This window comes from Muscardinus avellanarius, assembly GCF_963383645.1.
Source record: "Muscardinus avellanarius genome assembly, chromosome: 19".
NCBI lineage: Eukaryota > Metazoa > Chordata > Mammalia > Rodentia > Gliridae > Muscardinus > Muscardinus avellanarius.
Window position 1 is genome coordinate 7,573,775 of NC_137805.1, and position 71,336 is coordinate 7,645,110.

The following is a 71,336-nucleotide window of genomic DNA, read 5'->3' on the forward strand; positions in this document are numbered from 1 at the left end:
ATTTTTGAGTCTACAATATCAGCTGGGTTGGCAGGGAGGGGGAGCCCCCCCCCCGGATAAGAAGCATCAAATTGAAGGGAAGGAACCAGAGGAAACGTGTTTGGGTTCATCCTAGTGTAAACCGGCCTTCTGGGTAAAAAGGAAATGCTTCTTTGAAGAACTATTTTCTCTTGCCCTAAAATCTACCCAGACCATAGAAACCCACACAAGCTAGCATAAGAGAGGGGGTGGGGAAGAGTATGGCATGAGAGTATGCCATTTAATCCAGTAATACAAAACCTAGTGGGCATCGCCACGGGAAACTGGAAAGCCACCAGGAACAGAGCCTCTCTTCCCCTTCTTATTCCTTTCTTTCTCTACACACTCTTGGCTCTCATCTCCCATAGGCACATGTACCAAAAGTGCCTTTTCTAGTCCTAGACTCAACAAACCACAGTGACTTTAGAAGTCAATCCAAAATGACAGATATCTCATCTTCCTCATCACTTTAGTTAAAATTCTTGATCAGGGCAGAATCCCATTAACCCAGGTCCCATGTCAGGGGTCTGCCTCAAGTCCAATCATCGCAAAGACCAAAAGAGAGTATGATTATAAAGGAAATATATATATAGGGCCCTGGGAAGATTAAGTTAAAGAGTATGGGAGAGATCTGGGCATGGCGGCACACGCTTGTAATCCCAGTACTAGTGAGGCTAAGACAGAAGGATCACAGGTTCAAAGTCAGCCTTGTCAACTTAGTGAGACTCTATTTCCAAATAAAAAATAAGCCTGGAGTGTATCTTAGAGGTAGAATGCCCCTGGGTTCAATACCAGTAACACGCACACACACACACGTACACACACACACACACACACACACACACACACATGCACGCACACACTATGGCAGAGACTTTTTTCCCACAAAGACCACCCACAACGATATTTCTGTTCCTTCTGCTCCTACGAATCTTGCCATTCTTTCCTCTGAGAGTTGGATTCCCTCCTCTTAAATCGAGGATGGGGCTTTTGACAGCTCACATGATGCAATAGTTTACGGCGGTCATGGTGATATGTGATTTCCAAGGCCGCCAGGTGATTAATAAGATGCCATTTCTGCCTGGGTTCTTCCCGCACTTGCATTCTCTCTCCCACTACTCAAGCTCGGGAACCCAACCGCCATACAGGAAGAAAACCCATAAGCAAAAACTCTGAGGCTAGGTCCCATAATCTGTGTTTCTTTGAGGGCTTGAATTTATTCTCACACACGTTAGAGGAGATCCACTGGTCTCATCTGATTCAATCAGGACTCAGAAACCACACCAGTAACTGGAGAGAATATAATTGAAAAAAATTGTTAACCAGGTAGAAATTTCTAACAGTAATTGAAAAGGCAAGAAGTGAACACCAGGAGAGAGAGCTACAGGGATCAGCTTCACCCTGAAGACCAGGGTAACAAAGAAAAGAAACTAAAACCATAAAAGCATTTAGCTTAGATGCTTATTTTCCGGGGGGAAGGGGTCTCTCTATCGTTTTTTGTTTTTTGTTTTTTGTTTCTTTTTGGAACTGTGGATTGAACACAGGGTGGTCCAAAGTTTATCTGGTACCAGGTATGCTAGCATACACCAGTAATCCCAGTACTTGGGAAGCTGAGACAGGAAGGTTGCAGGTTCAAGGCCATCCTTAGCAACTTAGTGAGACCCTATTTCAAAACAACAACAACAGAAAAATGAAACTAGGGGCAGAGCTCAAAGGTGGAACACCTCTGGGTTCAACCTCCAACCCTGCAAAACTCAAGTGGTGTTGTTCTCAAGACTCACAGCCACTCCCATGGGTTGGACCCAGCCTTCTGGTAGCTGATACTATTGTCCCTAAGATGATACCTGTCCAGTAAGTGGAGTCAACTGCAACTACTAGAACGGGGCGGCCACAGAGAACAAATGTTGCTCAGGTGACGATGTCCACTGAAACAGGGCAGTGCCCCTCCCACCTCCGGCCTTGCATTTCTCAGACTAGCACCCTCTATTGGCAGAAGCTGACAAAGCTGGACCAGGGTTAACAGGGTCTCAGCCCCAGGCACTGGAGAGAAAGTTTAAAGTTGAGAAACAGTAGCTTAATAATTGATAAGATTATTTGGAGATGCTGTTTTTCAAGGAATCTTATGTAGTCTTACAACAAGTATCCTTTGGGGGGCAGGCTAAAGCTGATACCTAGAGTACAGTGAGGGGGTTACTGTGGCTCATTCATTGTGGGAGGGGGCATCCTTCAGATAACAGGATACACTTTTAGTGCTCTCCTCTCCTGGAGAGGGGCTCAGGATTCTTTCCCCTCTGCAAAGAATAAAGGCTGAAGAAAGAAGGAAATAGGACAGCTAAATGAGCAAGGGACTCAGGGGAGGGGAAGGAATGGAAGGTCAGGGGTGCCCTGGGGCCTTTAGTTGGTTCTGAGACTCAAGCATGGAGCAGAGATGTCTATTCCTCTGTCTCTGCAACATCAACATCCCCAAGAAGTGACTTCTGCATGCATTTCCTTGGAACGAGGGTGGGCCTTGCAAACATGCTTTATGGCTATTTCAGAAAGCTCTCTCCTGAGCTTTAAAAAAAAATAAAAGAACATCACACACACACACTTGAGGCCTCCCCTGACAGCCGGCAGAGACACCTCCGGTGCGCAGTGTCCCTCCCTGCTTAAGGCCCCATCAGCCCCTGTGATACCAGCAAGACACAGCTGCCAGCGGAGCTGAGACGGGTCTCGTTCCTCCATAATCTAACTCTTCCAGGAAACAAAAGGTATGCTGCTCACAGGAGAACATGCATACATTGCGATGAAATCAAAAAGGAACTGTGAGGAGAGTAAAAATAAATTATTTGTCAGGCAGTGGCAGAAATCTTGAGGGCTTTTTCATGAGGGTCGCTGATACCCAGAGACATCTTCCTATTTTTTCATCAACCCTAATGTGGACCACTACATGTGGCCTCAAGAAACCCCAAGAAGGGGAGAAGGGCACACTGAAAAATCCAGGTCAGGAAATATTTGGGGATGGAAATGGTTTATCAATAGGTTCTAAATTATAGTTAACTGGGCATGGTGGCAAACCCCTTTAATCACAGTACTTGGGAGGTTGAGCCAGGAGGATCCCAGGTTTGAGGGCAGCCTCGGGAACTTAGCAAGACACTCTCCAACTTATCAAGAACCTGTTTCAAAAAAGGGGGGTGGGGGGGACCTGGAGGTAGAAGTCCCTGAGGCTCAATCTGCAGTACCAAAATAAATGAAGAAATTAGATTAAAGTAAGATGCTCTGGTGTGTTATTGCATAGTATAATGATTATAGATAACAACTGTATAATATACCTTTTGAAAAGCCAGAAGTATAAAATGGTTTTATTGTAAAAAAAAAATGATTTCTAAGACAGGAAAGGTGATGCAAACCTGTAATTTCAGTACTTGGGAGGCTGAGACAGGAGGATCATAGGCTCAAGGCCAGCCTAAGAAATATAGTGAGACCCTGTTTCAAAATAAAAAAATATAAAAGGCTTTGGGTGAGCTGGGTGAGTAGCTCACACGTGAAATCCCAGTACTTGGGAGGCTGAGACAGGAGGATCCAGTTTACAAACAGCCTTAGCTACTTAGTGAGGCCCTCTAAAACATAATGAGACCTTGTTTCATAGTAAAGAATAAAAAATAGGGCTGGGGGTATAGTTCAGAGGTAGAATGTGTCTGGGTTCAATCCTCAGCACAACAATAAAAAAAAAAAAGGCTTTTGGTAGATCTCAAAAGTAAAATGACTCTGGATTCAATCCCCAATAACCCCCCCAATGCATACACACACACACACACACACACACACACACACACACACACACTTGCACACACAAAAAGAAATTATAAACATTGGAGGATGTAGACATGTTTAGATATATTTAACCTAATTTACATATTATACAATGTACACATGTACTAAAATATCACAGGCACCACATTAGTATGTACAAAGTTTACGTTTTTATATATCAGTTAAAGTTATATCTCCTCAATATCTTTTTACAGAAATAAAATGCAGGTAACAAGAGGATTTATCGTGTGCTGGACCTGGAGCCATCTGCCCTCGGCAGATCCTAGAATTCCATCTTTGCTTAGTGTTTAAGATTGATGTCTCCTCCAAATCCTACCTCTAAAACTTGTCTTGAATGCATTTGATTTTACGTAGAACAACTGCTTTGGTTCAGCTCACGCCCAGCTCTGAATCAAAATGAATTTAAAGGATTTATCACAAGGTAAGCCTACTTTTCCTGTTCATTTATTTATTTATTTTTTGGTGGTACTGGGGTTCCTCGAAGCCCTCCTTCCTCCGGGCTACACTCCCAGACCTATTTTATATTTTTTTGAAACAGGGTCTCTTACACCAGCACGGCTGGCTTCCAACCTGCGCGCTCCTCCTGTCTCCGCCTCCCAAGCGCGGGGATTACAAGTGTGCGCCACCACGCCCGGCTACTTTTCCTGTTCAAATTGCCTTTGAAGAAAGTGAAGACTCAGCCTAACTACTAAGCTTCACCTCCCATCCAGCTTCCCGGCGAGTGGAAGATGAAGTGCAAATCTTCATCCCGGCATTTCAGGCCATCCCTCAGCTGGCTGCAACCTTCACTTGCGCTGTCCTCAATCCCCTACTACCTAACCGAGTGCAAAGTGTGCCTTCGGGAGCTTCCTTTCAGCGTATGCATATCATCTCTTAACCAAAATACCACTTAAACCTCCACACCATTGCTTTTATGAAGCCCCCTCCCTCTGAACACGCTACCTGTGTCTTTCTCCTGTCCCCGCACTGTATTTAAATCTAATGCATTTTTAAATTTAGAGCACAGATAGGAATGCATACGTCCGAGTTCTTGGTTGCAAACAACAAAAACTGACAGCAACAGAGAAATATATAAGACACCTAGGAATCTAACAAAAGATATACAAACAGTGTATATACAATTCCTCTGATAAGGAGCATTGGTATATAATAAGCAAAGCGATGCACCATGTTCGCAGGTGGGAAGATTGAAAATTTCAAAGAATGTCCATCTGAGCCAGGCGTGGTGTCGTATGCTTGTCATCCCAGTACTTGGGAGGCTGAGACAGGAGGATCCAGGTTCACGGCCAGCCGCGGCTATTTAGTGAGGCCCTCTGCAAATTAGTGAGAGCTTGTTTCAAAATAAAGAATAAAAATAAGGCTGGGGGGTGTAGCTTGGAGATAGAATGTCCCTGGGTTCAATCCCCAGTATGGCAAAAATAAATAAATAAATAAATAAATAAATATCCATCTCCAATTAAAATATAGTTTATGTTTAATTCCTATGAAAATGTCTGCACAGCTTTTCCTAGACCTTGACAATCAAATTATAAAATCTGTATGAAAAAGCAAAGGGCCATGGATGGATAGCCAAGCCAGTTTTAAAAGGGAAGAATAAGGAAGAACGGAGAAACTTCTACCAAATATCCAGTATTTTTGACTAGAATGATAAGGGTGACTACAATATGGCGTCGACACAGGGCTAAGCAAAGGTAAATAGAAGAGAAGAGAGGCCCTGGAGACAGTCCTGCTGGTACGTGAAAACGGGGCTAACAGAAGAGCTACTGTCAATTATTGAGAAAACAATGGACTCTATTAATGAGGCTGGCAGGACGGTTTTATTTCACTGTTGTCCCTGTCTCTGTGTCACAGACAAGAGTCTGTTCCAGGTCGTCTGACAGCCTAATGGTGACAACAGAGAGGAATATGCTTATGACGTAAGGATAAGGAATATTTTTCTCACCTCACATACAAAAACACAAGTCATCAAAGTCTGGATTAATAATTTAAACCATTTTAAATATAATATTTGTGTTAAATTTTGGAAAAAAAAACCCACCATTAAAGAAATGAAGAAGTCAAGGCACGGATACAAAGAGAGGATATTTTTAATTCTTAGAGTAATAAAGAATCACTACCCAGGATGTCTAAACCATTCCTACAAATCTGTAAAAGAAATCAATAGGGGGAAAAAGTGAGCAAATGATGTGATTCACTGACAAGGAGATCTAAATGTCCAATAAATAATTTCTATAAGCACCATCCATTCTACAAGTAATCAGGAAGGCGCAAATGGAAACGAAATACCATTTCTCCGTCATCAAAAACTGTCTAAAAATGTTTTCAGATATGATAGTAGTATAGAGAAGAGTCTGAAACATTAGGACCCAGAATTGTTTCACAGTGGCAGGAATGTAAATTGATATAGCCACTGGGGAGAGCAATTTGGCAGTATTTGAAGATGAATATATGCAGTGGCCCCAAATTCCATTTGGAAGAATAGATCCAAGGTTACTGCTCCCAGGCAAGGCTAATGCTGCTTGGAAAGACATGTCATTAAAAATTACCTGAAAGCGATAGTTGACTCCCCCTTCCAAAGGGAAGGGAGCGGAGCGTATGAGCTCAAAGCACAGCAAAACGTCCACTTCAGGGTCTCTAGGAGAAGACTGTCACACCACCAAGTATTCATTCCGGTGGTTCTAAAAGTATAAGAAACTTCACAATGGCCGCGATCTGGCTTTTAAATACAGAGCAGTAGCATCCAACAGCGAGCCCTGTCTTCAGTACCACTCAGCACCTGTCTGCACAGATGATTTAAATGGGCTTAGTTCCCAAGGTTACACCATGGCAAGACTGGTTTTGTACCTCGCTGACTACGATCCCTCTGAAGGTTTAGCGCAAATAAATTTTAACAGCTGGGAAAAGGACAGCCTCTGGATTAAAAATGTCAGCATGTCAGCGATTTAAAATCCATATCTCACCTGAGAACACTTGTAAATAAAACCGGGTTTTCAGGAGTGAAAAGGCTCAGCTTTTGACATGGAACGCTTACAGGCCAGGATAATTCTGGTTCCACTTTTATAGCAAAATGGATTAATTATTCTGTCCACTTTATGCCAAGAAAAGGAGAGGCAAGGGCAACTGCAAAAAGTAAACTAGGCAAGATTTCCAACAAGGGGCCTATCTTTGGTCTGTTGCTTTTAGTGCCTTCCAATGTGACCTATAAAAGGTATACCCTCGGCCCCCAAAAGGGGAAAGAAACTATAGCTTTGTATTCCCAACTCATGTATCTTTGCTTGCAATCTTGCATTCAATTTCAGTGTAATATGAAGAGGCCTATTCTTTTACAAAAAGTTCCCTCTTCCCACCAGGCTTGTTTGTTATTTTATGTGTTTCTGCATCATTTGCAGACTTCGCTTTGATCTGCATTCCTCCTGGATGTGGGGTTTCCTTTTCAGCTACCAAAAGGAAAGCTGGTTTGTTTGAAAATCTGTTTATTTGGATTTTTTTTTTTTTTTTGCCAACCTAACGTTCCTATCTTTATCAGGATGCGCAGAGGTCTGTGTCTGCCAGTCCCGACATCATTAGTTTTCCCTAAGGAAAAGGCAACTTGGAAATAATACAACTTGCCCATTTGTGTTTGGAATATTCTGGGAAAGAGGTTTTTAGTGTAAAGCTTAAGAGAAGTGATTCTTTAGCAGATATATTTAATCAGTAGCGGCTCTTTCATGTTTAGACTGAGAAAAAAAATTGTTTCCTCTCTCATTATTTCTCAGTTAGGAATTTTCTCAGCAAGCATAAGATTACTTGGATGCATAAGCAACTGCCTCTATATTTACTTGTAAGAACCTGCACCTCCGCAGAGACAGGAGATTTAGGACAGTGTGTCCTGCTCTCTCTCTCTCTCTCTCTCTCTCTCTCTCTCTCTCTCTCTAGGCCAGCAGGAACATGTGGCACTAGGAAAAAGGGAACTCAAATCCCCACGAAGGTGACAATATCACTCTTGACTTGGGAGGACTAGAAGGTCACAATTAGCACCCCAACTTTAAATAGCGGGCAATGGCTGCATGGAGAGCGGTGGCTGTATCAGAACTCTGGGAAAGGGGAGCCATGGTCACGTGGTTGGGGTGTCTTCACTGGCGTGGAAGTAAATGGCCCACACAGGGCTTCCTCTGATGATGATCTGAAAGCCAGAAGCAGATAATTGTCTTTGAAGTGTATGTCTGGAGATGTGGTGGATTATTTGTTGAATACAGTTCTAGGTTCCTTGAACCAGCCCCACTCTCTACTACTTTTTATCTATAAAAGATATTGGCTCTGGACCAACAAGTCTTCCTAGGAACTGAAAGTTGCCCATAGACAAAACATAGGGAGGAAATAAAAAAAACCTCTCTGAATGGGGAAGACAGGAGACATTCTCCCACATCCTCCGCAGGTCTCTTTGACACAGAAACAGGATGTGTTCCCCAAGGACCTCACCAGACAGTCAACCACACTGGACGGCAGTGACTTAGACCCTCTCTTTGGAGGGTAAGCCAGAAGGATTCAATCTGGGAATCCAAACAAACTTAGGAAAACAATAGGCAAGACCAGGAAGGAATGGGAATTATTTGTCTGTTTTTAATAGAATTCTGTCTTCAAATTGTAGCTTTGCTCTAGGAAAAAAAAAATCACAGTTTTCTTTAAAGTTACACATGAAGAGTTTCTGGCTTCAAAAGATAGAGATCAAAATAAATTCCAGTTGTTGCTGAAGAACTACCCCTTTCACAAGGACATCAGGCCTCACTCAATTTAGGCTGGGTTGAGACAGGTGGTTAGTCCACAATGCAGGACAGGTTGGGTAAGACCACTCTATGCTGAGGCTTCTCAGCTACCCAAGCCATTACAAAACCCAAATAGCAATTAAGATGGAATTGTTTACACCAAACTCTGGACTGTTCTGATTTCTCCGCTTGGCCATCCATTGAGAGCTTTGAGTCTCCAAGAACCAACACAACCTTATACCCTCTTTGGTAACCAAACCCCAAAAGTTTACACACAGGGGGAAAAAAAAAAACCAGGACTATTGTTTAAACAGCTTTGTTTTGGCAGAACATTCAGGTTGCACGTTGCTCCTTAAAAAAAGACATCTATACGTGTTAGAGTGCTATTTATGAGCTCCAGAAAGAAAGCAAGGTAGATCAAACCAAATTTAGAATTTCTCCCTGGCAAATCAAGGGCAAACAAAAGGATCCATTGTGGAAATTTGGGGTTTGAAACTCAAACTTCAAAGGAAACTCAGCAGAATGAACAAGATCATGAAAGAAGACCACTGGGAGGGGCATGCCTTCCCTCTCAAGAATCCTCTGGATATAAAAACAAAACAAAAAATAAAAAGAAAAATAGGGTCACTGGCATATGGATGCTAAATTTATAAAATTTTATGATACATCGGACCCTCATCTGATACTTTCCCATCTCATGTGCTCAGATGGGACACACTAAGATATGGCAGCTTTTCTTGGAAGAACTTTGACATTATACATCTCTTCTCCACGATCACCTTCAAAGAAATCAACACCTGAAACTTACTAATAACCTTATCCTGAGGAGTTGCCTCTGAGGCTAGAATGCCAACTAATGTCCTCTAGAAATATTACTAACGTTTAGTCCTTTCCCCTAGAAGATAAACAAAGTTCCACACTCAAGAATCCAGGGCTGGGAGAGCAGAAAGGGGGACTTGCTCAGGACTACTCCAAATGTGCATCAACTTATCACCCAGAAGCTTGTTAAAAGCCCAGTTCTTGGGCCCCATCCCAAACGTGTTGAGTCAGACCATCCCGAGGGGAGGGACACAAATCCACGCAACAACTTCTCAAGGTGATTCTTATATACACTTAATTATGACAAGCACAAAGCTACAGGGATCTTGAGGGAACTGTCTAGCAGCTCTCTGAGAGGTCTGCTCCAGAAGGACTTGGTAAATCACAGGAAGGACATTGCAAGAAGGCAGGTGGGGGCGTGCCCATGACCTTGAAGTGGGAGGGAGCTTGGTTATCGCCACCTGTGCCTTGGTGCGAGGCCATAAAACCAATAAGGATACATTGGTCTCAGAAGGAACATTGGACTCTTCCTGCCACCCTACTTATTGTTCTTGTGTCCATGTGAAGGAAGGCTAAGTTAAAGGGCCAAAAAACCAAATGATGGCCTTAGATAAAGGTGGGCTCTTCACCAGCCTCCTCAAATTTGACTTGATTTCTCTCTCTGCTGCCCAATCAAGCACCTCTCAAGCACACACACGAGTTTCCTCTTTCTCCTCACTAAGCTAGCTCCTCTTCCAGGTGTATTCACTCAAGCCTAGGACTTAGTTCTCTGTCACTGATGTTGGTCCAGCCCCCCGGGTCTCCCACCCACTCGGCAGAGTCAAACTTCATCCCAGAGTCTTTACTACTATTCTAGATGCTTCTGTTTCATGTCAAAATCAACCCAAGTTTTTAATTGAACAACTATTGTATATAACCCTCTGCCCGAGTGCCTGGTTAAATTCTTTCTCTCTCCTCTGAAAATGCCAAATCCAGACTTCCTCCTAAATAAATGAAATGTCTCACAACTCAAATGTACCAATCCTGAAGTCTTTTGTAAGACTTTTTTTGGCTTTAGTTTCTGGGTCAGTTTTATATTTTTTAGTTCGTATGCTGATCATTCAGAATAGGCTTCGCTCATTTCTTTTTCCTGTGTACCCCTTGATTGAAGCTGATCTTAGGTCTCCATCTCATACCAAAAATGACAGCCATGGGATGTTAATGGATCAGCAACTTAAATGTATAGAGAGGCTACCATGTGCCAGGCATCCAACTAAGTATTTCGTGTACTTTATTTAACTTCCCAACCACTTTATAAGAAGGGTACTATTATTATTTCCATCAAGCAGATGGGGAAACTGAGGCTTAGAGGGGTTAAGTAACTTGCACTAAATTACAGAGCGAATACATAACAACACAGGAAATTTAACCAAAGTCTACACCTGACTTTTATTCTTTATTGCCCCTGTACCTTTGGGGAAATAACTGTGAAAGGAATTCTACCCTGAAAAGCACTATCCAGAAGAGGAAATACTTTAAGGACTCTCACTCTTATTTTCCATTATTCAGTCCCATTCTTCATATGCAAGTATCAAAGTGGCATCTTTCAGTGTCTGCCTTGATACATCTACAGATGTCATGTGGTTATACGTCCTAAAGCTTCCCTCACCCAACATGGCTGGACCATTGCATTATAAGACACACATCTGATGGGTCCTTTGCGGAAGAGGAGGGTCCGGTGAAGCCATTCATGTATTCCCTTGCTCAGCACACAGTATGTCCAGCTAGGGCTGTGGGTGGCAACCTGGGCTACACAGTGACAGACTTAAACAGTCTCAGTGCTCAAGCTGCAACCTAGGCCAGTTAAATCGGCATCTTGTAGGGGGAAGGGAGCTTCGGCATCAATAATTTTTAAAGCTCCCTGGGTAATTTCAACGTGCAGCTAAGGTCGTACGTGTTGGCTATAGGCTTGATATTCCTGGTACTGTTTTGATATTACTTTTTCATGTACCTATGATTACAAAAACCTTCAGGATGATCTGTACCTATGTGTTTCTCCAGTATGCCTCCTGCACCAGCCTACATTTGGTAGAAGTTTAATAAATATTGCCTGCCAAAGGATTGAATTTTTCATAGGGTTCTTATAATAATTTTCCTTATAAGGAAGTTGCCCTTAATTAACCACCTGGGATCATTTATTCTCCAAATAACTGCTTTGGATCTTGAAACAAGCCAGAAGGAATTTATTCTTTGAAGTATGGATGAAATTTACTATGTTTTGGGGGAGTTTTTTGTTGTTTTTGTTTTTTGTTTGTTTGTTTGTTTTGCTTTTTCTGAAACCATAGGAACTATAAAACTCTTGGGAAGTCTTCTTCCGGTTAAAAAGACATGAGGAGGTCTAAAAGGACGTTGTCAGTGATGTGTATTGAGTTGTTGAATAAAAGGTGAGTAGATTTGATGTTTACAGTACCTTGTGGTTACATTTCTCAAAATTAAAGCAAGCCTTCACACTTGTTGATGATAGGAGAGAGATCTAAAGTATGTGGCAGTGATAGGCAGGGGGTAAAATAGCCTTAGAATTTTCCTTTGTCGTGTTTAGGATAAACTGTAAAGAAAAAAATCTTGCAAAATGATAGATAGATTGAAAGACTCCTCAGCCCCCTTCACTTTACCTCTCTTTGTTGGCTATCTTTTCAGAAGTGATTTCATAATAAGAGAAGTCCAAATGCTACTTTTTCTTGAAGACCTTATTTTAGCCACTCTCCACCAGGGGTTATCACTGGCAGATTCTAGGGCAGGGAAGAGTTTCTCGACTAGACTATCAAAGCATGGGGAACCTCTCGTCTTTTTTCCAACACAGGAATTAAGCCCAGGTTTACCTTGGCCAACCGCACCTCAGGGCGAGAGAGCGAAGAGGATTTTCAACAGGATTAAATGATATGAATAGCTTTCAGGTTTGCACTGGGGCAGAGCTGGGGGCAGGGTGCTGTGGCGGCAGCTGTTCTGAGGAGAGAATAAAAGATTGGCTGGGGCTTTGTGACTCAGTGTATCTGCTGAGGATTGATCTGAGAGCCTTTCTTAGCCCCCTCTTGGAGGGAGGAGAGGGGCATCTTTTCAAAGTCATATTATATGGCAACAAAGCCTAAAACAGGAGGGAGGTATTTGGAGGCTGCGCTTGCTGGGGAGAGGTGAGCTCCAAGCCTCCCCAAGGAGGAAGTGCACAGACCTTAACAGATGGGTCTAAAGGCTGGGAGGGGCCAGGGGAGGTAAACCAGGCTCACTAGCTTTCCCCAAACCCCTGACCTCAGCCTCCCCCTGGTGGCTCTTGCTCAAGACAGCTCCTCACCAAGGTCCCCAAAGTGAAAGGTGTCCTGGCAACGTGTCCTGGGGACCTGAGGAGGGCATGTAGCACATACAGCTCAGAAAGTTCGCTCATCCATTGCCAGGGGGGATGCAGAATGGCGCAGCCACTCTGGAAGACAGGGGATTTCTTATAAGGTTAAACACGCCCCTCCCAGATGACCCAGCAATCCCACTTCTGGATATTTACCTAAGAAAAACAAAAACTTGTGTTCATAGAAGAAACTGTACACAAGTGTTCAGAGCGGCTCTATTCATAATGGATAAGAAATGAAACGACCCAAGTATTTCTCAGCTGGGGATGGATAAACAAATGGTGGCAAATGGTGGCACATCCCTATGTTGGAATGCCACTCAAATAGAAAAAAAGGTGATTCACAAATACATTAAGCTAAGGGAGATAAGCCAGTCTCAAAGGGCTGCGTAGCGTTTGATTCTGTTATGTAATATTCTAGAAAAGACAGAGCTAGGACCAGGGAGGCATTGAGAACCAAGAGAGAGCAGGAAGAGATTTGTGGTGAGGAGAATTTCTCGTGTCCTAATTGTGGTGTTGACTGCAGGGCTGCATGCATGTGTCAAGGCTTACGGTAGCTGATACCAGTTTATTTCCTTTTTACATGGTGAAATTAATTTCAATTTTAATTAAATTCACTATATAAAAATAATTTTGCTTAACCATGTAAAAATGAAAATAAATTAGTACCAGATATGAAAGGGGAATTTAAAACTCCTGGGCCTCCCAGCAGCTTTATACTGTATACTGTAATATACTTAATACTGTAATAACAGATTTATTCCCTTTTTGGTAACAACTCAGAGGCCAGACTGCTCTAGATTCCCATCACATGCTCCTGGAATTGGTGACCAGGTGACCAGAGGCAGAAACCTCGTTAATTTCCCATTGCCAGGATATACTAGGTTACTGACAGTCAAAGCTTGGTTCTTGGAATACTATCACCTAGTAACCTATTAGAAATGAGAATTCTAGGATCCCACCTCAGACCTACTAAATGCACAATCAACAGTGGAGTCTCCAAACCTGTGGTTTAACAAGCCTTCCAGATGATGCTGATACATGCTGGCTTTGTGACTTTGTCAATAATACCCCAAACCTGCAATTGCAGCCTTTGTTGAAAGCCTGTTGCAAAGAAGCACTATTTAGAGGGTTTTACCAAAAAGCTAAGCCATTCCTTTGGTTTCTAGGTTACTGGTTTTTAAGGTCAGCATTAAAACACATTGGTATGTGAAAACATGTCTCATTTGGCTGTGATGTATATTGACAGCAATTTGAAACTGATTCATTCCACAAATCCAGATAGAAACTAGTAATGATGTTCCTGTTATATATGTCAGGCCCTAGTACAGGCTCCACAAATGGAGTAAAATCTTCTTAAGTGATATAATCACCATTGATTGGTTAATCAAAAAGGTTGGTTAACGATGGAGTTATAAAAACCTAACATACAAGTGTTCTAACATAAACAAATGAATATATATTTATTTGCTCATCTTTTGATCTGATTAGAACTTTAAGTTGCTAGTGTTGCATTCTATCATATCCATAACATGTTTTATAATTTTTATTCCTTATGTTGAATTACTTGAAAACTGAATGCAGGATCCTATCTATGTTTTTCAGGCGTTTTCCTATTATTTTAAAGTTATCTTGGTCACATTCATTCAATCAATAAGAACTTAATGTTAGCTATGCATTTATTTTCATTAAGTTATATTCTTAGTTTGCATAAGAAGCAACATCTTTCTTTTAGCATTTATATTTTATCAGCTTATGTAAGATTGCCTTAAATGATGTCATCACAAAAAGGACAACTGGCATATACAGTTTTGAGAACCCCCCACCCTGAACCAAATACTGGAAAGTATAATATCCCAGCAGTCTAAAACAGAATTGCACAAGAACATGATTATTCAATTAATTACAAGAATTCTCTACACTATGGGAAGCAGTCCATATTTATTAAAGATGGGAATGTTGGTCGATCTAATAATTAGGTTAAATGGAGGTTGGTTACAAGAGTCTATCAATTGTTTTAGAGGATCCTGCAAATAACTTATTTAAGATAACTTGGTGCAGATGTAAAATCATTCCTATAATGCCACTTTAATACACATTTCAGCGTGCTTTCTCAAGTGGAGGCTAAGTTTGGTTACCCTAGGCTGCATGCAGCTTTCAAAAGTTTACTAGTGACAAGTATTGTTCCTTGAATCCTTGAAAGCTGTGTGTGTGTGTGTGTGTGTGTGTGTGTGTGTGTGTGTTGTATTTTATCCATGAAGGCTGTGTCAGCTATCTATTACTACAATAGTGCTGCAGAACAAAACCAGCACCAAACTTGACTTAGCAAAATCATTTCTTATTTCCTTAAGTGGCTGTAAAGATGAGCTGACTTCAGCTAGGATTGCTCATGTGTCTGTGGTCAGCTGGTAGGTCACTCAGAGGCTTAGTACTTATGGATGGTATTGGCTGGGACAACTCAGGGGAAAGGTCATTTGATAACTTCCACGGAGCTCTAGACCACATCCATATTCGATGCATGTTACATCAGGACTTCTCAGACTTCATTGTGCATTCAGATCACCTGGGGATCTTGTGAAACTGCAGGTTCTGATTCAGAAGGCCTAGGGCGAGGGCCGAAAGTTCTCAATGTCTATATGACTTCCAGGTGATGCTGGTCCTGGGCCTGAATTTAGAAGAGCAAGTGTTAGAGAAAAATATCGAGATCAACAGTATGATGACCAGCTGTGAGACGGTTAGCATTGGCTTCTTTGCTGCATACAGCTGGTGAGTATTGCATGGCACTGATCTTTGAAAAGTCAAAGGCTACGTGTAGCTCTCAGTTTACTAGTTCAAGTATTGCTCCTTGAATCCTTGCAAGCTGTGTGTGTGTGTGTGTGTGTGTGTGTGTGTGTGTGTGTTGTATTTTACCCATAAAGACTGTATCAGCTATCTATTGCTACAATAGTGCTGCAGAAAACCAGCTCCAAACTTGACTTCATCTTCAGAAAGGAGATAAGCCCATACAATCTCTGTACTCCAGGTTCTGCAAATTTCCCATCAGTGGCATCACTGTGTTTATGGGCCCAAATTCCCACCCTACCCGTTTATTCTGCAAAGGCCTCACGCAGATGAGGTTCTTAGGAAATCACCTAGCTCCGCCCCTCCCCTCTAAAGCAGCCTCTTTTAATTACCTTGGATAACAGGGGCTCACTATCTCCAGGGGGGCTGCTACATTAAGGAATAGCTTTTATGAAAGCAAAGTTTGTTTTTCTGTTGAGTCACAATCAGGTCCCCTGTAACCTCCATCCACTGACCCTAATCTGTCATTTGCAGCATTTTAAATCAGCTCTCTTACTTGAGTCAGCCTTTCCAACATTGCAGACAACTGCTATGCCTGTTTACCCTCTTCTCCAATTGGACCTGTCCAGGTCCTTCAATTGCTCTGCTTAAAGAGATGCATTTTTAAACTTTTCCCTACTGTTTTCTGGGAACAGCCCCAGTTAGTCAATATTACTCTAAAAAGTGGTGCCCAGTCTATACCCAAAAGAATTGAAATCAAGGTCTCAAAGAGATATCTGTATAGCCGTGTTAGTAGCAGTATTATCTACAATGGCACGAGATAGACTCAAGTGTGCATCAGTGAAGGAATGGACGAGCAAAGAGTGATCTATGCGTACAAAGGAACTCAGCCTCTAAAAAGGAATTCTGACACATGATACAACATAGATGACCCTTGAGAACATTATACTAAGAGAAATAAACCAGTCACAGAAAGACAAACACTTGATGAAACAACTTGTATGAGGTACGTGGAATGGTCAAATTCAGAGGCAGAAAGAATGGTGGTTGCCAGGTGCTGGGGTGAGAAGAAAGAAGTTAGTTAATAGGTATAGAGTTTCAGTTTTGCAACGTGAAAAGTTCTTGAGATTGTTGCATAACAACGTGAATGTACGGAACACTACTGAACTTGAAAATGGTAAGTATGGTTAATTTTGTTATGTGTACTTTACCAAAATTAAGAAATTCACAATTTCTTAATTGTGGTAAAGTTGGACAGAGCCCTCCAGATGTGTTAAGGCTAGTATACAATAGGTAGGGTCTAGAGTGTCCTTGATTACCAATTCCTACATTTCTAGTAATGCAGCCTCAGACTATAGGCCCTACCCTGCTTCGTAGCCAAGTTGCACTATTAATGCATGTCATCTGTGTGGTCTAGTAAAGCCTCTGAGTTCTCTTCATATACATGTCTGCCAAACTAGTCTTAAATAGTGTAGGTCACTTCTCTAGTTTTTATCTGGATTTTATAAAATATCACTTTATTGCCTAAAATAATCATTTTTGAAAATTAACTTTCCCCTTTATAGTCATTCTAAGCTTTCTATGCTATAGTTTTTTCTATGCCAAAAGAAAAAAAGGAATCTTTCCTATGGCTGTAGTTTATTCTATGCCAAAAGAAAAAAAAAAAAGGAATCTTTCCTATGGCTCTGAAATATTTGACTGATACTTGTAAAAAATCCACATAAGCAAACTTATACATAAAGATCTAGAAATTTTTATTGTGCTAATATTACTGTGCTCAAGCTAACATTTTTTATTTAACCGTCCTAAGTGCTTTTATTATAAAACAATGATAACAACAATTTACCTTCCAAGTGAAAAATTAAGCAGAAGCATTGTGGTTACCCACATTTGATGTTCTTAATAACTTCTAGTTTAGAGGAAGTGATCAGTAAAGAAACCACGGACTTGAGAAGTATCAGACACAGTCTTATAATTTATTGAGGACCAGTACATCAAACATGAAACACTGCAATTTGAAGCCCTATTGCTTTTGTGTCATTGGCAGGTGTGATCATCTCTCTGTGACTCTCATATTTACATCTACTTTGAAAGTCTCAGGTAACTCCATATAGTTAGCCCTCTTTTTATCAAGTTTCAACAACTACTTTGGGGTTTGTTTGTTTGTTGTTTGGTTTTATTTTTGTTTAACTGGAAGCCAATTTGTGTCTGCGGTTGTTTAAAAAACCTGTGTGTAACCAAGATGAAAAGATGCTGAGTGTCATCGTTTCACAGTATTTTCCAAATGCTACCTGCTTCTGGAGGTGTAATTTCCAGAGCCTTTTAGGAGATGAAAAGGCTTCTAAGTGCTCAGTCACACTTTGCAATGACAGAAAATTGTTAGTGACATTTAAATTGGTCAACTGTATACATGGACCAATTTTTTAAAACTGCTATTCCAGAATTTCTGTGGGTCAAATAATTCAGGTGCCATTGATAGAACAGGCAAATCTCTAGGAGCACCATAAAAAGAGGGTTAACGAATCATTTTCAGTTGTTTGAAGAATGCCAATTTGATAGTAAACCACACCCAGGATTTTTTTTTTCAAAATCACTCTCAACTCTAAGGGGGAAAAAAAGTACATTTTACATATAGGATATTTCCTTTGAACTCCAATAAAATTATAAAAGGTCACAAAGAATATTTGGTCTTAACTCAAGGAGTAAAGTATCAATCCCATAGTTCTTTGATTTTTACACCTTCGGTATTTAGGTGACTTTCTGCGATTGGTTTGGTATAAAATTATGTGGACACAAAACTATTCATCCTGATAGTGACTGTGAGACAGAATTAGGAGCAAAGAGGGCAAAATTATAAATATCTGCGCTCAAAGCAAACCCAAAGCAATGTTTAAAATGAGTTCATACAAAAATTACTCCTGATAATGCAATAATTCAGTTTGTATTTCCAAAAATGCTAATTCAGATTTCTTGTGTATGTAAAATAAAGCTTTGAAAAAACATATAGTTAGACCTACTCAAGTTATGTATGTATGAATAAACTGAGGGCTAATTGACACTTTGGGACTTATAGCTTTGACATTTAGTGTTTAATTGTAGTCCATTGGCAGTGGGGGGTTTTGTTGTTGTTTCATGTAGAATTTCCTATAATGTGGGTGAATGAAGACAAAATGGCTGTATATTCCGATGCTGTGTTTCTGTGATAAGCTGTGTGTCCTGGACTTATGGAAGAATTAACCAGGTTTCTGAGGTAATGATGGGGTAGGTCAAAGGAAGAGCATGCAGGATACATAACCACCCTTTGGCTCTGCTGAGAAAGGATAAAAAGTTATATTCGTGGAATAGGGCTTGTGGACTTGCATTAACTCCTCTGGAATTATTTAAACAAGAAAATAGAAATTTTTGAAGGCTATTTTACATACCACTTCTCTTGCTGGAATTAGAGAGTGAGCGTGCGCACGCTAGGGAGAAAGGGCATAAGGGAAGAGGAAAAAGAACCATGTTCTTTAAACCCTTTGCTTCACAGTGCCTAAGTCCAATATTCTAATGTTGTCTACCATGTTCTCGGCACCTTGCAGAATTCATAACACATCAATAACTATTTTCCTCAGCAGTTTAGAATTAACATTGTCAAACAGAAATGTTTGAAAGAATTTTGCAGTGCACTACCTAGATTCTACCATTGACACTTTCCTATTTTAATACCCAGTTTTTATGCACCCAACCATACTCTGTAACCCTCTAATTTTATGCATTTTAAAGTGGGAAGTATCATTTCAAGGCCTTCTAAATGCTTTTGTATTTATATAAGTAACTGGATGTGAATGTTCACAATCTTTTGTCTTTTTGTAAACATATAATGAAATGCATTTTGACAAATGTGTACACCTGCGTTATCCAAACCCCAGTCGAGATGCAGAGTATTACCCCACCCCATTCCTAGAAGAGCCTTCAGTGCACCTCACTGGCTGCTCTCGCATTTTCTGTAAAATCACTCTTGTGATTTCTCCCCAGTACAGACGAGTCTGCCTGTAGTAGAACTTCTTATTAGATTCATAGAGGTTGTAGTCTTTATGTCTGGCTTATTTCATTCTGTATGGTATTTTTTAGTTCATGTTACAGCATACAACAGTGGCTCTCAATAAATACTGATTCGCTGATTTTTCCCCCACAGTGTTGATTGACCAGGCATTTCAGTTAAGTAGTCACTGTGATTGAATCTAGAGCCTCCTACCTGCTATGCACTGAGCTACATCTCCAGCCCCTTTTTGACTTTATTTTGCCAATTTAGGGTCTCCCGAAATTGCCCAGGCTGGCCTCAAACTTGTGATTCTCCTGCCTCACTGGAATTATGCCTGATTATCGCCATATCCACATCTTGAGTGTCTCTTATTTAAGATTCAGGACTGTTTGTTGATGCCTGAGTAAAAGTGGGGAAAGTTTTGTGGAGATAATTGAGACATTATCTATTAAAAACTGGAGAAAGGTATTCAAGGATACCTGAAAAAAATAAGGAATGATTTGAGCATGTGAGACAAGCTGGACAGTGACTGGCTACAAGTCTTCTCCCCCTCTCTCAGGCATAGGCATTTTGCACAGGAAGATTTCTCTGGAAAGTTCACTTCTAGCGAACCCACAGCAGGCCACACCGTGGTGAGGGGAATCTCCATAGCTGGGCAGCAGCAGTTCCCCATTCTCTAGGGATGGTGGCTGAGAACCGGCTGCCAGGAAGTGAAGGACAGAGCTCCCACTCAGTGCCTGTTGTGGGAAACGTGACTGGCTTTTTTGGGGGAGTCCCAACTTGTTTGAAGAGCCCTAACTGAAAACTTCAGAATAATCCCTTGTGGCCCACAACTGTCTTCTCTAAAAGTGGTTTCCCAGGCTCAGAAAAGGTAAGCACTCTGCTGCTTGGCTTAAGTGTTTTGTGTTTGTTAGGTATTGGATGTTAAAAACACCTGAGGGTTGATCAGATGTTTTTAACCCCTTAGAAGTCTACATCGTTTCCTAGGAATCGCAGGGCCAAGTTCACCCATGGCGTGAAGCTGGCCCCGGCTTCCGTATAGCACAGATTGTTCCCAAGAGGCACCTGAAATCTCAGGTTAGCCTTCCTACCAGGTGGCTGGATAAAAATGTCAACTAAAAGCCTGGCCCTATAGCCTCCTTCCTGAGGGTTTGTAGGCATAGGACACAGAATTAAGACAGGTTTAGACATGAGCTCCAAGGAGTGTGCCTTGTAAGACTTTTTTCTTCTCCAAGGCACCAGCCTTGTCCTTTAAAACATTACTGAGCACCCCAACTTGGAGCCTGTGGGGCACAGGTGAGAAGGGGCTAATGAGTGGGGGAGACTGATGTTTATGGGAAGTTTGGTGGGAAACGTCTACAAGGATTATGGTTGATAAAACGTGATTCCTTGCACTTAGGGTCACTGGAGGAGGGGGGCTGAAAGCACATTAATGGAGGTGGGGGCTGCTGCCTACGCCAGCTGCTACTATAACCAGTTTTAAGCTTGTTCTGCTTTCGGTTATCTATGTCCCTCTCCAAGTACAGAATTATTTGCTCACAAGTTGTCACCAAGATGAGACACATTACCATTAAGAACTAACCCCCTCAGCAGTGTTTCTTGGATTAAAATGCCAATTCCTAGACCACCTTTGGTAGCTTTGAACCAGCTGACGAGTCAACTGCTTATTCCCTGCCACCTAATGGCATACAGCTATGCAAATAATGACCATGTCGAGCCTCTCCTCAAACGCAATAGGTAGGTTATCACAAACACCTGCCTTCTCAGGCGCTAACTCCGCACTTTGGGAACAATTTTCTCTTGAATCCACTGCAGCCCATCACGCTCCCAGGAGGGCGCCCACCCTGGCCTCTGAGTAATCAAGCTTTCCTGCAAGGCACGCCTAATATAAGGGCCAAAACTTTGCCTACCCTTTAATGGAAATCTGTTTTCCTAAAGAGACCTGAGTAAACGCCACAGCAAACCCGCCGGGCGAGAAGTTGGTAGAGGATTCGGCCCGCCGCGGGTTTCCTTTGACCTTGATTATGACCAGAAGTGTCGCTGTAATTGCGAGGCCTGCCTCAAGGCGGAAAATGGCATCGCTTTCCCCTGCCACCCCAGGGAAGCCAAGTTCTGCCGGCGAGGTGGGGAGACTGGGCCTTTCCATTCCCACCTCTAGCCACCCAGAGAGCTGCTCGGAGGCCGCCTACAGGTGCAATCCCAGCACTGCGGCCGAGCGGCGGGGCGGGAAGGGTGTCAAAGGCCCCGGCGGCATCCCAGCCCGCGGCCCGGGCGCGCTCCGCGAAGGCAGCTGCAGCCTGCGAGGCTCCGCGGGCTCGGGGCTGGGGCGAGCGGGGGGCGGCGCGCGGTCGAGGCTTCCCCTCGAGTTGCGGCAAGCCTGGCTCCGGGAAAGTTTTTCAAAGTTCCCAGCAGCGTCTGCCTAGGTCGCCTCCGCGGGGCGAGCAGACGCCGGCGAGCGCGCCCGCCCCGCCGCCGCCGCCGCCCGAGCCGCCAGCACAGCGCCCTGGGCGGCTCGCTCCTCGCGGGAGCCGCGGGCCGGCGGGCAGGCCCTCCTCCAGGGCGAAGCCGCAGCTGACGCAGGCGGCTGGAAGGCGGAAGCCGCCCGCTCCGACCGCTCCGCCAGCGCCGCGGCGCCTGCACCTGGGGCCCCGACGGGCGGGCGCGGCGCCGGGCCGGGGCGCCCCGCGCAGCAGGGCCCTCGGGCTTCCTCCCCGCGCCCCCTTCCCGCCCGGCCCGAGTCCCAGGAGTGGGGGGCCGGTCCGCGTGGGGCCCCGCAGCCCGCGCCACCCGGCGCGCCCGAGCCCCCAGCCACTTCCAAGTTCCTCCCTGCAGTCCCCTCCCCATCAGCGGGGAGGGGCGGGGCGTGCCCCGCCGGGGCACGCCCCTCATGAATATTAATGTGCGCATGCGCCTTGCCGGCGTGCGGGGTAGAGGTGGCCAGCCCCGGCGGCGGCTCCCAGACGGGCTCCTCGGGTCCCTCTCCGAGAGCCAGGCGGGCACGCGTCATTGTGCTACCTGCAACCGGCCGGCGAGCTAGGCTCAGTTTTTTTTTTTTTTTCCCCCTCTCCCTTTCTTCCTCCCCCTTTCCATGCAGCTGATCTGAAAGGGAATAAAAGGCTGCGCATAATCATAATAAAAGAAGGGGAGCAGGAGAGAAGGAACGAAAGCCGGGAGGTGGAAGAGGAGGGGGAGCGCCTCAAAGAAGCGATCAGAATAATAAAAGGAGGCCGGGCTCTTTGCCTTCTGGAACCGGCCGCTCTTGAAAGGGCTTTTGAAAAGTGGTGTTGTTTTCCAGTCGTGCATGCTCCAATCGGCGGAGTATATTAGAGCCGGGACGCGGCGGCCGCAGGGGCAGCGGCGACGGCAGCACCGGCCGGAGCTCCAGCGCGAGCAGCAGCGGCGGCGGCGGCGTCCCGAGAGCCCGCGGCGCGCGGCGCAGCGATGCGGTCCCCACGGGCGCGCGGCCGGCCCGGGCGCCCCCTGAGCCTCCTGCTCGCCCTGCTCTGCGCCCTGCGAGCCAAGGTAGGAGCCTCGGGCCCGGCCTCCCTGCCGGCCGTCCTCTGCCTCCCTCGGAGGCGCCCTGAACTCGGGCGCCGCGGGCGGGATCCGGAGCCCTCGGGCGCCGGGCTTCCCCGCCCGGCCCCTGCGCCCCCGGGGCTGCACCTGGGCCGGGAGCGGCCGCTTCCCCGGGGAGCCCCGGGCCTCCGAAGGGTGGCCTTGGAGGGCCGGGCAGGGTGCGTTGGCCGCACTCTCGCCTCCCCACCCCGAAGGCGTCGGGTTTTCCCCGCACTCGTGCATTTTATGCGCTCGAATCACGCCGAGTCCTTGAACCTGGGCTTGCAAAAGCGTTTTCACTTGGCGCCGAGGGTTCGTCGGGGCGGTCGGGGCGAGCATCGCCACCTCCACCCTGGAAGAAAACAACTTTTTTCCCTCCGCGGCTGACTTTCCTCCTCCCTCCCTCGCCCTCAGGTGTGCGGGGCCTCGGGTCAGTTCGAGTTGGAGATCCTGTCCATGCAGAACGTGAACGGGGAGCTGCAGAACGGGAACTGCTGCGGCGGCTCCCGGAGCCCAGGGGACCGCAAGTGCACCCGCGACGAGTGTGACACGTACTTCAAAGTGTGCCTCAAGGAGTACCAGTCCCGCGTCACGGCCGGGGGGCCTTGCAGCTTCGGCTCGGGGTCCACGCCTGTCGTCGGGGGCAACACCTTCAACCTCAAGGCCAGCCGCGGCAACGACCGCAATCGCATCGTCCTGCCTTTCAGTTTCGCCTGGCCGGTGAGTGACCGCCGCGGGAGGGAGGGAGGCCGGGCGGAGCTCGCACCCGCGCCTGGACCAGCCCCGCTTTCCCTGAGACGCGCTCGGAGGGGTTTAAAGGGCCTTGGCTTGAAGCTCGGCTGGCGAGCCTCTTGGGGGTGGCGGGTCTGGGGTCCGAGACTATAGTTAGTTAGGTCTGGGCAGGACAAGACGCTGTCCGCTTAGTGCACAAAAATGGGGACCCCCCCCCCTTTCCCGAGAGGATCGTGGGGAGGGAAAAGCTCCCAGCAGGCCGGTTTAAACTTGCAACTTGAAGGCTCTGGAATGATTCCCACCCCAGAGGAGGAGCGAGGAGGTCATTGGAATGATCTCTGTACTTAACCGATTAAACCTGGTGCGCGGTGGACGGCGACTCCGCGCAGTCCCTAGGCGCCCTCCCCTTTCCCGTGAGCGGCCGGAGGGCGGGTGTGTCCTTCCTGGAGGGTGTGGGGGACCCGTTTTCCCGCCGCCTCCCGAGAGATTTTGGTGTGTTCTAGGGCGCCCTTCGGGTTGGGCGCCACTGCCCGGGGGCGGCCGCCGCAGGGGGGTCTCCAAGCCCGCGCCCCGGGCCCGGGTCTCAGCCCCCGCCCCCTGCCGGCCCTTCCTGCTCCTGCCCCTGCCCCGGAGAGTAGCCCCGGTGGCCTCGCTCCCAGCGGTTCCCGGGCTCTGGAACAGCTGTGTTTGCAAACTTCCCCGGGAAGGGCGGGCACACGCTCTCGTCCGGCGGGCACGTTGCCCCCGCGAGCCCTTCGGGGACCATGCCAAGGCTTGGCCCCCCGGAGGTGGTGCTCTCGGGTGCGAGTGCACGGGCCCTTATCCCCCTGTGTGGCTGCTGGAGCAGTTCGAGGCCCAGGCCCAGCTGGCAGACCCAGCTCAAGGCCCTTGCAACATCCCAGAATGTGTGGAAGGGAGATCCGTGCGATTGCAGAAGGGGAGGAAAGGGAAATGTTGGGGGTGTGCCCGGCGTCCAGGAGGCGGGGCTCGCCACCGGGCTGGGGCTGTGCCCAGCCGCGCTCTGTGGGGCGCGGAGCCCGGCGCCCCACAGGACTGCTTTCCGCCACGTGCTCTGATGGGGTGCGGAGCTCTGCTGCCTCCTATCCGCGGGTTCTGGCTCTGTGGCTCGCAGCTCCGGGAAGGGAGGGGTGTGTCTGGCTGGGCCTGTGTGTGAAGCTGGGGTGGCTCTTAAAGTCCATGTTTGTAGGAGTTGCCATTATAAAGTGCTCTCTGCTGTAAGATAAGACAGTTATTAAAACCATGCCATTAAAAGTGTCTTTAAAAAAATTTTTTTAAAGCTGCCCAATGTGAAGTTCTCTGGGATCTGAGGGCAGCCTGTGTTGTGGGATTTTATTTTTGCAAAGAGTGTTTGTCTGGTTTGTTAATCCCCTATTAGGGAGAACTTTAAGCTAAAGAGGTGGCCACGTTTAAATCTCGCTGGGCCCAGGCTGACAGTGAATACTGAGCGCCCTTGCACTGTGTGCTTGGAGTTTAGGGGGAAGGGGTTTGCAGGTGGTTCCACCCTCCGGAGGATCTGTCTGGAGCCCCTCGCTTTTCACAAGACCATAAAAGGCATCTTAGTAGTGATGTGGAAAAGCGGCAGGCCTGGCCGAGGTTCGTTTTGGAGAGTAGGGTCGGAGAATGGCTCAGATGAAAACGGGGAGCCTGGCTCCCTTGCTCGCCTGTGAGGGGTGGGGAGTGACCAAGGAATGTCTGACTTCTTTTGACACTTGGCAGAGTCCTCAATGGAGAGGGAGAGCGGAAATGGTGTGAGAGGGCAGGGGAGGGGATTGATTGCAGGTGCTTCTGTGCCTGCAGACCCCACGGGTCATCAGCCATGAAATAGACGCTTGGTTCTTCTCGAATGGGGGAGACGGCCCGGGCAACACTGAAAACACAGTTCTTTTGAAGTTGGGCCAAATGCGTGTATCACTCATAAACAAGTCTCCACCCTGCTGCCCCAAACAGGCCTCCTGTGAAACCTGAGCTTTACTTCCCAAGAGAAATCCTAGTTTAAATATATTATTTTATTTTCCTGGCCAGGATTGGAAAGACAACACAGAGTCTATAACTTCCAAGAATGACTCTAGGATGGGTATACACTTCCCTGAAAGTCCTTAGCAAGCTTTGAGATAAATAGCACCGCTTTCTTTGGTTTGACAAGTAACATTACTAAGTGTCTTTTAAAAACTGTTTCTGGGGCTGGGGTAGCTCAGGGGTCATGTTTGTCTAGCATGTACAATTTAGGTTCAGTCCCCAGCACCAAAATTAAATAAAAAGTAAAAATAAAAAACTGACTTTCTGGGCTAGAAGCAACAAACCCCCTCCAGACCACCTCGAGCTCCCCAGCCCCCTAGGCTGCCAAGCCCTCGGCGGCCACAATTGCCATCTGCATGAATCCTCCTAAATTTGCTGATACTGAAAGAGCTGTGGTTGCGGCGCAGGGATAGGGTGGTGAGAAGGTCATGTAATTCATGTCTTTTGTTTGGACTTAGGACCTCAGTCCAACAGCTAACTGTTCATGCTCTGGAGAGGAAGAAGGGGAAATGATTGGGTCAGATATGAAGTTGGGCCCAAACTCCAGTATGCATGTGCAAAGCTCTGTGGAGGTGGCCTGCCGGGTGGATCCGGTTCCTTCCCATGAGCGCCCACTGCTCTGGCCCGGTCTTAGCATTTTTTACTTAGTGGCTTCTGATCACCCTGTGTTTCTGCTGCTAGGGGATTTGAAACAGCTAACTTGATTTATGACTCTCAATTTGGGGGACTGAGTGATAAAAACATCATTATGAGAGGTAATTGTGCTTCACAAAATATGTGGGAATGACTACAAGTCACTGAGATGGTTAATTTGCACCTCCTCAAAATTAGTTCTCAATCTCAGTAGTGCCTGCTTATTAAAAATGCATTAGTGTAATTACCACTCCTTTGTGGGAACCCTAGAACCCCGGATAGTTGTCTGGCTAGAATGAAATGAATCTAGAGAAACTTTGGGGGAAATAATTTGGAGTATCTGACTTCTTAGCTTTCTGTTTAAATACGATTGATTTAAACTTTGTGCTTAAATCCCATTCAAAGGCTCGCTAAGTTCACTTTTTATCTTGTTTTTTTAGGAAAATACAATGAAATATGATTCTTGTATACCAGAAAATGCCAGCTTTGGGCCCCTTCACACTTAAGGCCCAAGTGACGGATTGCCAAGGGTTTGGATAAATAGGCTGCCATGATTTAATCAGAGTATTATTGACAAGTCCCTTCCCTTTTGCTGCATGCCTTTCTGGGTTTGATCCCATGTAGACTTGGTGTGGACAGATGCGAGGCAGAGGGATGCAGTTCTCATTTGAGCTGGCTCTTTTCTTCAGGTACGATTTGCAGCACACCTGTGTGGCCAGGATGCACACACAGCACACACGTGTATGCTCAGTGCAAGGACCTTGTGTGTAGAAAACACCCATATCCCCTAAGAAATCTACCTCAAACTCAAGTGATGGAATGGCATGTCTGAGTCACAGAATTCTTTTTTTTTTTTTTCCACGGGGGTGGCTGGGAGGGGACAGGTAGCTGTGCTGGCTTGAAAGGGTTGCTCCAAGCGTTTGCAGGAATGACTGTGCTCCAGGTGGAATCCCTGTTCCAGGTGCTAGGTTTCTAATATTTTTTCTTCTCTTACAGGTGTCACCTTCTGGGCTTCCTTCCTCCTTGTTCTGTTTCCTAGCAACTTACTCAAACCTCAAGTACTTAGGAGTCTGCAACCCACCAGCTCCACACCCATAATTCTATAGGGACTTCACATTTGTGAAAAAGTGTAAAAACGGTGAAGCTTTTGGCTTGAGGCTTGGAGTTAGTGAGGCAGAGAAGCGGGAGCAGCTTCACAGGCATGTAACCTCCCAGAACACCAGCAGCCTCGAGGCTGCCTCAGATCTTTACCCCAAATAAAAAAGATGTCTTCGCAGGACCTTTGGGATAGGAGGCATGTGGGAAGTTTAGCATGGAGAAAATGGTTGCTTACAAAAACAGAGCCGAGGCAGCAAGAAACCTTTCTGTTGCTGATCTGGAAACAGGAATGCACACCAAGGCCTTGGCTGGGTTCATGCATAATGATCACTGGTCCCATTGTAGAAGGGCCAAAACTGGTCCCAGTGTCGAGCTTTCAAGATTAGTTACAGTGTAAGAATGCATAATCTGTAGACATGGAGTTAGCTCTCATAATCCATAAGGGGAAATATTCCTGAGAATTCTTCTAGAGGCAGCAACCACCGCCCACAAGGTTAAGATCCGGGCTGCTGAGAGAAGTGATGTTTGGCTTCAGCTTTTAAATGTATATCTTAAAAAATTAGAAACCAAGCAAGGCTCTGCTTCTCTTCCAGTTGTTAAGCGGATGTGGCTGTAAGGCACAGGATGTGAAGTTTCTGGGATGGTCGTAGAGATGGAGGGAGTCCTTGGTTCAGAGATTGCCCACCTTTGCTGAGTGTCCTCCTTGCTGGTTTCTGATTGCTGCACAGACCCCAGCAGCCCCGTAGCCCTTATTTTCACGGTATCAGTGACATCTGTCCTTGGAGTAGTGCTTGTGCAGGGAAGACATTCCAAAGGAGGTTCCCAGTGGTTCAAAGGGGTGCATAAATAGTCAAACATTGAGAGTCCTCTACCAGCTCAGCCCAGTTTTTATGCACTTTGGGTAAATAAGTAGAAAGGCTTCTTGTTTGGGCTTGCTCTGTGTGAACCGGACCGTTGTGCTTGGCTGGCTGCTCGGTATTCTATCTATTAACACTCGCCACCCTTTTGTAACTGGTGCATTTAATTATCAGTGGGATGCCTTTCAAACAGGTAAGGGTAATGATGGGAAAGGGGGCAAGGGCCTCTCATTGAGTCTCAAATCTGGATATGAGCTCTGGGGCCTCTTGGTGCGCCTTTGAGGTGGGCTTTGATGAGAAAATCACCCTTTGTAACCAGATCGGACTCTATTGACATGTCAAGCTCCGCAGACTTGATTGCTTTCCATGACTGGAGACTTTGCTTGGATGTGGTAGGGTACAGATGCGATAGAGTAGTCACCCTGTCTGTGTCTCTCACCTCGCCCAAACTCTGACGCGTGACTTGTGTGTGCAAGTGTGCGCAAGTGTGCCCACACATGGACCCTCTGAATCCCTTTTGTTTAATGTATTTTGTGACTGGAATATTTTATACTCTGGCCACCCAGACGCGAGCGGGACAATGGAGCTGGCCGAATTGACTGAAATGAGGATTACAGAGAAGAATGGGGCCTCTCCAAAATACTGCTAATACAGGCAAGCGACAGGAAGCACCAGTTGAATCAGCAGAACACAGGCCCCCGACAGTCCAGGGGGCCGCCTGGCTGCGCACAATGGTCGTGCTGGCACGCCGGGCATTCCCAGGACGTGCGTGCCTCGGGCGGGCCCGCCTGTCCAGTGGCCTGGGGTTTTGGATGCCGTACGCGTGCTGTTTGGATGGCGGTTTGTTTGTGTCCGTGAGCTTGGCAGGAGGGGAGGCAGCCGCTTCTGCTTCTCGGGGCTGGGTTTGGCTGCCACTGTTGCCAGGAAAAGGAAGCTCCCAGCTGCCAACACAATTACCTTTGTTTCTTACATCCCCCCTTCTTAATGTGGCAATTAAGTGCTTACCGCTCTGCCCAGTGCCAAGGTAACCGCTGTGGAGTGGGGCGGGACGACAGAGCACAGCCCTAGAGCCGCCCGTGCGGAGGGCCCTGGAGGCACTGGTGACCTGGCCTTGGGAGAGGGGGCCCTGGGGGCTTTGACACCAGGACTCTCCTCTAGGTAAAACTGCATGGAGAGCTCCCCAGAAGCAATGTTGAAACCCAACCAGTCCCCTTGAATGCTGCAGGTGAATGGGACCAGCCCCTGTGCGACCAGGTATCCCTGGGCTTAGAGCCCGGCAGAGGCAGATATGAGATATGGCTCCCTTTGCAAATCCAGACTGACGTTCTTAACTCCCCATCCTTCCCTCGTTGCCCCAGACTGTCATTCTGGGAAAATGTAGGGAAAAGAATGACTCTTCCTACAAGTCTTAAGTTTTAGAGTTTGAAACCAAGAAAACTCCAGGTGTTTGCTCTTTTTATTTTTTTGGTATGGCTTTGAGATCAAACCCTTGTCTTTCCATGCCTTTTCTAAGCCCTCACAGGACTAGAGAACTCAGCCTCTTCTGGGGGTCAGATTCCCAGTGGCCAGGTGGGTGTGGCCTGACCTCGGTGCGTCGCTGGTTCGGGGCCTGGTACCCGCTTTGATGCCTTGAAGTACACATGGCCTGGGATCTCGGTGTCCAGATGTATATTCAGGGATGTACAGAGGTCAAGCGTGGGCCTGGGAAAAATTAAAGTTCCCTAGCAACTGATAATCATTGCTAAATTATCTTGATTGTTGATCTATGGTGTGGGGATGGAGTGGGCGGTTGAGTACCTCGTAATAGAAGCCTTGGAGGGAATCCTTTCCTTTTTCTTTTTCTTTTCTTTTTTGTTTTTAGTGTTTATTTTTTCTTTTGTATTAAAGATTGAATCCAGGGACATTCTGCCTCTGATCTACACCTGTAGCCCTTTTTATTATTTGTTTGTTTTGAGACAGGGTCTCGCCAAGTTGCTGAGGCTGGCCTCAAACCTGTGTTTCTCCTGTCTCAGCTTCCCAAGTACTAGGATTGCAGGTGTGTAACACTGTGCCCGGTGGGGTAGGCTTGGGCACTCACGCCCCAGGAGACGTGCCCTAGAACTTTAATCCCTTCTCTCAGAAAAGGCCCAGGCTTGGCTGTTCCTGAGGCCCCCTCTCCACCTCAGAAGGAAGGCAGGTGGTGGGCATCGTGATGCCAGCTCCTGAGAGATGTGAATGCCCTTCTTCTCCCTTAAAGTTTGTGAGTGGGGATGTGCTCAGCAACCTCTGAGGTGAGGGTGAGCCTTATAGAGAGCTCGGTCTTCCAAGTCCTTGTACAAGACCTAACAATGGCTTCTTGGTGTTAGAAGGAGTCACGCTGCCATGCCAGCTCCATCCTGGGCCACCATCCCTTGCTGCAGTGTTTGTGGGTGTTATGTGTGTAACACTTGTGCAAGTCTGTCAAAACCCTGGGTATCAATGCATTTAATCAGAGGTTTAATTACAGCAACATCACTGAAGGGAAGGACGTGGGCCTCAACGTGACCAGCAAATGAAGGGCTTAATTATACAGAATCAGCCACACATCTGGCCTCGTTTCCACTTGGCCCTAGCCTCAAATCAGCAGAGAAATATAATTTCTTGCTGCTCATCGGGAAGAGTCCTGTAATTTGTAGGAAGTCCCAGGAAACTTAGAGGTTGTAAATAAGGTGTAACTTTCACTAATAAAATATTAACGATGACAACAATGTGTTTGGACCTCTGGCCAGCAGCAGGAGAGGGCTGGGTATGTGCCCCGGCTTGCCCGGTTTTGCTTGCTTTTGTGAGCATTTTCCCACAGTTATCAGTGAACCAAATGGAATCCTACCCTGCTTTGAGTATGAAACATATTTCGGCTGAATTCCAAGGCAGGGTCTATCGCAGGATATTTTTATATTCAGAGACGACCTGCTGTGTCACTGAGGAGAGAGCTGGCCTCGAGTTATGAATGAACACCCCCCCCACACACACACTTTCCCTTTTTCCTTTACCTGCAGGTCCCTCTTGGCAGTAGTTTTTCTGGTGGCAGGGACCTATTTAATCACACATTGCACTGGTTTCTGACAGTGAAACGTAGGGGTACCTAGATGGGTTTTTTTTTCCCCCTCCACCTGCTTTGGGTCTGTTTCTCTAAGTCCCCAGATAGGTTTATAGAAACCCTGGTGTTCTGTGAGCTGGACCTCAGTGGTAAATTGCAAATGAAGATCCGAGTCAAAGTTTGCTAATAGCTTCAGGTTTGGGCTGGGGGTTGAGTTCTGAGATAAGCTTGGAAGATAAAAAGTGCCTTCAGTATAATAGCTGGCACCTCGCCAGTATCCTGGGAATTTGTTTTAGTTAGTAGACTCAGATTATTCCTGGAATGTTGGATCTTATTGACAGATAAGTTCATCAATAAATATAACCCACGGGTGTGTGGTGATTTCTCCCTTTGTACTTTCTTCTCGGGGTCGGCCCCCTCCCACCCCACTCCGCCACCCAAGGTAGTTTGCCTTCTTTGTCTCATGGAGGCTCTTGGCCCCTACCCCCTCCTGCTTCCTAGAGTTACCTGATACTTGTGGGAGCTGGGATGGTCTCACAGACAGGGCTTTCAAAGGGGTTCTGAAAAGGAAAAGGGGCCTCCCTGGGGACTGCGCCACTAGGGCCCAAAGTGTAACCTTAGCAATACCCCCTCGGCACAGATACCTGGGTAAGTTAGCTTAGAATAAATGCTGTGTGTGTGTGTGCGCACGCTCATGCACTAGGCTTAGGGTATGGAAAGTTTGGGGAAACTATGTTAGTGCTCCTATATAGGGAGGTGGCATTCCCTGATCAGGACTGTGCCGCTTGCATACATGTCGGCCCTGGTGGGCCCCTGCCTGGTGAAAGCAGTCACCTGTTTACCTTGGGAGGAGGGTACAGAAGAAGGGGGGAGAGATGGTCTGGATTTAAGCATCCTGGGCCAACAGAAGGATAGAATGTTCATTTGGGCCTTATGGTTTGGCCCGGTGGGGGATGCAGGAGATCCGACCTTGGAGGGCTGACCTCTATTTCCAAATCACTAAACTGTTGCTTCTCTGTCTTGCAGAGGTCCTACACTTTGCTTGTGGAGGCGTGGCACTCCAGTAATGACACAGTTCGTAAGTATCACAGCAGTGGACTCCTCTCTGTGTTGGGGTGGGTGTTGGAGAGGACCTACAGTGCTCGGTGGACCTGCCTGAGTCGGGCCTATTAGCTTGGTGCCTGGGGAGCACTCGGCACCCATCGACCCCACCCCCACCCGGTGCTAGCCTCTCAGTGGAGTCTGTACTTCACCTAGAACTTTAGCTTGGAATATTAAGTAGCCAGAATAGATTCCCCATTAACTCAGCCCCTGAATAAGGGGCCTAGATTATCTCTGGAATAAAGATCTTAATGGTTTAACAACTTTAAAACCTTGTAGACGGCTACAGGATCAAAGTAGTGACTTTTTAAAAGTCCATTTAAACTTTAAGTGAGCGTTTAATCTCTCATCGGAAAGATAAAGCCATAAAGGTGGTGCTGGGCTGGCAGAGCGACCTTGAATTTCACTTGGTGGGCAGGTGAGCTTCGAGCCTGTCTGAGTTTCCCACAGTGAGCACCACAGACCTTTCATTGAAGCGGAATTTCAGAGCCCCACAGCCGTGACCTGCCTTGTCCCCTGCTGAAAGATGGCTCTGTTTTCAGCACAGGTTGCTTTTCAAGCCTGGGAAGGGGTGGGTTTTTGTGGCGAGGCCATGGGTGTGCGTTAGAACGGCAGCAATCTGCTTTATACAGTAGTCCTGCCCTTAAATTGTAACTTAACAAACATGTTTTCCTCTGTGAGCCCAAAGGGCAAGTTCCCTCTTTGCCTGTGGAGTCTGGGTTGATTCGTGCTGCAGTCTCTTGGTCTGCGTTGAGGGGGAGCCCATCCGGCTCCTTGTCTTTGCCCTTGGTTCTTGGAATGTCTGCTGTTGCTGCTTGACCCATTCTTGTGTTTCCACTGCTAACCATACCTTTTGCCCTTTTCTCTGAGGGTGGCGCATGCCTGGTGAGGGCTGGGGATATGCTTGGTGGGCAGTTCCCAGCATGGCTGGCTCATTGGGCCTCACAGGGCTCCAGAACCCTGGCTGAGCCCAGGTGGCCGAGGCTCTGTGCCATCTGAGACACGCCTCTTGTTTGGTATCTTCTTCCAGCTGTGCCAGGAGGGTCTGAGCTGTCCGCCCCAGGGCGCTCGTGTCCCACTGTGAGGGTTTCTATGATTAGGGTCATCTGTACTTGTTTGTATTATGTGAAAGGCCTGTCACTGTGACCTGCTTATGGTGCTGGGTAAGCACAGGGAGACGGGGGAGGGGGAGAATTGGGCTCCTTGAAGGTTCTGGTCCACAAGGTACCCTCCTGCCTTGTGGCTGTTGTCTCTCTGCAGCTGATGTCCTTGAGCTTGATTGCCTATGATAAGAGCCAGGTCAGGACACTTCTGGGGGACGTGTCAGAGAGCCCAGCACTCACAGAGCCTCCCCTGGGCCTCCCCAGCTCCGCCGCTCAGGGAACTGTGCCCCGGAGCTGCTTGGGCATCGGCCTTTCCAGGTAGCCCCACTTGGGGGTTCTAATCCCTGGAGGGGAGGACCAGGAAGACTGGATGAGGGGGCGCAGGGTGCTTTCAGACCTCAAAGTTTGGAGAAGGTCGTGGAGTGTGGATTGCAGGTATCTGAAATCACTCAGCAAGCACTGTTGAAGGCGGGTGGTGGGTTTGGTGGGTGTACACGCTTCCAATTACCTCAAATTTGGCACAGTTGAAACCAAACTTGGGTTCTCGCCTCAAGATCAAGCACTGTCCCCTTCCTGGAGCCCCTTCTGGGTGACGAGCCTCAGTATTTGAACACCCAGTGCCATAAGCCAGAAACCTAGGTTTCTAGTTGTCCTGACTACCCCCTCTCTCAGCATCTGTATCTGCTCCATATCCGAGTTCTTAAAATCTTTGCTCCAGCTCCTCACTTGAATCCAGCTACCTCCCACCTTGTCCCTCGCCACACTACCCTAGATCTTTGCTGTCTGTTCACACCTGTCCTCTTAGAGTAGCGCCAGCTGGGCTGCCCAGATCTGCGCTGGTCCACAGCACGCTCCCCCGTTACTCTTCATCCTTGTCTTTGAGCGTGACATTGTCGCCATGACTACTATCAGCCAGTCACGTGGTGGCTTCTTGGGCAGATCTTCATGGAGGCCTGCAAGGCCTTGCATCGCCTAGCCTCGTCTCCCGGCTGGTGTTGGCTTTGGCTTAAACACCATGTCTTCATCCATGATATCTGTGTCTTAGTCCTTCTCCAGCCGTTTCCCTCCTCTAATGCATCACCTTCTGTTCTGCCTCAGGACCTTTGCAAGTGCTGTAAGCTGTGTCTGCAATGTCTTGCTCCTTGTTCTCTACCTTCTGCCTCTCCCAGTGAAATGTGTTGCACAAGGGCAGAGCTCCGGGTGTTGAGGAATGCAAACGGAGCTGGCTGCCCATTGGTACCCAGCAAGTTGCAGACATCTTGGTTGGATGTAAACTAAAGGTGGATCTGTGTATTTGGGGGCAGAATTCCTCCCCCTATCGGCTCTGGGCAGGATCTGACTCAAATGAAGCTCAGGTGCCCTTCTCATTTCTGCTGTATGTCAGGACTATGGTACATGAGGGTCCAAATTTTTTTCTCTGCCAGATTAAGCAGTTTTAGTGTGTGGTGGTGCCTTATTGCTATGCAAACACCAACAGGCATGCCTGAGACCAGCCATTCCCGATAGCTTAGCCTTCTCAGCTAAGGCTCTTGTCTAGGTTTTCCGGTTGGCCTGGTCCCAGGGTTATGTTCATCCTGGTCTCGTTCCCTGCTTCTTGGGCTGAAAGGCTGCTGTGGGGGCTTCATCGTACTTTATTACCCAGTTGCAGACTGCAGGGAGGAGTGGTGACCACCAGGCATCACAGGCTGGGCTACCCAGTGAGCCGCAGTGCACTCTGTCCCCAGTTGATGGGAGGTTGAACACGTGGCGGCATAGAGGCAGGAGACTTGCTCCCTAACCCAGATACTGGCAAGCGTGCCGTGGACATGCCAGCTCCCTGCCTGGAAGCGGTTTCTACAGCCGTTAGCCACGCTGAGGACTCTGAAGTGATCAGATCTTCATGGCTTTTCCTGGAAGCAGGTAGAAAGCACGCTGAACTGCTAAGATTCGCGTGTCATTCTGCACCCTTAGGATGGCCCCGGACACTTGTCTGAAGTGTTTGTTGTTGATACCGGCTTGAGAAGCAGGATGCCTTTAGGCCATGGCCAGTATGTTGAAATTATTCCTTTATTAAGATCTTGTAACCACGTGGTAATAACCCACTGTGCCTCTTGACTGAACCAGCAGAACAAACAGGCAGTCAAAGGAGAGACATTTTTGTCATTCTTTGGTCTGTGTTTATTTGCAAAAGCCGGAGTGAGTGAAGTGTTACCTGTGAGCGGCGGCGGTGGCGCGGTGCGTGCCGGGGTGTAAGGCTGCAGGTATGTAGGCTTGTCGGAGGCTTGTCTTGCCCACACGGCACTTGGAGAACCCCAGAGGGCGAATGCCAAGGCTGCGTTGGATGTGAAGCGCGTGGATGGAGCCACCCAGGAGTTCCTTCCCCTGGTCACCTACAGGGTTTGCATAGCTTTGTCGAGCAGCACAGGCCCAAGGCCTAGAAAAACAGTGGTGTGGGTGTGTAAGAATCACAGAGGCCCTAGCGCGCTCTCCAAGGTGGCCTTGAATTTGACAAGGTGGTGAAGGGTTAGTGCTGGCAGGTTTAAGAAAACAAACACAGTACCAGGCTGGGTGCTGACTTAGTGCCCTGTTGCCTCTTCCTGTCCCTCCCCCGATGCCTGGCACTGGAGTCGAAGCTATTTTTGTTCCTGTCTCCTCTCTAACTGGGTTGTGAGTGAGCTCTATACAGGGTCCACTTCTGGATCCTCCTGAGAGCTCCTTGAACTCCTGCTGTTCTCTTCAGTAAGTGGTGTGAGTGTATGTGTGTGTGTGTGTGTGTTGCTGGAGACTGAACCCAGGAGCACTCTACCACTGAGCTACACGCCCAACCCTTTTTGTTTTAAGATGGTCTAAGTTGCCAAGGCTGGTTTTCCACTTGCCAGCCTCCTGCCTCAGCCTCCCTAGTCGCTGGGATTACAGACGTGCTCCAACCAGGCCTGGCTCAGGAAGCATTCTTTAAGGAGAATGAACTTAAGGAATTAAAAAAATTAATATTTTAAAATCAAACACCTCAATCTACTCGCCCATCTCTAAACTAGGGTGAATTGTTCTCCTGTCTCCTTTTGAGCATAGGAGAAAGGGGAAAAAAGTACATCAAGATCATGGCATTGCTGTTGGAATGCCAGCTTAAAAGGTGACATGTTAGCAATTTTTTTCAGTTTCGTGGTACTGGGGACTGAACCCAGAGCCTCACACATGCTAGGCAAGCTCTCTGCTACTGAACCACATCCCCAGCCCTTTTTATTTTGAGTCAGGGAGTCATTCAATTGCCTGTCCTGGCTGTGAAATTGTGATCCTCCTGCCTTAGCCTTCCAAGTAACTTGGATTACAGGAGCCCACCACCATGTCCACCAACAATTTCTTTTTTAATGTAACTCTATTTACTCCTTGACTCTCACTGAAGAGTTTTGAAATGGACAGAACTTTTCTAAGCAAGATATAGAACTCTAGAAGAAGGGGAGATTGCTAAACTTTATCTAGAATAGTAAAAATTTCAAGGGGAACATTCCATAAAGGGCAACCTTATTATAATATGTAAAGAACTTTTGCAAATCAGCATAGCTAAAAATATGATAGAGATATTGGCCAAGTAGAGAAACGGGTTGCAGGTCACAGGAACAGATATGAAAGGTTTGATAAGTACCTGGAAGGGTGCTCACCATCACTTAATTAAGCACCAATTAAAACAAGAGATACCTCTGATCAAAGATCAGAAAGTCTGATCATGAGTAGTGTTAGTGTTGGTGCTGGTGCTGGGAAATGCAGCTACCGGTGCTGGTGGGAGTTGGTGAAGGTGGTCTACAGAAAGGGCATCTTGCCTGCGCACATGCAAATTCAGCACTTCCTTGGCAGGCTGTTTCTTGACGCTGGAGCCGCATCGTGGACCATTGCATTTGACATGCTCCTTGTGGCTTTAACAGCAAAGGGCCTGAACCCAAATGCCCCCATAGGTTAGGGGCTAGATAAATGATTTAATGGTGTTTCAGGACAATAAGATATGCTATATCCCCATTAAAGAGGGGGATGTAAGCAGTAATGGTGCTGGCCCCAGGGGAAGAGGTCAAACTTAATTTTCTGCTTTTTGTACAGCTGTTTGAACTGTGTAGTTTGTATATCTTTGTATTATTTTTAAATAGCCAAAATAGCCGGGGCAAGGAGATTCTGATGTGAATGTTAAGGCGATTCATCTTCTTTTGCTTCTAGACCCCGACAGCATTATTGAAAAGGCTTCTCACTCGGGCATGATAAACCCCAGCCGGCAGTGGCAGACGCTGAAGCAGAACACAGGGGTCGCCCACTTTGAATATCAGATTCGTGTGACCTGCGATGACTACTACTATGGCTTCGGCTGCAATAAGTTCTGCCGGCCCAGAGATGACTTCTTTGGACACTACGCCTGTGACCAGAATGGCAACAAAACGTGTATGGAAGGCTGGATGGGCCCAGAGTGTAACAAAGGTGCGTAGCCTGTTGCTCTGGGTGTCGGTTCTCCCCTCCCCCGGCAGTCAGGTGGCAGGTTGCTGTCTAAGGCGGGACCGTGCCTGTAACCTAGGACCTCAGTGGGAAGATGCTGAGTGTGGAAGATGCTGTTGGTGCCCTGGCCAGTTCCCCTTTGCCAGCTGGTGTCCCCATCCCCCAGCTGCTGGGAGTGTTGGCTGCTAACAGCTCACAGCTGCTCCTTCTCCCGGGAATTGTCCTTGGCCAGGCAGGAACCACTCAGTGCCTGGTCCCTCCAGCTCACGGGAGCGGAGCGAGTGGCTGACAGACGGGGTATGAAGGCCGGCCCCCTTTGCCTTACTGCCCCAGTGGTAGGAGATTCACACTCCAGAGCTTCCCCTGGGATGGGCTGAAGCCAGACTCCAGCTGAGACCGATTCGTGCCCCTCCACTCCTCCTGGCCCCATCTGCCTCTCAGCCCCTCTCCTCCTGTACCTGAGTCTCTTCTCAGGCTCCTCTTCTAAGGAAGCTGATGCCAAATGGCACTGAGTTGACCCAGTGGTGTCTGAGCAGATGATGCTACAGGGAACGACAGCCCCAGAGCGTGGGTAGCTTAGCAGCAAGCTTTCACTGGGCACCCTGGGGTCTGCGGCATCCAGGGAAGGAGTGAGTGGCTAGCCCGAGCCTTCAGGCTTGCAGAGGATCCAGCCTACCCACAGGAGAATAAGCTTTGAGTCCTGGCCCTCTTACTAGAATCCAGTGAGTCTTAACAGTTGTCCTTAATGGATAATTCAAGTTAACTGTATACTATCCCCTCATGAATAGTGATGTATACTCTGCATGCCTTACATGATCATTAGGTAAGTTCTTGCATGATAAACTCAAATTAAATGAATTTTTGGACTACGACTGAGGGATGAGACATGAGCAGGAGGAATTTGCAGGTCTCCCGGGCCATATAGCTTTGTTCAGTGACTCGAGACAAGAGTCCTGGGCAACATAGCAAGCCCCCATCTCCAAACACCAAACAATACCATTCCTGGAAATTGAATGAAAAACTTGATCAATAGCAGTGTTTTAAGTATCAGTAGCAATTAAACTCTCTAATGTTAGTAATTTTATATGTCCATTTAACTTTTTTCTTCCGTTCCTTCCCTCCATTCCTCTCCTTTGCCCCTCCCTCCCTCCCTCTGCCCCCTCCTCCCTCCCTTCCTGTGAGAATGTGTGACAGCAGTCCCACCAGGTCTGGACACCATTTTAGCCTGTCAAATGGAGCCCCGTGGGACTTCCACAAGCAAGCTTTTGTTGGGGGGCTTTAAGGGCTCCTGAGGATGTCCTGATGGGGTGGGACCGGGAAGGATTATCTATACCTCTTTCTTCTGGTGGGGGTGAGGACGGGCAGGGTGGGAAGTGACCAGGCAAGGTTTAAGAAGCAGGGTAGCTATTGTTGAGACTGGATGAGGGTCCCCTCCCCTTCATTATTGTCTGCATTTTGTCCCCAAACGGGATCATGTTTTGAAGATCTACTAGCAGGGCCTTGAAGTTTAAAGCTGGATTTGTTACTTGGGCCCCTCCCATCTTCCTTTCCTTTCACTGGGCTTGATACGAGATCTCTTAAATTCGTGGATTTTGTAGGCTTAATGTACCAGGCAGTTCTCATGACACTGGCATTGCAAGAAGTGTGGGCAGTGTGCTGACGCATCCTCTTGTTTTGTTTCTGTTTGTTTTACAGCTATTTGCCGACAGGGCTGTAGTCCCAAGCATGGATCTTGCAAACTCCCGGGTGACTGCAGGTAAATGGCAAAATTGGTCTTTTGTGGTTCCCTTTTTCATTGCAGAAAATTTCCTTTAATATAACACGGGGGACTGGTTTTGTTGTGAGACATGCTGCTTTTTTCTTTGGAGGATAAGAGCTTTTAAAAAAATTTAGATAGGCACATCCGAAGCTTATTAAATTATACCAGCTGTCTGGTGGAATGCACATACCACTTCTCCCTCAGAACAAAAAAAAAAAAAAAAAACTTATGGGCATGGCCAGTGACTTCATGTATTAACTGTTCTGTAAATTGATAACACGTTCCTGTAACCTTCCCTTAAAGTGCTAATGCACTAGATGAAGAGTCATGGCTTTGTTTCTGTGACTCTCCTCCTCCTCCCCAGTTACTCTCTGCCCTCCCCCACTTTTCCCATCAATAGGGAAAGTCCAGCATTCTTTAGAATGGGATTAGTACAATCTCCTGGCCCCTTAGCAGGCGGGAGCTGGGCCGGTGCTGAGAGGTTAATGGCTGCGCTGGAATCTTGTCAGCTGAGCCTGATGAATGTAGACTTTTGCTGCTGGCCTTTGAAGTCTGTTCTTTTATGGTCCAGGAACAATACAGAAGCCAAACGGAGACCTACCCTGACTGTTCCGCAGTACGGTTTCGGAGACTTCTTGAAATGTATATTATACCAATTTGGGAAAGGCTTGTTTCAGGAAATACTGTCCTGTCTGGTATTTTGACGCTCCCGCCTCCCAGATTTTAGGGATTAGCAGATTTGATGTGACACTAAATAGATCCTTTGGGCATGTCACCTTTGCCCCCAGTGCTCTGACTTGAGCCAAGGAAGCTCGTGAAAGAGTCTAAACCTGTGTGCCTTAGACGAACGTGCTCTTCCCTCCCTGCGGCTGGCACAGACCAAGTTTCTGCATCTCTCCAGCGATGCGCTATTGCTGGTGGGACCATATTTTGGTTTGTCCCTGAATCTCGGTACTTATAAGTTTAATTCCCATAATTAGGGAATTGTTTAAAGTGCAGGTTCCTGGGCTGCATGTGTCTCCAGCTGAACCTCAGTTCCTTGGGAATCTGCATTTGACATGCTGATCATTTTCTTCATTTTCCAATTTGGTAGACTTCAAGGGCTGCATTTTTAAAGAGAATTACCTGTAGGTTTGGCCTCTGGCTCCATCTGTCCTCCCTTGTAATGGCCAATGGAACTCGACGTTGAAGTGGGAGTCCAGGCAGCTAGAAGGAAAATAACAAGTTGTCCTGGAATGGTCTCTTCCTACTTTTTTTTGTTTTTGAAAGTTTCTTTTTTTGGAAGGCTGTGCAATCTCATGGGGGCAGCTGACTGTAGTATTTAACAGCACTGCTGTCAGATGCGACACAGGCATCTCTACCTAGGTAACTCTCCCTAATTAAGGGTGTTCTGGAGAAAGTCGGAATGGCAGTGCCATTAGCGCCTGCTCCTGCTCCGATGAGTATCAGTGAGGCCAAAAAAGATTTGTGCTACTGTCTTCAGAATAAACACACTGCAGGCCGCAGCCCAGGGGAGGGCCCTCCCAGCCAGAACAACAGGCTTTGTTTCCAGAACTTAGCCCTTTCTCTTTCGAAGTCTCACCTCCCACTCCCTGCCCAGACATGCACCGGTGCCCTTATTTACTTAAGGTGCAACTTTCCCACGCGACATTTGCATAGTCTCCCAGCCCAGTTCCTTCTGCCTGCCTTGAAAGAGAATCAAAACAGAACCTTCCAGCTAAGGAAGTTCAGGTTGCGTCCTGCTCCAGAAATAGTTGAGTGGCGAGTTACTTGTAAGTTGTCTTTTGAATTGTGTATTACAGTCTTTCCCCCCGCCCCCTTCGCGCACGCAAGGAAACTTCGCTGGTTTTGTTGTTCCCAAATGGACTTGGGCTCCCTCTTCCTGGGTGCATAGGCTTGCTTTATTGCAAGCCTGCCAATAATATCAAACTTAATTATGAATCATCATATGAGGAAAGTCGCTTCAATTTCTCATGAGAATCTTAATCATATATTATTAACCTGGGCTAACTTGGTGGATGCCTCTTTTAGGGTCAGTATTTTTATTTGTTTTCTTTTGAAGTCACCCGTGGCCTCCTGTGGTTGCTTTTTTATGCTTGGGGATTGAGCTCTCATTAATTAAGAGGTTAGGTTGGGTCCTCAGCTGTCTCTCCTTGCTTTTATTAGGCAAATTGAAGAGGTAGAGACATCCTTAATTTGGAAGGATACGGGAAGAAAACAAGAATACTGCTATTTCCCAATCGATTTCCGAATATTATCTTTCAGGCTAAGAATATGGTGGGCCTTACAGAACGGCTTCCCACACCCGCTGCCTCCCACCAACTTGGGTGTCTGCTTTTTAACAAATTTATTTCTACCAGATGAGTGACTTTGTTCTTGTTTTATTTCTTTAAATAGACAACTTGTCATTTAGACCGAGGGTCTATTTTACATAAACCAGAATCCTGTCTCCGATTAATTTCAAACCACGCATTTGGGGGCCCTTTTCTTCGTCTTTGGGTGTGGATGGCTTGTTTTCAGAAGTTAGGAAGTGGCTAGTCGGTATTCTCAGGGGTTAAGTGGATTCTCAGCCGTGGGTGATTAGCTATTAGCTAGATCCCTGTAATTTTCCCATGACAAGGATTTGCTAGCTTGCCTCCAGCCCTCTGGAAACCAAAAGCCTTTCCTTCTACAGGGTGCAGGGTGGGGGTAGGGGGGGGGGTGTTTGTTTTCCTGACTTAGGGCTGAGCAGCTTATAGGCTGATGCATGCTGAGGCTGGCTGTCCCAGGTCCTACTCTCCAGTATTGCCGGACCTGCATTGGCTGGTGGTGTTCCCTGCCTTCCCCTGTCCCTTTTGTCAAAGCCAGGGTTTTGAGAAGGTAAAGTTTCAGAGGCTTGAAACTTGAGGGCAGCATGGCTGGAGACCCTGTCCTCTCTCCCACCCCAGGTGAAGGTTTATGTTTGTGTTTTTGTTTGGGGATCAAAGGCACCATTTGCCTCAAAAGACTCTGATGAATGACATGCTTATAAAGGAAACTCAACTCCCCCAAAACTAGATAAACTAAGTTGGCCTCTTTTTCTTTCTTTCTTTCTTTTTCTTTTTTTTCTTTTCTTTTTTTCTTTTTTTTCTTTTTTTTTTTTTTTTGCAAAGTGAGAAATAACTAAATTAGCATGGACAGCCATGGTAATGAGTCATACATTATCTCTGGAATTGGTTCCAAGTGCAGTTGCTCCCCTTTTCTGCAAAAATGGGTTTAGAGCTCCTGCTTTTGTCTTTACCAAAGAAGGGCACCCCTGTTCCCCTCCTATCTTGGATTTCGTTAAGCGGCATGGTGGGGCCCTTGCCTGGTGCTCCCGTCTTTTTTCTGTGGACTGAAGGGACTTTCACACAGCCATAGTTGTCACCTGAAAGCCCTTTTCTTCTCCAGTCTGTCCCCAAGAGGTCCTGGGGGTGATGTATTCCATGCCCTCACCCTGGGCTCATTGGTAGAAGCCTGAGGAGAGAGAGGCTTTGTAGAGGCGCCTTACGCTGGCCTCTCCCCAAACAGCATCCTTTTGTTGGGAGCTGGCTGGGAGGGAACCTGGGTTCCACTGTGAACATGTTTGTTTATCAGGACCCCTTCCAGCTCCTCCCCTAAACCCCCTCCTTGACCCGATCATTTCTCACCCTCGAAACAAAACAAATAGCCTGGACTTTGCAGTGTGCTGTTTCAACCACCCAGTTCCCCCTGGATGGTCACAAGGCTGAGCTGAGGGATGTCTGTCTGTCTGTCTGTCTGCAGGTGCCAATATGGCTGGCAGGGCCTCTACTGTGATAAGTGCATCCCTCACCCGGGCTGCGTCCACGGCACCTGCATCGAGCCCTGGCAGTGCCTCTGCGAGACCAACTGGGGCGGTCAGCTCTGTGACAAAGGTACGCACGGGAGGAGTCCAGGGCTGGATGTGCACAGGGGGTATGGCATCCTGGGTGGGATGGGAGGAAATTGGTTTTTATTTTTATCTCTCTTTTTTTTCTGCTCACAAGTAGTACTGGGAATTGAACTCGTGACTTTTAAGAGTGTTAAACAAGTACTCTAGTACTAAGCTACATCCCTGGCCTTATTTATCCTTCTGTGAGGGCTTTTGTTCTGATGATCCTCTCTGAATTTGCCTTTAATGCTATGAGATTGTCTTTATTCATCATTTGTTTTCTTTATTTCTAAGAGGAGTGGGGGTGTAACTGATGGGTTAGCAGTCTTCCTGGTCATCTCTTTGTGACTTTGGGGTCTATTTTTGGCAGATCTTAATTACTGTGGAACTCATCAGCCATGTCTCAACGGGGGAACTTGTAGCAACACAGGCCCTGACAAATACCAGTGTAACTGCCCTGAGGGGTATTCGGGGCCCAACTGTGAAATTGGTAAGTGGTCCAAGCTGACTGAGGTCCCTCAATTTTTCTGTACATTCAGCTTAAAAAAATGTTTAAGGACACGAGAATTACAAAAATAGCCTCCAAAGTTAAGATTTGCCATCTTAGCCCTTCCATGGGTCTGTAAGACTTGGAGCCCCTAAACGTTCTCAGGCGATGCTGATTAGCATAGGAGGCGGCGTGAGAGGTGATGACCCCATACCCTAGGATGTATTGGAATGTGGCTAGAGACGCTTGAGAAAGAGGACTTCCTTTCTTCCCTAGACACAGCAGGGTTACACCACACACTCACTAGTATTTTTTGAAGCATTCTTGAGCTGTGGCTAAGGAGGGGACTGGGGGGGGTTGTGACATACAGCGGCGTCCCTTGCTCCCTTGCTGACTGCTGCCCTGGTTTTTGCAGCTGAGCACGCGTGCCTCTCTGATCCCTGCCACAACAGAGGCAGCTGCAGGGAGACGTCCCTGGGGTTTGAGTGCGAGTGTTCTCCAGGCTGGACTGGGCCCACGTGTTCCACAAGTAAGTCCAGGTTTTAGCTTGTGTCTGGAGTGTCACTGTTGAGAGACCGGGTTGGCAGGGGATGACTGGGACGTGTCCATCCAGTGCTAATCATTTAGTGACATGTCAGTCTTATTGGGAGAAGGTGGGTGCAGCCAGCAGACTGGTAAGTCTCGGCACCCTGTCTTACACACCAAGGGGGCCCATGTATGTGCCTGGCGGAAGCTTCCTCTTGGAATAGCTTGTTCCTTTTCATGCACTTCTGAGCTCCATCTTCTCCTAATCCTGCTGGGTTTCTTTTAGCAATGGAGAGACTGCCTTTGGGGGAAGTTTGCCACTAATGGATTTTATCAGGGAGCCCCAAGAAAAGGACCTGGGCTTGCTGTGAGACTTGGCCATAGTTCAGAACTACCTGGGGTGCTTTACAGCACAGATCAGAGTCCAGTGGATTCTCTCCAGAGTCATTGACCAGCTCCTGGGATTCTGAGGTGCAGCCAAGCCTGAAACCTTCCATCGTCTGCAGCCTGCCAGCAAGCAGGATGCACGGTCAAGGGTGCTGGCATCGGAAGGCCTAGGCTTAACCCAGGGCCCTTGCCCATTGCCTGTGGGACTCTGGCAGGTCTTGTAACCTCCCAGTGCCCTGTTTAAACAGGACAGTAGTAATTCCCATCTCTGAGGGCTGTCAGGATGACGTGAGATGAATTCACAAATGGAGCATGTCACGTGCCATACACGAGTTGAAATCTTTACAGTCCAGTGCAGACATGGACTGGGGAGAGGTGGCACTGGGTGTATTATTTGGGGAGAAAAAAGCCCTATAAGCAAATTGGAGGGATAGGGTTTTCTACCTGTAAAGAAGTTATTTTTCCCATACCCCTTGCAACTTCTGTGATGAAACTATTTCTTTAAATATCAAGATGAGGCTGGCGCGGATGCCCTGTGTCACCACTGGGTTGATGCTCTGCGAGGATCCAGCTGTCTTTCTCACCCCCACTGCTTAGGGGGGGATTAGATGAACTGGGACAGCGGGGGATTTAAAGCTAAAATCAAGGCTTCCGCCTTATCACCGCCCCACTTGCCCCGCTGTAGCTTTACTTACAGCAGGTGTCTGGCTTTCCAGTGAAGGCCGCTCGGGTGAGGGCTGGTGGTACATTATCTGATTGCCACGTGGATTGAAATTAAATTGCTGCCCCTTCTCTTTCTCATTGACCAGACATCGATGACTGTTCTCCAAATAACTGTTCCCACGGGGGCACCTGCCAGGACTTGGTTAACGGATTTAAGTGTGTGTGTCCACCCCAGTGGACTGGCAAGACGTGCCAGTTAGGTAAGAAAATTCTTGGGGCAGTAATTCCTGAACCAAGCTTGGCTTTGCTAATCAAAGCTGTGAAGAAAGACGAACATGTGGCCGGCGGTGCTAGTTCTCACTCCATCCTTACCAAGCAGTAATTTATTAGCCTCCCGGGCCTGGGAGAAGTAACGTGCATGCAAATGGACCAGCTCTTTTCGGCCCTGTGGGAAAGTCGTGGGATTCCTTGAACCATGTCAATCGTCTGTCCGAGGAGTGTTCCGCTGGGTTCCAAGCGGGGATGATCTCATGAGGAATGAGCTGTCTGCATTCTTCTTGCCACATTTAAATCCCAGCAACTAGACTGCGCTGGGTTTTGCACAGAATGCCTGGTGGCTTTTGCTATTCTGTTGGGGGCCAGTTGTTAACCAGCAGCCGGAAAGTTATCAATTAGCGTTCCTTATTGGATAAGGGCTGGGGAAAGGGCCCGGGATGCTCCGAACAGAGGAAGCCTAGTATTTCTTATTTAGCTCGCTTGTTAAAATGTCTCATATTTCAGACCAGCTCTGTTGGTGTGGTGTTTCCTTGGGGCAGGGTGACTTGGGGGTAGAACTCCTTTTCTTACTGCTCATCCCCGTGTCCTTTCAGATGCAAATGAGTGCGAGGCCAAACCTTGTGTAAATGCCAAGTCCTGCAAGAATCTGATCGCCAGCTACTACTGCGACTGCCTTCCAGGCTGGATGGGCCAGAATTGTGACATAAGTGAGTGACTGTTTTCAAGTTTGATTTTCATGAAACTCGCCTCTTGGATGAGGGCTCTTTGCCTCCCGTCCTTGGGCTCCACTTCTGAGACTCGGGACTCTTTCATTTTGGGGGGCTGGAGACCAAACCTAGGGTCCCCTGTGTGCTAAGCAGTCACTCTCCTGAGGAGAAGGAAAACCTCCTGGAGGGAATGTTTTTGGAGAGGGAGTGGTCAGTGTAGAAGGAAAACATGCAATTTATCAGGCTCATTAGCTGCTAAAACTGGCCATATTCTGATAAGGTGGCTAAAACAATAATGTGAAGTTTCACTCCCTCAGTCTGGAAGAATTAGGGACCGTCCCCACCCAGTGTAATAACCTTATCTCACGGGAAGCACACAGGGAATCTGATTTGAGACTTTTATCTGTCCTGAGCCAGGAAGGCTTCACTGTAAAGTGCCTCTTTAATTCGATGGCTTGTTTGTTTTTCAGATATTAATGACTGCCTTGGCCAGTGCCAGAATGATGCCTCCTGTCGGGTATGTAAATCTTTGCTCAACTGAAAACCTTGATAGTTGACAACCAGCCTTAAGATCGATGCCCCAGTGAGATTTAAAGTACAGGTGCCAAGTGAGTCCCTGCAAGTTTAACTAGGACTCATGTTACCGCAGGCCCCGAGAGTCCTTGGGAAGGCAGGCCCGCAGAGGCCTACCCCATGTGAGGAGGCCTTTGGCTCTTTGGGGTGACTCAGCCTCCCCACAGCAGTCGGGCTAAAGCACTGAAGCTCTGTGTTTGTGAAATATGTAGAAAAAAAGAAAAAGCACGTGTTTCTCCCCCTTCTCCTCTTCCAGGATTTGGTTAATGGTTATCGCTGTATCTGTCCACCTGGCTATGCAGGCGATCACTGTGAGAGAGACATCGATGAGTGTGCCAGCAACCCCTGTTTGAATGGGGGTCACTGTCAGAATGAAATCAACAAATTCCAGTGTCTGTGTCCCACTGGTTTCTCTGGAAACCTCTGTCAGGTGAGTGGAGGCAAAAGCCTCAGATGGCCCAGTTTTACAGCAGAGCCGCTACCTCCCTCTCCCTCTCCTTCTTGGTCCTCTGTCTTGTGACATCTGTTGACATCCTATTGACTAGGGAGTCTGCCAGAGAAATGCTAGTGGCAAGAGATGCTGATAAATGATTTTCCTCTTGGTGCCTGTCTTCCTGGCTTTGTGTTTCCTTTTATTCCCCCCAACTCTGCGCTTTCCCTCTCCCCCTCTGCCCTGTCTCTTAAAATGCCACCTGGACCGTGGCAGTACCTAGGCCACAAAGATGAATTGCACGCAGCATGTCTCCTCGGGAAGTGGACGGAGAGGTCAGATTCCAGTGTCTGCTGCCCCAGAGATGTGACAGAGGCACCTTGGTTTGACTCTGGCCCCTCCCCCTCTTTTCTGCTCCCGGTACTGCAGCTGGACATAGACTATTGCGAGCCCAACCCTTGCCTGAACGGTGCCCAGTGCTACAATCGCGCCAGCGACTATTTCTGCAAGTGCTCTGAGGACTATGAGGGCAAGAACTGCTCGCACCTGAAAGACCACTGCCGCACGACGCCCTGTGAAGGTACCTCCAGCCCGGCCCGGCTCTCCAGACCGCCTCCTTTGGCCCCCATTCTCTGCTTAGAAGTAACGACTACTTCTTGATCAGTACTGCTCGATCTGATCGCGTAGGGAAGCCAGGCCAAGTGGAAACAGCCTTTTCAGGCTGCTGGTGGGATAACCACGTGGATGAATGGCCCAGGCCTGGAGGACGTGAAAGCCAATTGTCATTCCTGTTCTGGGGTGGGCTGGCGAGCAACAGGAAGATGGATTGCTCAGAGCGACAGGGTCGGGAGGACTCGGCAGCAGAGGGGGATGTTCTGTATCTGCGTCAGGTTAGGGTAGCTGTGGGCCGCAGGTGGCCATTGGACTTTGAGACCGTGACCAGGGCAGGCCGCAACATTCTTAATTTTAGTTCATTTATATATAAATTGCTACCTGTGGCTCATCGCTGTTGTTAGAGATGGCATAACTTTACAGCTTCTATCAGTTTCTCAGTCAACTTGTACCTAGTGTCAGAAGCTGTGTGTGGTATGGCCCATGCCTATAATCTCAGTATTTGGGAGGCTGAGACAGGATTACAAGTTAGAAGCTAACCTCTGCAGCTTGATGAGATCCTGTTTAAAAAAAAGCCACGGGTATAGCTCAGTGGTAGAGGGCCCCTGGGTTCCATCCCTCATGCCAAAAAAAAAAAAAGTATGGCATTTTGACTTCAGAGGAACTAAGTACCTTTTTTTTTTTTTTTTTTTTTTTGCGGGTCTGGGACTGGAACCCAGAGGCATTTGACCTCCGAGCTACAACTCCTGCCCAATTTTTTATTCTTTATTTTGAAACCGGGTCTCACTGAGTTGCAGAGGGCCTCACTCAGTAGCTGAGGCTGTCTGTGAACCACAATCCTCCGGTCTCAGCCTCCCAAATGCTGGGATTACAGGGTTCGCCACCACGCCCTGGCAGAACAAAGTCCCTTTAAAAAATCCTTTCTCTAGGAAGGCAGCAGGCATGGCTTAGGCCCTTTGCTTAGGAATGCCCTGTCTGGGTCTGTGGCTGTGATCTAATTGTGAGTCTGTCTTCTAGTGATTGACAGCTGCACCGTGGCCATGGCTTCTAACGACACACCGGAAGGGGTGCGGTATATCTCCTCTAACGTCTGTGGTCCCCACGGCAAATGCAAGAGTCAGTCGGGAGGCAAATTCACCTGTGACTGTAACAAAGGCTTCACGGGGACATACTGCCATGAAAGTAAGACCCCCCCGGGAATGGGTATGGCTCCCCACCCCACCCCTGCCCAGTTCGGGAGCAACTAAGTGAACCTTTTGAATCAGAAACCAAATATGAAGAGACTTGTAAAGGCTCAGATCTAAGGCTGAGGTTGGAATCAGTTTTTCAAATAACTTGGATGCCTCTGACTCTTAAGTTAACCATGTCTGTTTTTTAGAAAGTTTTTTTTTTTTTTTGGCAATAGTGTGGATTGAACCCCCAGGGACATTCAACCTATGAACTACACCCCCAGCCCTATTTTTTTATTCTTTATTTTGAAACGGGCTCTCACTGAATTGCAAAGGGCCTTGCCAAGTAGCTGAGGCTGTCCGAGAGCCTGCGAGCCTCCTGTCTCAGCCTCCCAAGTACTGAGATTGCAAGCGTGTGCCACCACGCCCGGCTTGGAATCTTAACTGAGTGGTCCCTCTTTTCTGTAGTAGTTTCTTCCCCAGGTCCACCAAGTAACGTAACATGTGTGGGGTGTACATAAAACGAGTGTGCAAGCCTTGTAGAATGGCACATGTCTGTAATCCCAGTAACTTAGGGATAGCCTCAGCAAGGAGTGAGACTCCATCAACCTAGTGAGACCCTGTTTTCAAAATTAAAAAGTAAGCTGGGTGTGGTGGCGCAGGTTTGTAATCCCCGTGCTTGGGAGGAGGAGACAGGAGGATCGTGCAGGTTCGAAGCCAGCCGCGCTGGCTTAAGAGACCCTGTTTCAAAATATAAAATAGGTCTGGGAGTGTAGCCCAGAGGTAGAAGGGCTTTCAGGAACCCCAGTACCACAATCAATCAATCAATCAATAAAAGTAAAGTAGGGCCAGGGGTATATTCAGAAGTAGATTCCCCTGGGTTCAATCCCTAGTACTATAAATAAACAAATAAATGAGTGAAGCATCCTCAGAAGCCTCTGCTTGATAAGCCACCCATCTAGTTAGAGAAATAGTCTGGAGGGACTTAGGGATCTTGTGCCAGGTGCACTTTGCAGGAGGCAGCCAGGGAATGCTAGGGCAGCCCTGGTGGCATTCCTGGCCCTTGAATTTTTCTTTTCCTCTTTTCACAGATATTAACGACTGCGAGAGCAACCCCTGTAAAAACGGCGGCACTTGTATCGATGGCGTCAACTCGTACAAGTGCATCTGCAGCGACGGCTGGGAGGGAGCCTTCTGTGAATCCAGTGAGTGGCGGCTTCTATGGGGACCACCGCCCTGGCACGGGGCGAGGCAGGATCCCACCTTAGTGTGGGAGTAAGACCCCGGCAGTGTCCACAGTGGGACCTCCTGTCCTGTGTCCCGTTGGCATTTATGAATGCTCATAGCAGTCAGTAGGGAGGAACTTCTGCGGGGGAGCCACAAAATTGGATTGATAATTAAGATAAATATCTTGCTTGCAAGGAAAGGGATCTTTCTGCTGATTTTAATCTCTGTCCGATTTGATCTTAATTTCCATGGGAATTCCAGAGGGCAGCACCCTCTCTTGCTTAACTTGCGGCATATGAAGTAACCTAGCGGGGAGCTCCTTTATTCCTAGGAAAGGGTGACTGCGTGGAAGTCCTGGGAGTGTTCAGCTGTTCTGAGAGAGAGCTGGGGAGTGGAAAGTGGGGGCTGGCTGTAGCCATCGGAAAGCTTAGCCTCCTGTGTGTCGCAAACCTTTCTGGAACCTTCTCCAGCTGAGTGTCACATCTTTGATTCTAGATATTAATGACTGCAGCCAGAACCCCTGCCACAATGGGGGTGCGTGTCGAGACCTGGTCAACGACTTTTACTGTGACTGTAAAAACGGGTGGAAAGGAAAGACCTGCCACTCGCGTGAGTGTCGGGACTGCCCCGAGCCCTGCCCCTGTTCCTGTGGGAGGGGCCCGCGGGGCTCACACCGGCACCTCCTTCCCCAGGTGACAGCCAGTGTGATGAGACCACGTGCAATAACGGGGGCACGTGCTACGACGAAGGGGACGCATTTAAGTGCATGTGCCCTGGCGGCTGGGAAGGAACCACCTGTAACATAGGTAACTTCCTGCCCCGCGGGCCATTTGCAGTGGGCAGGGCTGCCTGAGCGCGCCTGCTGGTGGGCTCCTGGGGCTTGGGATCCTTTTCCTGGGTTTCATTCTTGCCCCTCCAGGCGCCCTCTGGATCCTCAGGGAGGGTGGTCTTTTCTGCTTTTGTTTTGTAGCCAGAAACAGTAGCTGCCTGCCCAGCCCGTGCCATAACGGGGGCACCTGTGTGGTCAATGGCGAATCCTTCACGTGTGTCTGCAAAGAAGGCTGGGAGGGGCCCATCTGCACTCAGAGTGAGTGTCCTCCCCATCTGAACTCTCCCAGGGCTGCTGGAGCGTATCCTGACACCCTTGGGGACTTGCAATCGAAACCAGAAGCAGGGCTGTTTGATGTCTGCTTTTATATCACCTGGGTCCATATTAATGACTTGATGGGTTGCAGCCCTGACCTGGGCATGAGAAAGTTGCCGAGGAGCTAAGTGGAGACAGATGGCGTCTGGGTTCCCAGCGCTGAGCCTGAGCAGCAGCCAGCCTCCTTCCATTCTCGCTCACCCCGGGCCCCTACCAGGGCCTCTTCCTGTGTACATGTGTCCCATGGCAAATGAAACGGAGGGTGGTGCAGGCCTGGTTCCAATTTGGCAGAGCCTTTGAGCATATTTGGCTGGTGTTAACTTTAGCTTTATCATTTGGGTATTAAGGAAATAAGGGATGTTCTTATTTACGGCTAAGACCCCTCTCCCCGTTGAAGAGCCCGCTGTGAAGTTGTCTTTCCTTTGCAGATACCAACGACTGCAGCCCTCACCCCTGGTAAGTGACAGCCTCGTGATCCGGCACTCGTCAGCTGTACTATGCATGGGCATCTCCGGGGGATCGTGTTTAAAGTGCGAGTTCTGATCCGGGAGGTCTGGGGTGGGGCTCTGCTTTGCTAACAAGCTCCCAGGTGACACCCATCCTGCTGCTCTGTGGACCACACCTTAATTAGCCAGGTTGTGTCTTCATTTAGAGCAGCGATTCTCCACCTTGGCTGCACACGGGGATCACCTGGGGAACTTCTAAAAGTCCCAAAGCCTGGGCTGCAATGGAGACCTAGGAAATGAGGCTCTCTCGGGGTGGGGCCCAGGCATCGGTAGTGTTAAAGCTCCCCAGGCCACAAAGTGTGGCCAGGGCTGGGAGCCCTGTTTATAACTGGTATGGCTCCCTGTGATGGAGGGGAACCTGGAGTCATGGGCTGGGAGGCTGGTAATCTGAGTGGCCTCTGCTTGCTTCTTAGTTACAACAGTGGCACCTGTGTGGACGGAGACAACTGGTACCGGTGTGAATGTGCCCCAGGTTTTGCAGGACCCGACTGCAGAATAAGTAAGGAGCACCCCATGTGCTGTCCCAGTGGCTTTATTCCTCGTTCTGCTCCGTAACCCAATACATTTTTCACCTTTAAGATGAAAAAGAAGCTGGGCTGTGGTGGTGCACGATTGTAATCCCAGCATTCGGGAGGCTAAGACCTGAGGATTGTGGTTCACAGACAGCCTCAGCTACTTAGTGAGGCCCTCTGCAACTCAGTGAGACCCGGTTTCAAAATAAAGAATAAAAAATAGGGCAGGGGGTGTAGCTCGGAGGTCAAATCCCCCTGGGTTCCATCTCCATACCTGAAAAAAAAAAAAATGAAAAAGAAACCAGGCTTGGTGGTGCACGCTTGTAACCCCAGTACTTGGGAGGCTGAGATAGGAGGATTATAGGTTATAGAGGCCAGCCTTAGCAATTTAGTGAGACTCTCAACAGCCAAGTAAGACTCTGTTTCAAAACAGAAAATAAAAAGGGTTGGGGGTGTAGCTCAGTAGTAGAATGCCTGAGTTCAATCCCTGGTACCACCAAAAAGGGGTGTTGGGAATGTAGCTCAGAATGCTCGAGTTAAAAAACGGGGGGGTGGGGGGGATGTAGCTCAGATTTAGAGCATCCTTGAGTTAAAACAACAAACCAGGCCACAGTTCCCATTAAGTAGCCCTGACAAAGCAAGTAACCCCCTGCCTCCAGCTGGCATGAGGCGTCTGTGGCCACATCCTCCCAGGTGCCCTTAGGAGCATCCCTGGGTGGGGGTGGCAGGCTCTCCTTGTTTCTGTGGAGAGTGCCAGTCACGGAATTTGTCGATTAAGCTATACTGGGGCCCCGAGGGAAGTGTGTGCTTTTCCTTGTGACTAACGTGGAATTATGGGAAAGCGGATGCTAACCACAGCTACACTGTAGTAGGATGAAGCTAACACATTTAGGGCAGACTGGGGCTTCCAAAGGCTGGTCTGCAGTGGGTTTGATCAGGCTCCAGAGGAGTGATTCAAACAGAAAACAGGATGCAACAGTGCAGTTCTGAGGAAGCCAAAAGTTACTTGTTATAAGCTTCCTCTCTTTTTTTACATGTCATTTCTTTTACCAAAAAAGTAGAATAGTTGAATGATCTTATTTCTGTTCTTGCCCCCAAATTATTTGCAATTTTGCTGGTGCTTGAGATATCCAAATCTGTAACTGATGCAACTTTAGCGCTAGATGCAGATAGGTTGTATTTCATGTTAATAAGTTGTGTGGGCAAGCTACAGCCCGGGGGCCACACCTGGCCCACCATCTATTATAAATAAAGTTTTATTGACACATATCCACACTCATTTACCTATTGTCTGCTACTTACCACAAAAGAAGGGAATAGTGATAGAAACTGTGCTCCCTATAGACCTTAAAATATTTTCTATGGCCCTTTTCGGGAAAATCTTGTGGGCCTTGTTCTAGAAACTGTAAAGTCAGAAAGGAACTCAGGTAAAACCTGCTCTCTCCCCAAATGGTTCTCCACTGTTAGAAGTCAGGACAGTGGTGATCTCTGGGGCTGGTGCCTGGTGCACAGGCTTTTGGGAGATTGCTGATCTATTTCTTTACTCGGGTACTGGTTAGAGTGAGTAACAGCTTGTGATTAGGATTTGATTGCTTTCCCCTTGGAGCCTGAACTTGAACTCCATTTCTCCTAGACATCAACGAATGCCAGTCTTCACCTTGTGCCTTTGGAGCAACCTGTGTGGATGAGATCAATGGCTACCGGTGTGTCTGTCCTCCGGGACATGGCGGTGCCAAGTGCCAGGAAGGTATGTGTGCCAGGCCCCCCACCCGGGTATCCTGTGTGGTGAGTGGACCTTGGGGTCAGTCGGCAACGTGACTACTCATGAGTGTGGGCTGTGTTAAGAGAAGCAGCGCGTAGTAGGAATGCAGGGAAAGGTAGCAGGAGGGGTAGGTAGCTTTGTGTTTTAGTCAGCGAATGCCACAAGAACGCTGTGTAACAAACCGCCCTGACGTTCCCAGGGTTGCAGTAAGCCCTTTTTGTTGCGGGTGGGATGGGGTACAGTTAGCCCAAGCTCGGTGGTGAAAGGAAGCTCACTTAAAGGGTCTCTGGGGATCACAGCCGCTGACATTGCACTAGCCAAACCAGTCATGTGGTGGGGTGATGTGTGTGTGGGGGGGGTGTGTATCCCTGTGGTTGGAGGGACCTTGCCATGTGGCAAAGGTGCGGGTATAGCCGTTGCCTAACAGGGACTGAGTGAAGAATTAAGAGCCACAATTCGGTCTGCTGAAAAAGTAACTCCTACTCAGCCGTCTCCACCTCAGTTTCAGGAAGACCTTGCGTCACCATGGGCAGCGTGATCCCCGACGGTGCCAAGTGGGATGATGACTGTAATGCCTGCCAGTGCCTGAACGGACGCATCGCCTGCTCAAAGGTAGGGCATGAGGGCCGCTGGCTTCCTGGGCGTTCTGCGAGCTCGGGTGGACGTGCCTGCTGAGCTTCCAGCTCCTGTTTCTCTCTCTCCAGGTGTGGTGTGGCCCGCGACCTTGCCTGCTCCACAGAGGGCACAGTGAGTGCCCCAGCGGGCAGAGCTGTATCCCCATCCTGGATGACCAGTGCTTCGTCCGGCCCTGCACTGGTGTGGGCGAGTGTCGCTCTTCCAGTCTCCAGCCGGTGAAGACCAAGTGCACCTCTGACTCCTATTACCAGGACAACTGTGCAAACATCACGTTCACCTTCAACAAAGAGATGATGTCACCCGTATGTACCCCGCATCTTTAACTGGGAATGGGAAAGGAGTGTCCAAGCAAGGGTCTACGTTAGCCTAAAGTCCTGCTTTAACCACAAAGGAAGACTTGAATTTAGCCAGCTTGAAGAGAAAATCAGACCTTTTTTCCCTTTTAGTATTTCATTTATGTGTCTTTTTTTTTTTTTTTAGGGTCTTACCACAGAGCACATTTGCAGTGAACTGAGGAATTTGAATATTTTGAAGAATGTTTCTGCTGAGTATTCGATCTACATAGCTTGTGAGCCTTCCCCTTCAGCAAACAACGAAATACACGTGGCCATTGTGAGTATAAGACCTATTCATTCCTTATTTGATTGCAAATGAGTTAAACTTCAGCATGCCAGTCTCAGAATGGAGTCAATACGTTGCCAGAAAGCATTATATATACGAATTGTCATGCGTTTTGGAATAAAGGATACCGTTGGGTCTCCCGAGTCAAGCCTGAGTTGTTCCTTTTCCAGTCTGCTGAAGACATACGGGACGACGGTAACCCCATCAAGGAAATCACAGACAAAATAATAGACCTCGTCAGTAAACGTGACGGAAACAGCTCGCTCATCGCTGCAGTCGCAGAAGTGAGAGTTCAGAGACGTCCTTTGAAGAACAGAACGGGTAGGTGTCGAGCGGGTACAGACAGTCCTTGTCGTGCCCTATCCATCTCAACTCTCCATCCAGTAGAGCCCCCCAGGTGGGAGAATGCCTATAGCCCCCAGCCTGTTGACCAGCGCCATGTGATGTCTAGGGCAGAGGTCCACCTAGACCTTGTTCTCCTCCAGCTTTGCTCTCCCCGGCATGCTCCCTGCAGAACTGTATCCTCTAAACTGGATCCATTGCCAAGCCCGAGGGCAGAGCAGCCCTGTGCCCTGAGCTTAGAGCTGCACAAAGGCTGACTTAGCAGAGCTAGTCTGTGGCTTTGAGGCACAGGTGATAGATGGCGTGATTATCCCCTGTAGGATGGCCACACTCCCCTTTTTAGCATCACTGTCTTGGTGTCACAGGGACATTGTTGCAGCCCATGCTCAAATGTGTTTCCAGTAATTCTGAAAACTAGCTTCAATCGCAGGCAGCCCCAGGAGCCATACTCTCCTGGACTTACCCACTTACTATTCTCTGCGCTGTAGTCAGATACGGGAGGAGCTGCTGCCCCACCTGGTCTCTCTGGGAACAAAAATGTCATGGTCTCCAAGGGCCCCCCCATCCTAGAGCTTGCTTATCAAGCTGTGAAGTGACAATACGCAGTTGCGAAAAGGGATTATCCCTACAGTGCTGCCTCTTAGGGACCGAGGACAGGAGAACCACGCTTGGCATTCTTTTGTTCCTGTGGCGATGGCTCTTTGGGGAGGAGTTAATTGGTTCTTGCCTGCCCTGCAGACTTCCTGGTTCCTTTGCTGAGCTCCGTGTTAACGGTGGCGTGGATCTGTTGCTTGGTGACGGCCTTCTACTGGTGCGTGCGGAAGCGGCGGAAGCCAAGCAGTCACACACGCTCGGCCTCTGAGGACAACACCACCAACAACGTGCGGGAACAGCTGAACCAGATCAAAAACCCCATCGAGAAGCACGGGGCCAACACGGTCCCCATCAAGGATTACGAGAACAAAAACTCCAAAATGTCTAAAATAAGGACACACAACTCAGAAGTGGAAGAGGACGACATGGATAAACACCAGCAGAAAGCCCGGTTTGCCAAACAGCCGGCGTACACGCTGGTAGACAGAGAGGAGAAGCCCCCCAACGGCACACCGACAAAACACCCAAACTGGACAAACAAACAGGACAACAGAGACCTGGAAAGTGCCCAAAGCTTAAACCGGATGGAGTACATCGTATAGCAGATGGCGCACGCGGCCGCCGCTAGGTAGAGTCTGAGCACCTGGGGCTGGTAGTTCTTTAAACGGTTGTGTCGTTGGAGTCTTTGGCTGTTGTTGACTTAGAATCCCTGTGTTAATTTAAGTTTCGACAAGCTGGCTTACACTGGCAATGGTAGTTTCTGTGGTTGGCTGGGAAATGGAGCGCTGCATCTCACAGCTATGCAAAAACTAGTCGAAAGTGCCCCGGTATAGGTGCCCCTGTAGCCGACGCGCCGTGGATCCGGCTCCCAGGACACTGCCCGGCCCTAGGCCCTGAGCACCCACTTCTGCCAGATGTCCTAATGGTGACGCAGTCTTGGGATCATAGTTTTATTTATATTTATTGACTCTTGAGTTGTTTTTGTATATTGGTTTTATGATGACGTACAAATAGTTCTGTATTTGAAAGTGCCTTTGCAGCTCAGAACCACAGCAACTATCACAAATGAGTTTATTATTTATTTTTTTTATTGTATTTTTGTTGTTGTTGGGGGAGGGGGGCCTTTGATGTCAGCAGTTGCTGGTAAAAATGAAGAATTTAAAGAGGAAAAATGTGTCAAAAGTAGAATTTTTGTATAGTTATGTAAATAATTCTTTTTTATTAATCACTGTGTATATTTGATTTATTAACTTAATAATCAAGAGCCTTAAAACATCATTCCTTTTTATTTATATGTATGTGTTTAGAACTGAAGGTTTTTGATAGCATTGTAAGCGTATGGCTTTTTTTTTTTTTGAACTTATTTTCTCATTATGTGTTGCCTATAAGCCAAAATTAAGGTGTTTGAAAATAGTTTATCTTAAAGCGATAGAATGGGCTTCTGTGCCTGGGATACGGATGGGATTCTTTTGTACGACGTCAGATGTTAAAACACCTTCTATATAGCATCACTTTAAGACACGTTTTAAGGACTGACCGAGGCAGTTTGAGAATTAGTCTAGAACAGGTTCTTTTTCTTTATCTTTTTATTTTTCTCCTGCTTTAGACTTGAAAAGAGACAGGCAGGTGATCTGCTACAGAGCAGTTTAAGGGAACGAGTCGAGCTATGACTTAACGTAGCCAAAATGTGAGTGGTTGAACATCATTAAAAATATCAAATTAATTGTATGAAGTTGGAAGCACACCAATCTTATTTTGTAAATTCTGATTTCTTTTCACCATTCATGTGTAATTCTGAACCACTTGTAGATTTGATTTTTTTTTTGTTATCTACTGCATTTAGGGGGTATTCTAATAAGCTAGTTGAATACTTGAACCATAAATTGTCCAGTAAGATCACTGTTTAGATTTGCCGTAGAATACACTGCCTGCCTTAAGTGAGGAAATTCAAGTGCTATTACAAAGTTTAAGATCAAAAAAAGGCTTATAAGACAGAGTAATCTCGTTGGTTCACCACTGAGACCGTGAAGATACTTTGTATTGTCCTATTAGTGTTATACGAACATAAAAATGCATCTTCGATGTGTTGTTCCTGGCAATAAATTTTGAAAAGTAATATTTATTAAATTTTTTGTATGAAAACATGGAACAGTGTGGCCTCTTCTGAGCTAACATAGTTCTGCCCTGCTTTGCTGTGCGCCTCTGCCACCCCAGATCTGTGCTGGTGACGGGTTACCGTGGGCTGTGCCTGACGGGCAGGGCGCAGCACTGAAAGGCTTTTCAACCACAAAACTCATCTGAAGTTCTCAAACCCTTGGGGCCCGCTGTCAGGCTGGAGCTGTGGAAGCCCCAGTGCCCTTGTCATTCAACAGCAAGTGTGAATACTGCTTGAATAAACACCACTGGATTAATGGCCTGCAGTGTGGAGGTGAATTGTTTGGGAGCACTCGGGGGAAATGCCCGCCACACTAACGGGGTTTTAAGCAGTTTGGAATTGGGGTTGGGGATGAAGAGGGAGATCTAATATTTTCTCTTTTTCCCTCCACTCTGGCTATTTGGGTTAATACTGATGTCCTGTCATTGTGATAGACCTCACCATTGTGGCTTTTGTGCACGCTGCTTACCCACTGGCGAGGTTTCCTCACTGCAAAGTGGGTAGTAGTCGGAAGCTTCTGGTGTCAGGGCCCATCTCTGCGTTACGTTGGCCCAGGGATTAAGTTGGGCTGGCCTCACCGTGCAGCTCGGGGGTACTGGGTGCCTGGCCTGCCATGAAGTTCCAGGGCTGGGCAATCTCCAAAGAGCTGTAGTTGTCTTTTGCCACTGTGGAACATTGGCAGGGGCCCCCAGATTGTATTGGGGAAAGCTTTAACTGCGACTCCTCTGTGGTAAGGGATGAGCTTTGGTGACAGGCATGTGGATGGCTTCCAGCAGCTGCACGAAGAAGACACCAACAGTCCCTTGCTTCTGGTTAGGGAGCCAAAGCTTACCATTCTCAGGACTGGCCCCCAAAGCACCATCATCCAGACCCAATCCAGCCACCTCTGGTTTTCATAGTATAACTACAACTGGCGCCACAAACCTTGGAGGAAAGGCTTATGGGGATGTTTTCTTTTTTATTGGGGAAGCTTTCTCCTTTTTCTACCAGGCTTAGGGTATTGTTCTTAGATGGGCAACTTATCTAATAATGGATGATTGGCTTTAAGTGTCCCTAGCCCTTTGTGTGCATGAGCAGGGACCGTGAAGGGATTGTCTGAGACAGCCCTAAGAGTGGCCAGCAGTGTGTCTTGGCTCATGAAGAGGCAGCCCGAAGGACCTGGACAGTGACACAGCTAGGTTCCCATGATCTCTCCCAGCCTTGGTGTAGCAATACTTCATCATTAATCTCTGCTGGCAGACAGCTGGTTTCTGCAGAGTGGGGTTGGAGGGAGGGAGAAGTAAGGACTCTACGAGCCAGAAGCCAGTCCGGTTTAGCAGCACTCCAAACACCATCTCAGCAATACCTTGTTCTGGTGGTTTGTAAACTTGAATTTTGCACGACCCCAGAATTCCTTGGGAAGCTGCCAAATGGTTTTGTGCCAAGGGGGTGGGGGAGGGGAATTAATGAACCTTTTCAATTCTTCATTCCAGGAGAGAAGTGATCTTGGGATTCATGGATTTTGTCTGAACTAGCCTTCTGTCTAACACTCTTCATAGTGGGAGAGTATAGATCAGGCTCCATTGGGCACATACAGCTCAAAGCCAAGATGTGTGTGTGTGTGTGTGTGACTGGAGATTGAACCCTGGGTGTTCTACTTTTGAGCTACAGGTGTGTGCCACCATGCCTGGCTTCAAAGGGTCTTAACTGAGAAGAGAGAGAGAGGCAGGCAATGGAGCCCTGGTTATCCTGGGGCCAGGAGTGGAAGGAAGGGACTCCGCTATTAGTACTCCTGGGAATATTTTCAGTCCTATTTAAAGGGGCCCCGAAAGCAAGAGAATTTTCAGCTCAGAAACCTGCCTAACTAAAGTTCTAGCATCAGAATGTATCGTGAGATTCCAGGAAAGAACAGAAGCTGGTTGTTTTAGGATGGGAAACTGTCCTGAAATTCTAGACCTAGGCAACATAGAATTGAAATAGAAAAGGGGACTGTATCATAAGTGAACTGCCAGCCAGGTGGGGCTGTGTGATGGGTCAGAAGCAGGATTCACTTGAGGCCAACGCACAGTAGCTCTTGTTTCAAAGTGAAACATAAAAGGCTCCAGGGGCGTAGCTCAGTGGTAGAATGCCTCTGTGCTCCATCCCAGCACCACACACACATGCACACACAGTGCATGATCTGTAACCTGGTTAACGTAGATTTCTAGGCCAGGACCCACCAGTTGGGCTAGGAATCTGCATTTTCAACAGCTTTCTCTCCCCAGCCCCTTCCTCCTCCTTGGCTTATGTGCAATAAAATCTGAGAACAACCTTACTGAAGTACTAAAGTACATGTTCTTCATTAATTACAATGTTTTTCCTCCTTGTTAAACTGAATTAAATAGCCTGGAAGCCAGTTTGTTGCTAAATTGCCACCTGACATCATTTTTAAGTAAAATAATTAGGCTGCCCCTTGAGCAAGTTGTGGTCTAAGTGCGTCGTCTTTATTAGCTGATCTGAGGGGTCAGTGAGTCAAAGTTAACTTATTCGGTGATATTTCTTCGGCAGAAAAGAGCCAGAAGAACCCCAGTGTGGTTTCCCCATCTTTCTAAATGGCTTGCACCTGTCTCTCCCAAAGTGTACAACAGTGCCGCTAAAATCCAGTTGCCTTTAAAGAAAAAAAGACAAAAAAGTCCTAGAGGCCTATGGGGATGTGGACTCGGGCTGAGCAATGTTCCGCCACTTCTGTTTTGATTGCGGGTCTCTCTCGCCTCTACTGGGAATGAGAAACAGGAGTTCAGAAGTTCCTGGTCTGGGAAGACACAGAGCATGGATTATGGGAAGCCTCCTCCTGCTAATGTGTATTTATACTTTGTAAGCTCTGATTCATCCAAGCACTGGAACAGAAATCTGCTTCCGGAGGTTCTGTTTTTAAATAGATAGTTTGCAAAAACAACAATTATTTTTTTTAACATTTTTTTTTCCACCCCACCAGCAGCTAAATAGCCCTGTTCAGGCTCTGTCAGTCTCCAACAGTGCCAACAAACGGCTTGGTTATCTGAGGTAGAAGGGTGCCCCAGGGCAGTTCTTTTGGGTTCTGGCCCTAGAAGTCTTAAAAACAAAGTTTAGAAACCATTAGGGCAATCTTGTTGCATCACTCCATATCCATGAGATATTTCTGGGTATATTAAAACTAACGAATTCCCCTTTGTGAACAGTCGCCTTCCGCTGGTCATTAAAGGTAAGAGCGAGTGGGGAGCGGGGTGCTTGTGGGCCGCAGTGGTACAGGGCCCTGGCAGCTCAGGCCTCCATAAACACCTGCGTGGCATCCTCTGAGATCCTGTCTAAAGGGCGCGGCTCCCTTGCTTTGGACATACATTCTACCTGTATTACTTGCTCTTGCATGCCGGGTACAACCTTGCTGGCATGGAATGTGTTTCTTTCAAGTCCAAAGGCAGCTTTTACAAGTCTCAAATTATGTATCATTATGCATGGGTCCAGTATTAACCTGTGATAGACAAGTCAGGAAAATTAACTCGGAGAGTAAAGGCTCTGCTCTTAAATTCAGCAAGAGCCTTGGATGGAAGTCTGCCCACGGCCTCGCCCTCCCCCAAGCCATCTTGCAAATAGTCACACCGGGGCACCCCAGGGTTGATTTGTCTACAACGTAAACGTGGATGCCAGCAACATGAAAGCAACAGCTTTGTTTTAAAGAGAAACTCTCCTGGCAGGCCGGTGGGGCTCATCAGTGATCCGGAGAAGCAGCTGGCTTCCTAATGACCACTCAGGCAGCCAACCGATTGGGCTCCCTTTCTGTTTCACACCTGAAGACCAAAAGGCGGCTTTGCTTCACACTTGCTATGTGCAGTTGAAAAGCCTTCACCTCAGATTCCCTGAGATACCCTTAGTGCTAATGCAATCAGGGCTCTCACCCGTCTAAGGACCCGACCCCTATTAATTTCGCAGAAGGGAAACCAAGGCCAAGAGGGGTTCAGAGACAGGTTCATACTGTTAGCAACAGTCAGGGCTAGAATTCGGGGCTCCGCTTCCTAGGCTTCTGTGTTTTCTACCTGGGAACTTGCCAGGATCCTGCCTCGGGCATGGTTTTCAGTGGTGAAGCCCCAGACAAAAACAGAGGCATGCTCCAGGAAGGCCAGGTGGATCTGCCACAAAGACCACGTCACCAGTAGGAGCTGGCTGTTGCCTGGAAGATGGCATCGTTATAAATTGCGGAGCTCATAGGTGTTTCCTGAATCAAGGGCAGATTAAGCCTTATTCCTTTGTAGGTGGTTCCTTTGTTCTTGGGAAAGTGTCTGATTTCCTTTTTAGATTCAGCTTCATTGAATTAGAAAATGAATCGCAGGAAAAGGGGTTCAGAAAGGAGCTCCACAGCTCCCCCCAGAGCCTACTCCCCCCGCACATGAGCACAAGCACACTCACACATGCGCACGCACGCACACACTTCACCGACATCTTCGGGATGGCGAGGCTGCGCTCAGGGTCCGGAAGCCAGCTGCAAGGGTCCCATCCAATGTCAGGAGATGGCAATTATGACCCAGCCTCCTCCTACCTTTCCTGACCACACCCTCTCCTCCTGGCAGGCTCCTTCCAGGTTATCTCACAACAATCACCTGAGCACTTAACAATACTAAAATCCAAATTGTTAGAGTGTGACGAAGTCTCCACATCCGGTTGCAGCTGGGCTAGCATGGACAACCCTAGAGGTTCCTGGAACTGCCGGTAGGCTACTCTTCTTTTACCTGACACCCCAAAAGGCTACTCCCCCCGCCTCCCCAGCATCGACAGATTAGATCCCGTTCCACAAGTTATTTTCAACCCACGTGTGTGCCAGAGTTGGCCAGCACTACACAGACTGAAGTGCCCACCCCAAAATGACTCTGAAAAACCCATCCCAGTGACAGAAACACAAACCTTCCAAGTCCAGGACACGAACACCACACACTCTCAAGGGGCTCCCTCGGGTCGGGCTTTGCAGTGATGTCTCTGGAATTATTTCATCAAAAAAATTCAAGGCACACCGGGCGTGGTGGCGCACGCTTGTAATCCCGGAGCTTGGGAGGCAGAGACAGGAGGATCACGCAGGTTCGAAGCCAGCTGCACTGGCTTAAGAGACCCTGTTTCCAAAAATAAAATAGGTCTGGGAGTGTAACCCAGAGGTAGAAGGGCTTCCAGGAACCCCAGTACCACCAAAAAAAAAATCAAGGCACAATAAGAGAGGAAGAGCAGATGTGACACCGTATTCAGGGTTCACGAGGCCAAGGAAAAGTGCCTGTCGGTAAAAGAAAAGGAGAGGAAGGCCTGGAGGGGAGGTGGGAGGGCTCAGGACCCTGGCTTTCCCCACATCCATGGCCCTGATTTCTCTCCTTCCTATGAGCCCTCAGCAGGACAGTGCTGGCTGCCGTGCAGTGGCAGAAGAGGTCCTGAACATCCCTTCGTGCGGGCTGGACCATCTCCTGACTGTTACTCTCACCTTCTTGGTGTGCAAAGCCAAGCTGCAGGCTGAGCATCCACGGGCATCCTCTCTAGAGCCAGACAGTGACTGCACTCACAGCTCTTTCTTCCCCGCTCCCAGTTTGGAATCTTCTCCCACTGTAGCTTAAGCTACAATGGAGTTCCTGGGCTTTGGGGTTGGACAGACCTGAACTTTGGAGGCTCTGCTGTTTATAAACTTAGCAAAGCTTCCCAAATTCCTTGTGCCTCAGTTTACTCATCTGTCACAGTGACAATGAATATGCATCCTTGTTAGCATTCGTGAAAAGGGCTGCAGGAGCCAGGTGTGGTAGTGCACGCCGGCAATCTCAGTACTTGGAAGGCTGAGACGGAAGGATCACATTGAGGACAACCCTAGCAACTTAGCGAGGCTCTTGGCAAGCTAATAAGACCCTGTTTCAAACAAACAAACAAACAAACAAACAAACAAACCAGTGGGATGAAGGTGTAGCTCGGAGGTAGAATGCCTCTGGGTTCAATCTGCAGTAACCCCTCCCCCCCAAAAAAAAGAAACAAAGGGCTGCTTCAGAAAGGACACTATTAGTAATGTCTCTAAGCAACCTGTGATATAAGAGTCCATTAAAAGATTAAGGAATTCAACCATTCCAATGACAGTCTCCTTTATTACCATTAAACTGGGTATCAAAGAAGGACTAAGAGCTTTTGGACCTAGAAGTAGGCAGAATTCTATGATGGCTACCAAATATTCCTGTCCCCTGGTTATTCAGACACTAATCCAGGTTCCGCAATGAAAGGATTTTGTAGATATAAAGTCCCAAATGAGAGGGTCTTAAAAAATAGAGACTTATAGGTGGGGCTGACCTAGTCACAGGAGTTTTTATTATTTTTTTATATGCTTTCATTGATGCATCATAGTCTCACATCCTAATGCAAATCATGTTGACAGTAGAGGTCAGAAGACTCGAGGCTGAAGGCAACTAGGTTTCTTCATTCATGAGATGGAGCAGCTTCGTGGCAAGGCCATGAGCCCGGCTTTCAGGTATCCTAGGTTAGCGGCCAGTGGCCAATGGGCACTATCGTCCCATAGCTGCATGGGCTGAATTTGGCTAACAATGTAAGGAAGCTTGGGAACAGATCTTTCTCCCATGATGAGGAGGCTTTCTCCAGATGAAGAGGAAGCCTGCCTGACACCCTGATTTCAGCCTTTATGAGATCTTGAGCAGAGGACCCAGCTAAAAGGCATCATAAACCATGAAGTCATAAACTTCTGTTAAACTGCTAAGGTTATGGTAGCATGTTGCACAGTGACAGAAAAGGAATACACAGCTCTAACAAAGGGGATTGGACCAGCCCATGTCACATGTACATGCTGCATGTGGTTGGGACCATACAAATTGTCAGGGTTTTCCTTGAACAATTCAATACCTGCTACCTGTCTAGCAGAAAAAGGCCCACTGGAGACAAGACTGAACCGTAGGACTGTAAACAATCTTGGTGCCCAATTAAATTCCACAAGAGCGTGTGGTCTGCAAGTGTGGACAGCTGAGTACAACCTGCAAATAATGAGAATCAGAACATAGGTCTTTCCTTCCCTCTCCCCCTAGCCCCTGTTTTATAAAATTAGTGCCACATGAGGTAAACCCAGTGCCTGGCGCAGAACTCCAGAAGACAAAGCCTCTGGCCAGGTTTCTATCCTTGAGAAGGAACATGATGATTTTTGGCTCCTTTTCCTTCTCTCCTTCCTTCCCTCCTTCTCTCCTCTCCCTCCTTCCCTCCTTCCCTCTGCCTGCCTGCCTGCAGTACTAGGGATGGGACTCAGGTCCTCACACATGCTAAGGAAAGGCTCTGCCTCTGAGCTACACCTCCAGCCCTTGGCTCTGGTTTTCATGGTGAGGTTTTCAGTGGTTTGGGCATTTCAAAAATACTTTTAAAGTCTTTTCCATGGGAGCCTTTCCCTGCATAGAAGTTCTCCTTGACTGCATGGGCAGCCTCTTGTTCTGGACTAAACGTCGAGTCCAACTCTGTCTCCATTGACCCTCTCTCCTAGAATGGCTCTCATCTGGTGGGCAGCTGGCCAGGGCAGGGAGTGTAGGTTTCTCTCAAGTTCAGTTAGCTTTCCTAAAATCTTATCAGGACCTGAAACTAGAAGTGACGAACATGCAAAACAAGGGTCCCAAAAGGCTGCTTCAGAAAGGACATTTTTATTATTGTCTCTAAGCAACCTGTGATATAGGAGTCCATTAAAAGACTAAGGAAGCCAGGCATGGTGGTGCATGCTTGTAATCCCAGCATTTGGGAGGCTGAGACAGGAGGATCACGGTTCACAGCCAGCTGCAGATACTTAGGCTCTCAGCAAATTAGTGAGACCCTGTTTCAAAATAAAGAATAAAAAATAGGGCGGGGGGTGTAGCTCGGAGGTAGTATGCCCCTGGGTTCCATCCCCAGACCCCCCCCCAAAAAAAAAAAAAGATTAAGGAATTCAGCTAGTTCCAATGATAGTCTCTTTTCTTACCATTAAACTGGGCCTCTACCAGAAAAGAGCCAAGGGCTTTGGATCTAAAAGTAGGAAGAATTCTATGATGGCTCCCAAGTATTCCTCTTGCCTGGTTATTCAGACACTAATCCAGGTTCTACAATGAAGATTTTGTAGAGGTAAAATAAACTATTCCCAGGAAAATACTATCTTCAAGGGAAGTCAGGGCCACTTGCTGCAGAAATTCACAGAGGGAGAGTCAACTTGTCTTTGAGCCTTTATAGAGTTGTTAGGTGAGATCTAAAACATTTTCCCAACTAGAGATTGTTAGCATCAGAACAAGAACCCCAGCAACATAGACACCCTGCATCTCTGCATAGATAGCTCTTGTTCCCCAAAATGCTTTTGGGTTGACAGGGCCCTTCTTGCCTGAGAAAGCTTTCCAAATGCCCCAGATCTTCCCCTGCCCCTTCCACCAACTAGAGAGTTACCGTGCTGAGCAGAATGGCACTGGGAAAAGTCTCAGAAGGGAAGCAATATAAGAATATACAAATTAAAGCCATGCCGTTGTTTCACAAGCCCCTGGCATCCTTAGGAGAAGGTTCTTCAGCCTCCTTCTCGGGGACACATCCCAGATGCCCAGCCCAGGCTCTACATCCTGGCTGGAGGTTGCTCTGATTCAGCACTCCACCTTCTTCCTCTGACAAAAGGGATGGAGGAGCTGGTATGACCCCTCCCAGGCACCCACAGAGGTTTTAGGAAAAGAGCCCCCTGTGTTCTTCTCACCAGACAAGCAAGAGAAGGAGGAGCCGAAAGGGCCTTGAGAGCCACTGATCCTGGAAAAATTATCTCCACCAGCCACCTGCGAATGTATCCTCAAGTTCCAGGGGCAGGTGGAGAGAGGGGTGTCAGGCAGGGAGTGAAAATAGCCGTGTGTGTGTGTGTGTGTGTGTGTGTGTGTGTGTGTGTGTGTGTAAGCAGAGACAGGATAGAAGATCAGGCGAGAGGGCGTGGGATACTGGGAACTCATTTATGAAATCTCTTCTGCCCTAAAGCAAGTCAAACTCCCTGCTGAGGACTTGCTTTTTCTTCCTCCCCTTTGAGTCTTCTGGCTGAACTGACCTCCCCCGGCAGAGGTCAGCGTGCTGCTCACCCCGCACACACTCAGCCTTCTGGGGTTTGGTCGCCTTGGAGGCTGAAGAGAAGTCTTCAGCTCCAGTTTCCAAGAGAAAAGCAGTAGTAAATCTTGTGAAGAACGTGGTCTTTTTCTTTAAAAAAAAAAAAAACATGTACATATATATAATATACATATATACACATCTATAATTTATATATATACACTTACACACATATTATGATAAAAATCTTTTGGGAACTGTGCACAAAACAAAAAGCAAGCATAGGAACTATACATCATCTAGGGTCCCCTCCCCCAGCTGGCTACACCCCCTAAAATAAATCAGGCTGGGTAATGAATGAGGTTTTAAGAAATGTAACTGAACTTAAAATACAAGGTCAGTATCTCATCCTAGGTAATCCTTTGGAGGATGAGAAAGTCTTCTGATTTTCCCACAGGCTTATTTCAGATGTGCTTTCTGAGCCAAACTATTTTAAAAGCGTTCATTCTTCCTTTGCCCTGCCAAACGCTAACTTGAGATTCACACGCACTTTTAGAGAGCCTATTAATGATATTAATGATCATGGATCAAAGGTAAACCCCAGAGGTTTATGTAAAAATTTCAGGCAATTATTTAGGTGCTTTAAAAACTCATCTTCCAAACGAGGGTAACTCTTTCTCGGGCTTGGCAGGGACGAGCTGGTGTGCGTGGCTGGGTAGGATCTAGACCTTCAGAGCAAACAGAGTGGAGCTCTCGGAGGAGAACAAATCACAACTCTTTGTGTGATTAAAATGACTCTTAACTGACACCGTCGTGTCCGCAATGCCTTTGTTACTTTTTTTTTGAAAGTAGGGATACTTGGGGTTTTCAGCTCCTCTTCTAAAGGCTACTCAGCTATCAGCAGACCCTGCCCCTTAACATCAGGCATTCACATACACCACCACATCCTGAAATAATAGTTCTTAACCATAGCTCCACATGAGAATCATTATTTGAGAGGCTTGAAAGATATACAGGCCCATTTTGGGGGATTCTGATTGGACTAGAAGTTACCCAGGTGATTCCAAAGTGAGGCCAGGGTAGACAACCATTTTTAAACAGATGGAAAAGGCGATACATGGGGACGGGTATGTTTACCCTACCACTCTCCAGTGCCATAGGTGGCACTTAAATATTAGATAACACTATTTGACATATGAAGAATCCACAGCCTGGGAGGCTAAGTGACTTGTCACAAAGCATACAGAGCCACTTAGTGGCAAGCAGCGGCCAGGACCGGGGAACTGCAGCTTGTCAGCAGCACACTGTTAGCCAGGCCCCAGATGCCCAACCCAGGCCGCATGTCAGGCAGGGCATCTTCCCTGCGGGAAAGGCCACACGGTGAGCCCCATGACAGAAACACTCAGAGGACATGGGCTTCGCTTTGTCATCTGTCGTCATTTGGAGCATTTCATGCACTCTACTTAAGTGTACTGTTCTAACCTAACATGATTCTGGGAAGTCACAGAGGTCTGGGATACTGAAATAAGAGGCGATGTAGAGAAAGAGTTGGCCCAGGACTTCACTAGTTCTGAACAGGACTAGGCCCACTTAGAAAGGGAATCCTCTTGGGGTATGTCAACATTCTCTAGAAAGGACTCATGGTCAGTACTTTAACCCCTCACAAGAGTCTACCTCAGCTCAGAGCTGGGAGCAGCAGCGAGACCAAATTCATTGCAATGAGTACCCCAAAACCTCATGGGTCAAGTTAACCCCAGTGTTTCATACTGAATTTTCTATATCTAAACCTTTAGGGCCAGCCAATGGTTTGACTACTTTAACAAAGTATTCAAAAACTAAAAACTGCCTTTAGGAGGAAAAAGCTTCATAAATAATTTAAAATAATGTTGAGAAAGGGACATTTGGGATATGTGCTTTTGGGGATTAATTCACTTGTTTTTGAAGAACAAAAGTGACACATGGTAATTTTCTAAAACAATTTTTCTCTTTATTCATAAAACAGGAACATTTTCATTACATACGCTGCTTTATCTCCTAGACTTGCACCATTCTTTACAGTATTTAAATGGGTTAAGATAAAAAAAATAAGAAGATAAGCTCAATAGGGAAATAGCTCTTCTGGTGGTTACTGGCAGTGTTTGGTTTTCTGACTCAATTGAAGACAGTTATCCTAGGGGTCTATCAAATTCACACCTGCAGGCAACTGAGCAGATGTTTAAGGCCAAATGAATGGTTTTACTGATTTTTGCTTAATTAAGAATCAAAATTTTTGGTAAGAAACAGTAATAGCAATTATAAGGTAACGTGTTACATGGCGTTATACTGCAAAATGAAACTTACGTGATACAATGAAACTCAAGCCCAGTACGGAGTAGTTCTAGATAATTAAAGATAATTTCATCCAGTCAAGTCTTCTCTATTACACTGCATATTGACATAAATTTGTTCCCTACCTTGTTAAATAAATATAGAAACCAAATTAGAGAGAGTTCTGCAGATTTCTGAGAATTTAATCATACCCTGAAATGGTAATACCAATAATATATATGGTTAGACTTCTGCCCTGAGTAATTACCTGAATTAACTCCATTTTACAATGCTTAATTTATTGTGTACTAAGGAAGGCTTTAAACTATTTAAGAGAAACCAGCTTAATTTTGATTTTTTTTTTACTTGCTCTAACATGTTTCAATTCATTAGTGTTTCAATACCAAGGAATGAACTCTCTTGTCTTGAAAAACCAAGCATGGAAATTTCCTCATAAGAGAAAAGAAGAAATTAATATTTCCATATTCAGGTCACAGCATGCTGAATAGAGAGAACTTTTGGCTCTTAGGAAAGCCGCTGCTTACCTCAGACTAGGGACTTTTCAGCTCAGTTTGGTGGATATACTACAATAGGGCCTGCCAAGGAGATCAAGGAAACCCGGGCTGGCGACACTAATCCCAGGCCATTCTCTTGGGCACAGAGGTTTCCTTCCCTTATGTGTCTGCCCTCCCCACGCCTTTTCTGAAAATCAAAGGCTACTGATATGCACAACAATCCATGCTCAAATCCAAACATGATACCCAAAAGAAAATAAGTATGCTGTGATCCCATTGTTGTCCCCAAGATTATACTTTGAGATATTTCATTCAGAGATAAGCTATGTT

The 71,336-nt window shown here is 47.4% G+C and overlaps 1 protein-coding gene across 1 annotated transcript; it reads left to right on the top strand.

Annotated features, from left to right (window-relative positions):
• Nucleotides 1-23,008: 23,008 nt before the first annotated feature.
• Nucleotides 23,009-57,610, top strand: JAG1 (jagged canonical Notch ligand 1; the record flags this gene model as incomplete). The annotated part of the gene is made up of 26 exons (XM_080716711.1): nt 23,009-23,089; nt 23,537-23,842; nt 32,561-32,612; nt 37,918-38,172; nt 39,883-39,943; nt 43,709-43,839; nt 44,206-44,325; nt 44,738-44,851; nt 46,044-46,157; nt 46,767-46,880; nt 47,351-47,397; nt 47,710-47,883; nt 48,313-48,463; nt 49,513-49,677; nt 50,756-50,869; nt 51,387-51,500; nt 51,584-51,697; nt 51,862-51,978; nt 52,464-52,491; nt 52,955-53,040; nt 54,687-54,800; nt 55,318-55,427; nt 55,520-55,753; nt 55,932-56,063; nt 56,243-56,393; nt 57,153-57,610. 26 exons carry the CDS (start codon nt 23,009-23,011, stop codon nt 57,608-57,610), a joined length of 3,657 nt encoding a protein of 1,218 aa, XP_080572837.1.
• Between the last annotated feature and the right edge of the window lie 13,726 nt (nt 57,611-71,336).